At 32.7% G+C, this 52,566-nt stretch overlaps 3 protein-coding genes and 2 long non-coding RNA genes across 10 annotated transcripts; 4 read left to right on the forward strand and 1 right to left on the reverse strand.

Annotated features, from left to right (window-relative positions):
* The first annotated feature begins 17,663 nt into the window (after positions 1–17,663).
* Positions 17,664–23,906, forward strand: LOC141704445 (uncharacterized). Of its 3 annotated transcripts, none has more exons than XR_012567959.1 (5): positions 17,664–18,044; positions 18,379–19,019; positions 19,273–19,402; positions 19,473–20,040; positions 23,699–23,906. It is a non-coding gene; the product is annotated as an uncharacterized LOC141704445 (long non-coding RNA). The 3 variants fall into 3 exon arrangements; XR_012567958.1 differs by having other exon boundaries at positions 18,379–18,558; positions 18,965–19,019; positions 19,273–20,040; XR_012567957.1 differs by having other exon boundaries at positions 19,273–20,040.
* A 5,602-nt stretch (positions 23,907–29,508) lies between these two features.
* On the forward strand, positions 29,509–31,457 carry LOC141704444 (uncharacterized). Its single transcript, XM_074507682.1, has 6 exons — positions 29,509–29,715; positions 29,805–30,071; positions 30,473–30,634; positions 30,718–30,819; positions 30,911–30,977; positions 31,063–31,457. Exons 3-6 carry the CDS (start codon positions 30,486–30,488, stop codon positions 31,207–31,209), a joined length of 465 nt encoding a protein of 154 aa, XP_074363783.1. The 5' UTR covers positions 29,509–29,715; positions 29,805–30,071; positions 30,473–30,485; the 3' UTR covers positions 31,210–31,457.
* A 3,698-nt stretch (positions 31,458–35,155) lies between these two features.
* LOC141704447 (uncharacterized) lies at positions 35,156–35,666 on the forward strand. Its single transcript, XR_012567960.1, has 3 exons — positions 35,156–35,224; positions 35,378–35,496; positions 35,596–35,666. It is a non-coding gene; the product is annotated as an uncharacterized LOC141704447 (long non-coding RNA).
* Positions 35,667–35,672: 6 nt separating this feature from the next.
* LOC141704448 (uncharacterized) lies at positions 35,673–37,118 on the forward strand. The gene is made up of 4 exons (XM_074507687.1): positions 35,673–35,711; positions 36,003–36,062; positions 36,393–36,482; positions 36,597–37,118. Exons 1-4 carry the CDS (start codon positions 35,682–35,684, stop codon positions 36,927–36,929), a joined length of 513 nt encoding a protein of 170 aa, XP_074363788.1. The 5' UTR covers positions 35,673–35,681; the 3' UTR covers positions 36,930–37,118.
* Positions 37,119–38,485: 1,367 nt separating this feature from the next.
* LOC141704446 (photosynthetic NDH subunit of lumenal location 1, chloroplastic-like) lies at positions 38,486–42,154 on the reverse strand. Of its 4 annotated transcripts, XM_074507685.1 has the most exons (6): positions 41,383–42,154; positions 40,320–40,527; positions 39,827–39,920; positions 39,154–39,237; positions 38,725–38,856; positions 38,486–38,616 (listed from the first exon to the last, which is right to left on the reverse strand). In XM_074507685.1, exons 2-5 carry the CDS (start codon positions 40,356–40,358, stop codon positions 38,753–38,755), a joined length of 321 nt encoding a protein of 106 aa, XP_074363786.1. In that variant the 5' UTR covers positions 40,359–40,527; positions 41,383–42,154; the 3' UTR covers positions 38,486–38,616; positions 38,725–38,752. The 4 variants fall into 4 exon arrangements, with proteins under 4 accessions (XP_074363786.1, XP_074363784.1, XP_074363785.1 ...); XM_074507683.1 differs by having other exon boundaries at positions 38,548–38,856; XM_074507686.1 differs by having other exon boundaries at positions 38,550–38,856; positions 39,827–39,914.
* Positions 42,155–52,566: the final 10,412 nt, after the last annotated feature.

Genomic DNA, 52,566 nt, shown 5'->3' on the forward strand with positions numbered 1-52,566 from the left:
AATCAAGAATCAAATGAAATATGAACAAGGAATCAAAAGTACAAGCGTGATAAGAATCTGAAGAAATATATCAATATTCTGAAAGTAGAATAGGGGCAAAACTTGCCTTCTACGCGACTCACTGCAATTAAGTCCCCTTCGTCTATCACTTACTTGTCCTGCTTTCTGGCTTAGCTTCTGTTAGCAAAAATAGACTGGTTAAGTCATTTCGTACATCAATTGCATCTTGAATCGACTTCACATCGTTCATATTGTATACCCATGCGCTTATGACTGACTCGTATATTATATATTAGCAAGTAAGACTCGATTAACCACATAATAGACATAAGTACATAAGCACATAATCATTTTTATAGTTAAAATAATTTTTAGAATCAAAATCGACTTGCTGATCGCTCAACTGATCACCATCAGACTCGTTTCCCATTTTTCCGGAATTTTCGGACTCGTCTCGGTACGCACTTCGACTGATATTCAACAAATAACAAAGTCAACTAATTTCTAGAAGAAATTAGGCTTTAATATTATTTTTAATGAAATAATTCATTTTTCTGATTCAAAGGGCTTTCGTTTCACTCAAATCGGACTAACGGTCTAATTAATATCAATTAAACACTGATAATTCAATTATTATTCAATATAAATAATTATTACTAATTTTTAAAACCCTAAAATGATTTTTAAATAATTATTTAAGAAAAATCAGAGTAAAAAAAGATTTTTCCATAATTTTTGGAATTAAAATGAATTTGTTATGATTTATTGAAATTATTTATTGATTATCGAAGTAATTAATCATTTTTAAATGATTAATATAATTAATAATAGAAAATAATTAATAAATAATCATTTAATAATTTAAAATAATTCATCCCTAATTATTGTATTATTACGATTATTATTACAACTTATACGATTTAATCGATCATCTGTATTAATTATTCGTTACGAAAATTATTCTAATATTCTTCGTATAATTAACTATCGCTCGAATAATAATCTAACTCGTCTTTCAATTATTCATATAAATATGAGTTACTCGTTTTATTCGACTAATTATCGAACCATTAATTATATGATTCGATTTTTTTTATTCTTATTTATTAATTAAATACTTAATTATTAATTAATAGACAAATAAATAAATTAATAAATAAATAATTAAATAATTACATAAATAATCAATTTCGAGTTTTTAAATTAATTAAATAATTTAGAAATTATTTATAGATATTTTCAGAATTTAAAACTAATTTTTAATAGATTTTTAGAATTAATAAAACTGATTTTTAATTTTATAAATTATAATTAAATAAAAAAATTCAGAAACAGAAATAGGTAACTGATTTGGGGCTTTTTAGAATCAAACCCGGGTCATCGTTCCGGGTTAACGGGTCGGTAATCGGGTTTTCAAGAACACGGTCAACCCGCCGGATTCTGCAGCAACTCCGGCCACCGGCCGAGTTTTCCGACGAGTTCGATTCACGCTCCTAGGACCTCGTTTCCTCCCGTCGCCGTCCTACCTCCATCTCCGGCCAACATCCGAAGCTTTCCGGTGAACGCTTATCAAAGATACAACCTCTTATAATCATTATCAATAACCAAAATCTGTCAATAACATCTATAATTTACTAAAAACAAAAATCAAAAATTCGAAAAACCAAGAACTCGTTCTTAGTCTTCCAGGGGTTATATAATCAAAATAAATATATGAAATTACTCCTAAACTCGAGATAAAGCTATTTGAATCAACCAAAACATCAAACGATTCTTAAATTAAAAACCCCTAAATCGAACATGAATGCTAAAAATCGAATTGAAATTCACAGATATAAAACATGAAATTGATAGCAAAATCAGATAGTAGAGCTCAAGAGCTTTCGATTGACTACTTACATGTCTGATTTGGAGGTCGGAATCACGATCAAATCCCTGGTTGAACTCAAGAACACCAAACCCTAATTTCTGGAAATTTGGGGAAATTGCAGAATTTTTCTGATTTTTAATTAAATAATTAATAATAACTAGGGTATTTATAGTATGAAAAATAATACCCCTAAATAAAATTAAGGGGCTAATTACACTCCTAATAAAAATATTTGGCCCTAATTTTTATAATTTTTGAGTATTAAAATTTAATTTATAATATTTTATATATACAATATATGCCAAAATTTCCCAAAAATTGTGAATAATGCAAAAATACAAAGAAATGGTATAAATAAAAGTCCTATAATTTTATAAAAAAAATGTGATTTTTTGTGGTTTTTAACACCCAATGGGGCCCGAAAAAGTTATTTTTCGCAAAACGAGAAAATTTATAAAATGTCTAGATGTTTAGAATAATGTGATGGTAAAAGCCGTTTGATGAAAAATAAGTCCCGTTTTTTTTGAAATACTGGCTTTAAAATCATGGTTTGGGTCATAAAACATTTGAAATGAAAGCGATAAATGAAAATAAAATATCTGAAAAATATCTTAAAAATACCGGAATGACAGAAAATGCACGTAACACGTAGCAATTAGGGTTTGACAGATAATTACACATAATGACACATTAATACACATAATTTATTATAAATATAAAATAATACAGACGTAAATTTCTCAAACGTTACAAATATGATAAATATGATAAATTTTAATATATGTATATATATATAGATTTGATAAATAAACATAAAAAATTACTATTTAAACTCCAAGTGTATTGTGTAGGACATAACTACCCGTAATAGAAACAAATTCAAAGAATTTTACTTTTATAAATCATGGGCAAATTTGTAATAAAATTTCTAAAATTTAAAAGTGGAGTTTATATAGTAAAAAGTGGAGGCTATTTAACAATTTCCTAATAATATATATTATAATAATGAATTTGTAATTAATATAATCATTTTATTTTTTACATACACTCTTAAAGTCTAAGAAAGTTAGAATTTATACCGTTGTTCAAATTCTAATTTGAATAACAGAAAACTACTAACCATTGTATGTGCAATTCGTAAATTTAAACTTGAAATCTAATATATCTAGGAATATTTTTTTAGTATATACAATATGTTGTTACACTACAACTTTAAATACTTTTATTTTTTTCTAAACTTCAAAATTCTTAAATAAGTCTAACATCAATATTTTTTATTGTTTTCTCATTGATATGACGTGCCTAAAATAAATTTATAAATTTATAAAATGATCAAGAATTTTAATTTTAATTATTTTTTATTTTACTAGGATTTGTTCAGGCAATAAGTTGGTATGGCCCACCTATCTTGAGAGGTCACTAGTTTACCCTTTTGCCAACTTTTTGATATCCATTTTTATGAGCAAGGGAGAAATGCCAGACCTTAATCAAGCTACTGATAATTGATAGTACCCCTTCCATGGGAGGATATAAGAGGTGAGTTTCTATATACTCCTCAAAATTATGAAATTTCACCAACACCGATACAGTAGGTTCGTTTAAATTGTAGATTGAAAATAATGAAACCAGCAAATAAGGTTGTTCATCAAACCGCCAATACAATACTGTAAATTATGGTTTTTTCATTTTATGGTGTAGTTATAGTTTGATTTCTTCACAAACCGCGTTGATGCTGTTTGCGTTTTTGATATAGTAGTATGAATCGCTTGCATTAGAATTCTATAAAATATTATTTATAATATTAATAACTACAATTTTATTAAAATTATATTTTATATGTTTTATTGTTATTATAAGTTTCATGTTTTATTATTAAATTATATAAATCAATAGTTGTATTGGACTAGCACATTTACACATATTATACGAATAACTAGCTTAATAACTTGGGAGGCATGGATTATTTTTTAGCATTAAATGACACTCGCATATTATATTTGTATGGGCCCTTAAAACAACCTGTACCACACGCATTTCTTCCGCATAAAGTATAAGATTCATGCAGTGTGATTATTGTTTCATAATTTACTCGAACGATATATATAGTTTGGTTAGTAGTTTTAGTTCAAATCATATCACATCTCCCCCCTAAGAACCCTACAAGTAAACCTATACATTAGGGCCTAACAATTAAATTCAAATTTTAAAATCAGATATTTCACAAATTATTTGAATATATAACATATTATTGAGATTATATTTAAACGCTTATTACTTTTTATTTTCACTTTGTTTCGTGGTTCCCTACTTAAGGTGTCTCAGGCTCGATGAGGCACGCTTGGCTCTTGAAGAAGTACATGAAGGCATATGTGGGCAACACTTGGGGGGCAGGGCCTTAGATCATAAGATAACCCGTTTAGGCTTATATTCGCCAGAAATGATGGCTGATGCCAAAGAATATGTGAAAAAGTGTGACCGCTATCAGAAGCACGCACTAGTCGTTAGACAACCCCCCGAGATGCTGACCTCCATCAACTCGCCCATCCCCTTTTCTATGTGGGGAATTGATATACTGGGGCCTTTCCCCATGGCCACGACACAAAGGAAGTTCCTTATTGTAGCCATTTTATTTTACTAAGTGGATTGAAGCCAAGCCTTTGGCCAAAATCACAACTAAAAAAGTTGCACAATTCCTGTGGGAAAATATCATGTGCCGGTATGGAATTCCCTGCATCCTAGTCACTGACAATGGAACACAATTCAACAATGAGGAATTCAAGAAGTATTGTGGGAGAATGAAATTGAGTTGCGATTCACCTCTGTGGCTCACCCGCAAGCCAATGGGCAAGCAGAAGTGGCGAATCAAATAATCCTGGATGGATTAAAGAAGATGATCGAGAAGTCAATGAATAACTGGGTGGATGAAATACACCTAATACTATGGGCCTATAGGACTACCTGTAGAGTCACGACTGGAGCAACTCCCTTCATGTTAGCATATGGTGCAGAAGCAGTTGTTCCTGTAGAAATATCACATTCCCCCCAGGATTCAAGCTTTCAATGTTGAGGAAAATGAAGAAGGGCAAAGGTTAGCCCTGGATCTAATTGATGAAGCACGAGATGAGGCAAATGCAAAGATAGTGGAATATCTGAAAAAAGCTTCGTTCTACTACAACCTAAGGGTTAAAGAAAGGTTCTTCAAATAAGGTGACTTAGTCTTGAGGAAAGTGGAAGCTTCTAGTATAAGGCAGAAAGGGAAACTTTCCCCAAATTGGGAAGGGCCATACAAAGTCAAGAGCGTTCAAGGTAGAGAAACCTACAAGCTGGAGACTATGGATGGTTTTGAAGTCCCGAGAACTTGGGATGCCCAAAACCTGAAAGTTTACTATGTGTAAAATAGTTAAAGTACGATTCTCACTTGTCAGATTGACAAGAAGGTTTAAAAGCACCTTGAAGCTTTGCTTGCTTAGGATTTTTTATAGAAGATATGTTTAGGTTTTATCAGGGTTGAACCCATCTCATGTAAGGTATCAAGATACCAAGTTATAATACAGAGCGTTCGGCTTAAGCCTATTAGTTTGATACATTGTGAAGGATAAAACCAAGTTATAAACTTGAGTTTGAAAACTCAGAAAAAATTAGATGATACTTGGGCAATACAACTGAAAATAATAAAAGTCAATTACAAAGTTCAATATTGTCTAAGACAGAAGAAATACACAAAACTTAGGCCTTGGAAAGCTCAGATTCTTTAGAACCACTATCTGAAGTCTCCTCGGACGTCTCTTAAGTCGGTCCCTTGGATGTCTCTTCGGAAATCTCAGCAGAGGTTCCCTCGGAACTATCCTCAGACGCCTTGGAGGCCGTAGAAGATGCTGGTTTAGGAGACGCTGGCTTTGGAGGCTCTTCTACCCTGGCCTTCTTTATAACAGGCTCGGTCTCCTCCTCAGAAGAAGATTCCTCCTCTTCTGAGCTGGATTCAAGCTCTTTCCTCTTTTGGCCTTGGCCCTAGATTTCTGATGGGCCATCCTTAATCAGATCAGCTAGTTTATTTGTAATGCCCCCAAGTGCTGGAACTCACACAGGACAAGGGAAGCAAGATTGTTCAAGGACTTCTGGAAACTCGTCCTGGACATCCTCCACAGCGGCGTCCCGACCTTTCTTAGCTGACTGGATGTAGGAGGGCATCATGCTCCACCATTAAATCCTTGAATTCCTAAGTATCCATCCAGCCGCCAAAGGCTTTGTCCTTTTGAGCCTTGAGGATAACATTCTCAGCCCGGGCCATTTTCAGGTCAGAAGTTGATGAGGTGAGCTGGGTTTGAAGAGCCTCTATCCTCTGGTTGGCCTCCTCCAGCTTCTTGTTTGCATTCTCTAGGCCAACTTTCCAAGCCTTGGCTTGGTGAATTGCCCCTTGAAAATGGACATTCGCCTACAAGATACAAAGAAAAAGTGAGAAACGAGAAAAATTGCGGCAAAAAGCTATGAATGCCAAAAGAAAAATACGTATCGTCGCCAAAGCCTGAGCTCCAAAAAGCTCGTTAGCCTTCAAGTCCTGTTGAAGGACAAGGTCATTATAGTCAACCGGGGAAATGGAATGCATAGACCATTCCTTGGCAAGCGCTGTGTTGCCAATAATCGAATCCTTTCCCCGGATTCCCCTAGCGGGTTGGAAGAAAGCCCCTGGTTTTGGTTTAGTACGTAAAGGTTGGCTGGGGCCTTCTTCGCCTGGTTCCTTCGCCTGGAGTAGGAACTCTGGGAAATGATCCCCGAGGCGCGGGTCTTTGAAGACCTTCCCAGCACGTTTCATCATGGTTGTCTCCAGGTCTTTAGGCTTTGTAGCCTCCTCAATCTTCTCAGCCACTGCAACAAATAAGAAAAGTGAGTTGAGAAATTAGCAAGGTAAAAGATGGAAAAAAATGAAGACAACTAGAGAAGGAAGGAAACATACTCTTTTTAGGAATGGGAGAAAGGCCACGTTCTACAAGAACGGTCTCCCTGATGAGATCCCAAGAGTAGGAAGTCCCATTATCTTGAGTAAAGACGTTGATAGCTTTGGTCTCCTCCTCAGACAAAAATATATCGTTAGGGCTCCCATTTACAGCGAGCCAAAAGAGACGAAAGAGGGTGCCCCATCGCCACCTCCCAAAGAACGTACATAAAATCTTTCTTCCACCCGAATTATTGTCAGGGATGGACTTCCCATTCACTATTAGGGGAACAGTTGGGACGCTGGTCCAAAGAACCCACCCCGAATTCTTGTCGGGACTATTCTTGAACTGAAAAATCTTTCTAAAAATGGCAACCGAAGTAAGAATATTGTGTTTGGGCCCATTGCGACAAGTACACAGAATCAACCTCCAGAGTTTGGAGGGAGTTGTCAAGGTCTGATCCCCACATCAGCTAGAAAAATAGGGATAATGGGTGAAAGGGGAGTCTATTACCTGCCATTAGAGTGTCCCTGTAGACGCATAGTGCGTCCTTCCTCCATTGACAGGCCCATGCCGGCCGGACCCGCAAGAACTAGCTTGAAGGTTCCTTGATTTTGAAACAAGCACTAAACTTGTCCAGCTCCTTTGGATCCCGAAAGACACTGATATGATCGTGCACGTCTAAATGCGCATCAGACGGGTACTCGTCCACTCGGGTGTTGATCATATCAATCAGGGGAAGTGTAGCTTGATCAAAATGGGGAATTCATTGGACTTTCTGGCCACGTTCATCTTGACCAAATGAGTCATTTTCTTATCAGCCATCTGAAAAAAGGGCACATAAGAAGACAATTTTAAAACGCAAACTATGCAAAACAAGAATAAGAAGAGAAAAGGGAAAGTGTTTACCTGAAGTAATGCTGCTAAAAGAGGCTGGCTTGCTAAATGGAGGCTTTGGGGCTCAAAATACTCCGACCTACAGTTGTTCTTCGAGATCCTTAACAGAAGAAAAAAGAAGGAGAATTTAGAAATGAGAAAGTGAGGAGGAATAGAATCTACTCACTCCTTTATGTAGGAGAAAAAGTGAAGTTGTTGGGACAAAAAGCCCAGTAAGATTAAAGGCCCAAAGAAGAAAGCCCAGAAATGGAACGTTCCAGAATACTCCAAGGAATTCCAAAGGAAATAAATAAAAAATTCTCGAGAATTCTAGAGAATTCTAAAGAAGGTGTTTAAACATATTAAAGTCCAGTTATAATATGGAAGAGGCCCAATAGAAGGCCCAAATCCAATTAGGATTTGGAAAAATAGAGGCCCGAATCCAATTAGGATTTGGAAAAATAGAGGCCCAAATCCAATTAGGATTTAGAAGAATACATGCCCAATTCAAGGCCCAAATCAAAGCCCAATCCCAATTAGGATTTGGAAAAAGAGAAGGCCCAAACAAGGCCCAATCCAAATTGAATTAGAAAGAAGGCCAATAAAGACCAGGGTTGAGGTCGAATTTGAGGTCGTGAATTCTATTCAAATTCTTTCGAACTGGTGCCCGAAAATTATGGGTAAAAAAGACTAGGATTGAGGTCAAATTTGAGGTCGTGAATTCTATTCGAATTTTTTCATATAGACACCCAAAAATTACGGTTAAAAAAGACCAGGATTGAGGTCGAAGTCCAAACCAGGATTGAGGTCGAAGTCCAGGTAAATAAGACCAGGATTGAGATTGAATTCCTGAATCAAGCACAATATTTTTCAGGAACAAGGCCAGAAATTTTGACCAATATCCAGGTCGAGGGTTCGACTAGGATCCTGGTCGATATCCAGGTCGTAAATCCTAGTCGAAACCATACGACCAGAAAATAAATAAGCACATAAATTTCGACTAAAATCCAGGTCAAGGGTTCGACTAGGATCCTGGTCGAAATCAGGTCATAAATCCTAGTTGAAACTTTACGACCAGGAAACAAAGAAGGACATAGATTCGACCAAAATCCAGGTCGAAGGTTCGACTGGGATCCTGGTCGAAATCCAGGTCGTGGATCCTATTCGATATCCTTCGACCAGGATTGAAATGCTGCCACAAAATTCGACTAGGATTCAGGTCGAAATTTCGACTAGGATCCTGGTCGAGAAAGAGCTGAAAATTTAAAAATATTCATGAAAAAATGCAGAAAATTTGGAAAAATCTCGGAAAAAAGGGAAAATTCCTGAAAAATATCAGAAAATTCCTAAAAATAGGGAAAAGGTAAGAAAATAAAAAGGAAGTTTTTTAAACGACCCTGAAGCCGTGTACAAGGCAAATCGTTGTAAACGTGTAGGTCGCTCCACACTTTACCCTAAACGATAACCTGAAAGGGAATGAACGAACTTAACTTTTCCGAAATCTTATACGGTTTCCCAAAAATTGGGGGGAAAATGATAGGGATAAATAATCCTGATTGTGTAATTAAATATTACATTAATTATACATGATTTGGGTTATTAAGCCCAATAAGAAGATGTATGACATTCATACCAAAAAGGTTAACACATTGATTAGGCCTGATGGACCAGATCAGGCCTGATGGAACAAAGAAGGCCCAATAACCCTGAATATTAATTAATTTCATAATTAATTAATAAGGGAAAAATCAGCTATTGGGAAGAGTCCCAATAAGGACATAAATCCTTGCAGATTAGCCTCTAAGGGACCTAGAAGGATAAGGAACCAGTTTCCTACTATTTAGGACTCCAAAGTCTATTCTAATTCTGAGACTTGTCAACCAAGTCTCCTATACCAAGTCCAATTTAAGGACTCCCAACATCTATATATAGGGTCTCACCCCACAAATCAGAACTACATTTTTTGACTTGATCCTTGGCAATCAGCAAGGTACGTAGGCATCTTGTTAAGGCAGATTGAGTCACAAAACACAAGAGCAGTCAAATGGAGTCTCGAAGCTCACGTTCCTTAGTAATAAATACAGTAGTTATATACCTTAGTTTTTAATCCATTACAGTATATAATTTCTTTATTTGGTGGTATCTTACTCTTTTTAGTACTCCCTTCAATAATATTATTAGAATTAATTATTTTTAAAATTAAATAAATAATTAGTTTTTATTTTATTTAAAAATTAAAAAAATGTTTATTATTAGTCTACACTAACAATTATGGTGTTGTACTGTTGCATCTCTTACAACTTAATTGACATTTATCCTAAAAAATATTCATTTCATGTAACTTTTTATTTACTTTTAAAATACTTAAATATAAATATTTATATAAACATTTAAAGATCATTAGTTCTGAAAAATAGGTCTTAAATTGCGTTAAATAATAATTTGTGATAGACAATGGTTTCATAGAAATAATACAAAACTGTTATAATTGTAGTATTTCTACAAAAGTTTAGAGCAAGGGATTTATAAGACGTTGTATGAGTTTCTGTTCAACAATGGTTAAGTGAGAATAAACTGTCGTCTGTAATCAGATGACGGATTATGTCGTAAAACTCGTTGTTTGATTAATTTTCAGACAATCGTAAAAGAGTCTCATGTTAATATTAGTCATTTTACCGAATTTTCCATATAAAATTATTCAAGATAAATTTGATTTTTTTTAATAATTTTTTTATATGACTAAAATCTTTATACTTTAACATCCGTGTGGTTTGATCGTCTAAAAAATAATATAAAAAAATAATTTTGTTATTCTAGAAAGAATCTCGATGAGGGTAATAGTACTTTTACCTAATTTTCCTTATAAAGTCAAGCAATATAAATTTAATTTTTTTATAATTTTTTCATATGACTAAAATCTATATTCTTTAACATCCATACGGTTGGATCACCTAAAAAATAATTTTAAAAAATAATTTTGTTATTCGGGAAAGAATCTCGTTGAGGGTAATAGTACTTTTACCGAAGTTTCATTATAAAGTCAAGTAAGATAAGTTTAATTTTTTATGTAATTTTTTCATATGACTAAAATCTATATACATTTACATCTGTATGGTTGGATCGACTAAAGATAATTTTTTTATTCGGGAAAGAATCTTGGTGAGGGTAATAGTACTTTTGCCAAAATTTCCTTATAAATTTATTAAACATAAGTTTGAATTTTTTTTATAATTTTTTCATATGACTAAAATCTATACACATTAACATCCGTATTGGTGGATCATTTAAAAAATATTTCTAAAAAATAATTTTTAAAATTTAAGAATTTGATATCACACAAGGTCTCTTATTGTGCCAACTAAGTGATCTAGGTGAAGCCAATCAATGGGTGAGATTTTGCAAACTAAGCGATCCGGGTGAAATATTTTCCACCAATTAGATGGTGCCACATTTTCCTATAAATAGACAATGGTTACTGTCTTGTTAGAACCGTCATCTGAACCTTATTTAAGAACCGTTATTTGACATATAATAAGACCATATTTTTCATAAACACTTATCTGAAAGGTAAATATCCAGCAGAAAGACTTCTAAAATTAACCGTTGTCTCGGGATCGCATAGACAACAAATTCATAAATTGTTGTCTTTTTACATTTACAAGACAACGGTTTTGTAAACCATTGTTATAGAGTTGGATTAACAACAAATTTGAAAAACCGTTTTCAAATATTTTAAAATGGTTACTCATCCCGTTGTGTGAAGCATATCAAGACAATAGTTTTAAAAAACTGTTGTGCAAACTCCACTTTTTTGTGATTTTTTTACAATGGTTCACAAAACCGTTGTATGAACCTTGGATTAGACAATGGTTATAGGAGGGCAAAATAAAACCGTTGTCTGTCATTTTGGGACAACGGTTCTTTTGTCAACTGTTGTCTAATTAGTGTTGTCTGAAACTGTTTTTCTTGTAGTGTATAAATAAAAGTTGACCGTAAATATGACTTCTGCTGGTCAAATTTAGCTGCAATCATATTTAGTTAGTCAAATTTAGTTGCAGTCATATTTAGTTGGTCAAGCTAATGACATTAAAGAAGCTCTGCTTGGGAGGCATCGAGGATTAAAGTATTAGTTAATTTTGTTTTTTTACTCTCAGATGTTACCTTGATGTGTTTCTTGAAGTTATTCAAGTGTTTACAATGATTTTGTAGAAGAATAGAAACCTAGCATGATCACACAGGTTTCAAACATGATCCTGCTTTCATGAAAACCTCACCTGTCTAAGTACATGACTACTGTGGTATTGGGATGCTCATGTTTATTACATCATATTCATGCAAGAAGGTAGCAAAAGTCATTGTCTGATGATTTAAAATGTTCATGCAAACCCTGTGTAGCGATTGGGAAATTCGTGACGTAATTAAGAGAATACAGTATAATTTTGTGGTATAATTATAAATTATGTGATTAAATAAAGGGTTAAATAATTTTTTTGGTTAATTGTCTTTATTGTATATTAGTAACTGGGAACGTAAAATGACGAGTTCCAGTTTGATGAGTCAGCTTAGGGGATAAGCTGTGTTGTCGGGCCGTCAGGTTGAACGGGACCCTTTTTAAAAGAGATTAAAAGTATTTAAATGTGAACTGTGTGTTGTAATGTGAAATGGAAATGTTTAAGTGTTATATTCCAGAGATGTATCAGTTGATATAAAGAGAATGATTGTGAAGCATAATAGAAACACTCAGCGTCGGGCCATCAAACGGGACAAGACCCGTTACGCGAAAAGGAGAATAATATTAAAAAGTTCAATTTTATGATCAAATTTGAGTCGTGATATGTGAATACATGCTATTGCTTGAAAATATGCTTGATTATATGCTCTATTGATTCTTAAATAATTTTAAGGGATTTATTTGATTTAAAATAAGGTTTATTGAACCTTTAAATATTTTTATAAAATTAGCTGAGTATGTTCAAGGTGTGAAATTTGTTTGTTATCTTCAAAATAGTCCTAGAGACTTTATAAAAATTATAGATGGATTAATTTCGTGATCGGTGTATTTTAAAATGATTTTATCGAGTTATAATTCTATCTTGAACGCAATCTTGTAAAATTGGTACTAAATCAACCGTTTGCGCAAAAGTTATTTTGAAAATATGGCTGAAAAGCTAATTTTGAGATCTTTATTCTAAATTTATTATTCTTTGCCTTCCCATATTTTCTGACAGAGTTATTCATTATTTAAATTCATTTTGGAGTTTAGAATAAAAGAGAAAAGAGAATGGACGTAAGAAAACCTTGTAAATTACTAATGTACCTCTGCCCTTTTATTATAAAAACCCACTCCCCTTTTCTTTTTCATTTCTTCACCTGGATCTATCTCTTTTCTCTCTCTTTTCTCTCACTTTCTCTCATCTCATCACTATCTCTCTCTCTCTCTTCCTCTCTCTCTCTACCTCTCGGTACACCTCTCTTTTTCACTCAATTTTTATGGATTCTACCATAAAAATTCATCCTTGTTCCATATATGAGCTTTAATCCATGTGCATGTGTGTGTTTATGCTTGCATGTAAAGTGTTTGTGTCTGTTTGAGTTCGGTATTGAGCCGAGGCTCGAGTTTAACTTGATCAACTAGAGTTTTTGTTATTATTGTGATGAAATTGTATTGCATGTAGTTGTACTGCATTTTTTTAATAGAAATCGGAGGTTTTAAGGTTGGAAACCCCCGAATGGGGGCACCACCGCCACTGATGATGAACTCCGGTGAACCGGTGGTGAGTTGTGATGTAATAGCTGAACTCTCTTATGAATAAAAAAGATTATTCGTAATTTCATGTTGTGCTTTGCTTGAAACCGAATGGTTCTTGGTTTTTAAGAATATAAGTTGATTTTTGGACTTATAAATGATTGAGTATAAGAATTGTTGGCAAAGTAGAATGAGTTATGGTTTGGAAACATTAATTGGTACATGATGTTGTATTTTGATGATTGTAAGTAGTTGTTACTAGAAATCGTGATATAGATAGATAATTGGTGGATTAAAGATCTATTTGATGTTTGCATGTGATATTTTTGGGAAATTCGAATAGTATAATTCGAGTTATAAGAAATTAAGATGAATTATGTGCTCAAAGTGATGCTTCTATGTTTCCATGAGTTATAATATTGAACATAAGCTAGATTGGGATAAATTAATGGTTAAATGTAAAATATGGTGTTGTATTTAGCAAGGTTGCGATTTAAAAGAATCGTTTGATTTCTCGCCCGTATTGTGTTATAACCGAATGGTTTATAGGTACAAAAGTGATTGATTTGATCCTGAGATTTGACTAAGTGAATGCATGTGAGATTCCTAAGAAATTATTTGGTTTAATTATTGGTTTTGGTTCGAATTATGTGAAATAAAAGAAAAGATTGATTCGTTTTGATATCGGGTTGTGTGATCATTATTATTACTCGAGTATAGAGTTTGGATGTAAGGATTATATGCTATGTGTCATAATTGCGTTGCAATATTTGATTCGTTGACTAATTGATTTAAAGTATATGAGTATGTGGTATAAACGTGGTTAGTGTATATGATTGAGTATCTGTACTTTTCACTACAAGAAAATAAGGGTAAATTTCACCGACTAAATTTGACTGTCAACGGTCATATTTACGGTCAACCTTCGTGTATAGCTAGTCAAACTTAATTTTGACCGGCAGTATTCACATTTGAAGTTAACCATTATTTTGCAACTGGTCAATAGTTAATTTTGACTAAATGTAATTGAATTTAATTTCGGTCAAATTTAATCGGTCATATTTATTTTTTATGTCCCAAAATTAAGAGAGGGAAAATTCTCGCCTAGGAAACAAAATTCGAGCCGAGGGGTGTAAATTTGACCGTCGTTGGTCATATTTGAACGCGGTCATATTTACCATTTGGCGCCAAAATTCCCACGGTTAAACGAAAATATCAAAAAACAAATTTGACCGATGACGGTCATATTTATAAATTTGACTGCCAGTGGTGAATTTTAAATAAATCATTTTTGTTTATTTATTTTAATAAATAGTAAATTATTTATTAATTATTAAAAAATATTGGAGTACTCTAATAACAAAAACAACATATTAAGAATTATTTTAGTCACTGGTAAGATTTATTTTAAATGATATAAATAAATGTTTAGTACGAGAACATAATTTAGTACGAGAACATAATATTTACATTAAAAACTAATGAACATATAGTAATACGCGTGTAAAAATTATATCAACAATACATTATATTGTTCAAGTGTGTTAGTCCCTGAACAATATGACAAGAATTACAGAAGGGGGGTTGAATGGAATTCTTGAAACTTTTTCTTGAAATAAAAATGTTCTAACTCGAATATATATATAAGTGTGAATTGATTAGCACAATGCGGAATAGTTATTTAAATGAATCAAAACACAAGTAATTATAAACAAGAGTCTTTAAAAACTTTCTGGTGAATTTGAATGATTCCACCAGAGATATATAATATATATCGAGAGAACCCTGTGTGCAAAATGCTCACAACTGCTTACAAATATTGAACAACTAAGAATGCTAAGAATTCTGCTTACAAATGTTTCTCTGCTTGTATCTCATATAATTCCTTAGTTGCTACTTCTGGGTTTATATATCACCAAGATTACAAAGTAATGAGACATGATAATAAAACAAAAACTATCTACTCTATTACAATGCTACTTCATTACTCTATTTCAGCATCTTTGAATATTTTCATAATAGAATAGAAATGGCAATGCTTCTTTGTTCTCGAAAACCCAGTTGAATAGGCTACCATATTCCATTTGCATCCACTCGACGCATGTGACTGTGTTGTCACTGTCAACAGATATTTGAATTCTTTATCCGTCGGGTTTATGATCATCTGTCGAGTTATCGATCATCCGTCGGGTTGTTGATCATCCGTCGAATTCATTGTTGCTTATCTGTTGGGTAGCAATCATGCACTTGACTTCATTTCACTTATGCAGAATTATAGGACATCATTTATGTACAATTAATCAACCTATTTTGCATATCTAACTAAAGTCAACATGACTTAAGTACTACTACATATTCTAAACAATGTGTATGCAGAAATGTGCTACAGACTTTTTGTTACATAAGCTACTCACTCGATGGATAATAAGTCATCATCCATCGGGACTATATTGAGTCATCCGTCGGGACTATATTGAGTCATCCGTCGGGACTATAAACCTTATCCGTCGAGTGCTACATAATTTCACTAAGTAAAATCTACCAAGGTGTTTTGTTCATGAAATCATCAAGTACAGAACATATACACAACAAAGTGTTTGTATGAGATACATGATTTAAGATTGGATTTAGAGGTTAGGCTGTCAATTTAAAGGGTTACTAGTTTTGTGAATTTCAAATTTTAATTTTAATGATCCAATTGTACGAATGTTAATTTTGTTAGTTTTGAAGGGTTCATGAAAAAAATCCATTTATAGACACTATATCTTAACTATTATAATGTATTATTTTTTTATATAAAATTATAAATTTGACTATTATGGCATTTTTTTGTCACATATATAAAAATAACGGTAATTATTAAGTAAATTCAAAAACGGTTTAGATGGAGGCACTACTAGAATTCTTATTATAGATACCGGTACTTGGACATCCGTTGTTCACACGACCAATGTTAAAAGGGTATATCGATATCGATATAATTTATAGTGATGTTAAAGCTCACATCACACCCTTAGTCGATAGATTCTCACTTTCAGCACATTATAAATATACAGATATGAATTTATAAAAGTAAGTAATAAACAAAGTATATATAAGATTAAGTCGAATGCATAGCTATAGTTTGTGTATAATATTGGAACAAAATAAAAAATATATACTTCAATGCATATACTTTGTCTTAAAAATGCATAAATGGATAGTTGATACTATATTTAGCACTAAAATAGCTATAGCTATCCTCACCCTATTATTATATAATTACGAATGAAATATATATATTTTTTATTTTAAATGAAATTTGGAATAGAGCTACAAAACTTCACTAAATTTGGAAAGATATTAGTGTAAAATAGAACCAGTATTCGACTTAAAAGGCATATTTTAGCACAAAAATATACTTTTTGATCTCATATTATAACAATAGATGTAGTCATTTTAGCCTTTAGCACTTGACTTAAGTACCAATTTTTTCTAAAATAATTACTTCAAGATTTATTAATATAATAGAGTTTAAATATTTTCTATCTACAGGTAAACTTCGATAAATTAATACACCCGGGATCATAAAAAATTATTATTTAATGAAAATTATTAATCAATAAATCAATTAATAATTTTATTAATTTATCGATATACATCATTTTTAATTTCTTTTAAACATATTACAAATATATATGCCAAAAATGTTATTAATTATCATGATGCAATGAATACCGAAAATGTTATTTATTATTGTGGCGAAAATAAAGAAGTGACATAATTGTTGAATATGAACAAACAATTAATACTGTTATAAAAAAATGGAAAGAAGATAAAAAAGGAAGATTATAAGATTATTGTAACCACTCTAAATGATGTCCTTAAAACAACAATATTGCTTATTTTCTGTAGGTCTAGAGTACGCCAAGCTCCCTAAAAAGGATACAAGTACATGGACAAATAAATTTTCATAAGAAAGTAAGTTTACATTATAGTCTTATTTTTAAAATATAGTTTAAAAAAATATATAACTTTAATATAAGACAAAATTATTAATTTATATATTTTATGCGACTTATATATTTTAATAAAAATTATTAACTTATGAAATAAGAGAATTATTAATTTATATTAACGATCTGGGTCGGGATTATAAAAAAATATTACTTAATCGAGGTTATTAATTTATTAAGTATTATTTTATTGAAGTTTAAGTATACTGGACTCAGACCCGGGGAAAACTTTTGGACTAGGGCAGGAAAACTTTTGGGCTAATGCCGCCCAAATTTTCTTACAACCACACTCAATCGACTCTCTCTGACTCAAAATACCGTAACTCAATCGTCTCTCACTTTCAGCACTTCCACTCTCGTTCGCTCTCTACCCTCTCTTTCTGGCTAATCTCTCCCGTTAATCTCTCTTAGAACCACCGTCACTTTCTCTTGACACAACTTGGGATCTCTAGTACGTAATAAGGATTTTGGATTTCTAATTATGGCTCAATTGATATACATGTCAAGTTAGGAAATTGAGGCTCAATTGATTTGTTTATGTTTATGTTACCTTAAACCTCTTATAATTTTTTTAATTTCAGGTATTCATCTAATTAGGGATTTGCATTTCAAGGCTTTGATTTAAGGTAATTTCAATTTCAGGGTTTTGTTTTGATGTTTATGTTCTTAATTTTTATGCTTATTTGGTTTATTTTCTACGAAATAAAAGAAGCTCGCTCTACCTGCCTTTATTATTATTCCTACTCGTGTGTTGTGTCAAGAAGTATTGATCATATTTTTAAGTTTGATTTTGTTTTATCTAGAAATTTGTGTTGGAGTTTAAGAAATGGGTGGATTGTTTCATACTCGTGAGTTTTGTCGACGTGTTTTGACTAATTATTTTATAGTTATGTTTAAAATTTGCGGAACTGAACCAATTTGCGGAAATATAGCTGATTGTTATGTTGGTTATGATTGTAGGATTATAATGAGGTGATGTTCAGTGCGGCTTAAATTGGTTCAGTTCACGACGAACGCAGAATTTGGAGTTGATACCATTTTTAGTGTTGTTCTGTTTGGCTTTATTGAATTAAAAAATTTATCATGTGTCGGATTTTAATTTTTGATTGTGGTATTGTGGACAGAAAATAGGGTTGGCAGGTATTGAATTTAGCCGTGCTTCAAACAGAGATTGATTATGATTATAAAGTTGTTAACTTGTTTAAAGGAGAACAGCTAACTCCTGCTAATATTTCTTTTATATTTTTAACGATAGTGCAATAATTCTTATCCGGGTAGTAAATAAATCTAACTGAATCTAGTCTATAACTCGAGTCCAAGTTTTTCTTATCCAATTGATTTGAGCCTATGTACCTGATTAAAGTCAAACTCGAGTTGTTTGAAAATGTTATAAATCTGGAGTTTATCTCACATTTAAAACTAGGTTTTGTGTTTAGAAGATGAGATGAATAGGGGTGGAAATAACTCAATTTGTTCCGTCAGAGAACAAATATTTAAATTATAGGACATCCACTCCTGCTTCCACAATCTGATATTCTTTGTGCAGGGAACCACTGAGTTTATACTCGCGAACTGTGTTAATTTGGATCTACAAGTACCAAGTAAGTTGATGTTTTTATGTTTTGATTAGTTATGTCTCTGTTTCATATTTTAAAATACAAGCATGTATTTGAAATGCCTGCTTAATTTATCTTTAATATTATATAAAATAGAGAAGTCCCTTAAACTACTGAAATGCTAGGTACATTTACATCACTCCTTGTATCTTGATGATTTAAATTTATTATCCTGAGTTTTTTTACTAGTTTATGATGGATTACAAGACTAACTGTGATTTTATATGATTGTTTGCAGTTAGATGTGCAAATTGTATACCTAGAAAAGATTGGTTTGTAGTTGGAGCCGATAACAAAATGATTCACGTATACAACTATAACAAATATGATAAGATTAAAGAATTTGAAAAAAACACAGACTACATCAGGTAATTGAATCTGCATCCAAACCTTCCATATGTTTTGTCAGCGTCTGATGACAAGCTCATCATGCTCCAGGACTGGGAGAAAGGCTGGGAATGCACTCAATTGTTTTGGCAAGATAAAACATATTTACACTTATTATTTTTTTTGGATGATTGACTTGTAGATTTTTTAATTTACTGCTAGGTTTTTCTTGACAACACAAGAGAGTCGTTCTTTTTCCTATATTAGATTCTTTTATGTTTTCCTCATCGCTGTTTAGCCATATTAGTGCCGTTCTTTTAGCAAATTTTATATCCCGAGACTTTTTTAGAAATATGAATGCATTATAGTGTCATTTTACAAGAATGTATATGGGATTAAACAACTCCTTAGTGGGCCCTGTATTACGATCCGATAATATTAGAGTGTCCTCCTTTTTTACAAGGGCATTATTATGTATTACACCGTAAATTGAAGCATTTTCCAAATTTGCCAGAAGATTCTATTCGTGAGATACGTCATTCGTCGGAATATGTTTTGAGCATAATAATAATTCTTCTTTGGTGCAGATTTACTCAGTTTAAAATGTCTCTGTCAATAACTTGAAGTGCCTTAGAGGAAAATTGGTCCACAATGGGCAAATATGCATATTGTTTCACAGGTTTGTCTTGTGGATTTAAACTTTACTGCTGAGACCTTTTCCTAAGATGTTTTACAAAACTTTATGAAGTCCTTTAAATTAATTCATGTGCATGAGGTTGGCCATTATTTTTCCCATCAATATTGCAATAATTATTCTTATTTCTTACCTATTATTAAAAGTTTCTTACCTGTAAAGAAACCATCTGTTTATATCACTAAAATGAAAATAGTAAGTTGCTCACACTACAAGAAAAATGGCTAAATATGATCAAAATTTTCCAGTCATATTTAATCAAATTTGACCTCTAGCGGTCGTATTTAGTTAAATATGACCGAAATGTGTCGGTCTTTTTTAGACTGTCAAATTTAGTGAAATCAGTCAAATTTAATTAAATCCGACCGACTAAATATGACCGCTCAAATATGACCAACTAAATTTGACCGCCTAAAATTGAATTCAATCCGTCATTTTTATATTTTGACCTTTGACTTCAAAATTTTTGTAAAAATTGAATTTCCCGCCTCTAGTCACAAAATACCACGACCAACGGTCAAATTTATAAATTTGTCCGACTTATCACCAGTCAATTTTATAAATTTGACTAGGTTATTTTTTGGTCTAAATTGTAAATATGACTCCGTTTGTGTTAGCCGAATTAATAAAAATGACTGATTTCGATCAAATTTAAAAAACAAATATGACTAATATTAGTCAAATATAATTATTACATGAAATATTGGTATGCTAAATGTGACGAAAAACGGCCAAATTTAACATTCAATTATTTTAAAAAAACCGGCCCTGTGAACCAGTATATCCATAACCTGTATATACGATCCACAATCTCCGAAAATAAACAAAAACTCAAATAATATAAAGATAAGTTTAAATTGTGCCATCCAAATAACTTCCTTAAAACATCCAAAAGGTTATACATGCCAATATATTGTAAAAAGTTTGACATCTAATAGCTCAACAAGTTAAGCTAGGCTGGGAAATTGATTATTCAATCCCAAAAAGTTAACCCAAAAGGAGACATAACACATAAGTTTATGTCCCAAAAAGTTAGCTACCAAGGAGAAATTAGTTGTTATATCCCAAAATAATTATCTAAGAGATGATAATAGTAGATATTAGAAGTTCATTCGATGGCAAAGTCAACCTACTAGTACTAGTTAGAGCAGGGAGTGTCACGCTAATGGAGGGAGTAATTCTCAGCATCCTGATCTTCATCATCTTCATCGTTGTCATGGAAGTGGCTGTCACATAAAGAAGCCTTTTCAATTCTAGTACCCTACAATACAACATATAATCTGTATCAACTATCTATAGAAATTGCAATTTAGATTCACATGCGGTAAACAAACTAAGATAACCAAAATATGAGAAGTTCTAGGAACCCAGGTCAAACCCCATCTTTAAACATTTTACTTTGTACATATCAAGCATTTCTTGATTTAAACTACAAACTTGCACAATTTATATTTAGGCATTAGTCCTAAATATATGAAGTAACACATGGGACACATTATAAGAGAACATAACATATTATTTTCTTCTCTCTGGATTATACCTAGGGTAAATGAACCTGGAAATACGAAAATTGTCATACTTCCAATAAATAAAAGGTCCATTATTTCTAGAAAGTGTAGAAGTAACTTCTTTAAAATCCAGTAGAAAACAGCTCAATTAAAACTATTTATCTTCAACATCATTAAATTCTTAACGTCTTAATATTCAAAGAGATAAGTAGTTTCCGCTTTAGCTTTCTATTCTGTTCTGCTAATATTGTTGTTATATGCTTGTAATTTTAACTATTTTAGAACCTTAATAAGTATGTGGATGGGAATTTAGACGATGTAGAGCATTAACTAGTAGGTCGCATGATGTGGTTATGAATAGCTATGGATGTTGTCCTGTTTTACAATGAAGTCACTAAATAAAAATTATAAGTTTAATTAGTTGAAGGAGATGTCATAGTAAATTTAGTTATGTCTATGTAAGTCTACATGATATTCTATTAAAGAATAAATGGTATTCATCCACGCCCTCTTTGTATTCTTCCGTTAAATACTTCAAATCATCGTACCGATTACGACCAACCCAACTACGAGCGTATGTCATCTACAAATTATACATACGTGATGTGAGTTGAATTCAAATTACAATAAATGTGAATAGATCATAAATAATCAATTTAAATTAAACAAATTGATAAACTGACAACCATGATAATTTACATTAATATTCACCATAAAAGTTCAATTAATTATAATCATGGTTCACAACTAATAATAACACTAATTTCATCAACAAATTAAGAATTTCCAAAAATACATATACATGTGTATAACCAAATAATAGTTCCATACTATATTAAGAAAGTAAAATTAATTAAATGCAAAAGTTAAGGAATGAAACTTACTTGATGATTGATTAGATCTCATGAAAAATGAGGACAAAGGGTGGAGTTATGGTGGACAAAGGGTGGAGTTATGGTGGAAGAAGAAGGCAAAATGAGAGGAGAAAGTTTAGTAAAGAAAGGAAATTTTAAAAAATAAGCAGAAAGTATCAGATCTGAAATGGTTTAATTTGACCGAGGGCGGTCATAATTATAAATCTGACCGTGTGCAGTCATATTTGTATATTCGACCGAAGCAACGGAAGGCAGTCAAATTTAGTACATTATTAAAATATATCTAAAAAATAGTAAACAACAAAATTGACCGGTGACAGTCAAACTTAATATGACCGACTTCAGTCAATTTGGTTCCTGATAATATCTCTTAGTTTTGGCGGGAATTTTGGCGCCATTTTTTTATGACCAAGCCTAAATATGACCGGCCTCAGTCATATTTGTGCCGCTCAATTTTGGTTAGCATGGCGGGAAATTTCCCTCCAATTTTTTGGCAATGTTAAAAACTAAATATGACTAATTAAATGTGACCGATAATAAAATTGACTTTCATCGGTCATATTTAATCCTTGACCAGGTTTAGAATGCTGGGTTGACATTAAATTTGATCGCCGACATTGAAATTTAAGTCTGACCAATTATATATGTAAGTGGACCATAAATATGACCACCGTCGATAAAATTTAGCCGCAGTCATATTTATTCTGTCAAATTTACCCTTTTTTTCTTGTAGTGTAAAATGATCCCACAAACTTTACATCATTATTACAAACAATGTTTGAATTGGTTAACACTTGTTTGATTCTTCTTTATTAATCATGTTTTGTGATTCTTTTCTATTTTTATCAAGTTCTACTATATATATGTGTGTGTGTATATATATATGCTGATATGATAAAGTAAAATATTTTTAGTATTGACGTGATAAAGTGTTTTTCCTCTTGCACACGTACTTGCACTTGAGTCAATTTATCATTGTTTTTATTGCTACATTAAACAATTCTTGATCAGCCTAAGTTCTGATAAATAGTTGAATTCTTAAAGTTAGATATTGGTTGAGTATGAATTTGTTTTTTGTTCTTTTTAAGGTTTGTTATTTTGAGCAATTTTTTTTACTGTCAGCCAAGAGTATACATGGTTTTGTAGTTACTCCTGTTGTGCAAATGCTGCAATTTACAATTGATTTTGTTTCTAATTTGTTAAACATTTATGTTGTTTGTTATAAAGTAAATTTCACTTAATGGAGATTATATGTTTTAGTGCAAGGTACTAGAATCAACAATGTGAATTGAACGACTGATTTCAAAGCAATAAAGATGAAGACGAAGATGAAGATGCTAACCAGTAGAGTTATTTTTCTATAGACTGAAAATATAGTGTCATCTAATAGCTAATCCTTTGGGATACAACAACTGTCTAACAGCTTCCTTTTTAAAATTAAAAGTCAATTCATATTGTGGATGTATTGGTCTGCTCTAGATGGTCTGTAATTTTTTTGCTAATAACAGTCAATTCAAAATCAGTCATTTTTATTAATTTCACCAACTCAAATGTCGTCATATTTATAAATTTGACTATATACTAAAATAGTCAAATTTATCAAAATGACTGAAAATGTGTCGGTCAAATTTATAAATTTGACCGCTGTCTGTCATATTTATTTATAAGAGGCGGGAAATTCAAATTTTATCAAAAATTTAAAATCAAAAGTCAAAAATTTTTAATTACCATTTTCAGTCAATTTTAGTCGGTCAAATTTATTCGGTCAAAAATGAACGGTCAAATTTAGTCGGTCATATTTAACTAAAGATGACCGATTTTGCTGAATCTGACAAGCCTAAAAAGGCCCACATAATTCGTTCATATTAAATCAAAAATAACCACGGGCAGTCATATTTAGTTAAATATGACTGAAATTTTTCGGTCATATTTTGCCGTTTTTCTTGTAGTGCTTAGAGTATTGTGATAAAGGGAAATTGTTAATCGTTCCGGGAACATCGAATGGGAATCTAGTTAGGGTTTTTGATTTTGGATTGTAGATTCGGAGCGTGAGGACATTCAGGCTAGGAAAGGGAAGGGTGTACTGTGTGGCAGTAGTTCAACCTTTGTAAAATAGGAAAGCGAATCGAGGCAAGTAACTCTGCCTACTTGTATAAGTTATGCATGGAAAAGATATTGATGATGCCATGATAGAGTATTCATCTTTTATAACACTTGTGATAACCTGATATTGATTCGTGAACCCTGATATTGATTTTTGTACCATACCTGTTATTGGTTCCTCAAAACACCCTGATAATGTTCTTGTAACGAATTGATTTGATTATTGTTTAAACCATTACTCGAAACCTATTGATTTATACCCCTATTACCCATTGATTCCTTTGGATACTTTGAATTCTTGTTAACCTTGTAAGAACCTTTGTGAACACCCTTGCGTATTGTTTTGAACAACTTATATCTTTCCTTTGTATACCTTATTTTGTAATAATTTCTAAGACTGATCTGATTCCCTAACTTATGATCCTTATTGTCATTTGATCTTGACCATATAATTTGTATTTGATTGTCTTGATTCATTTTATTTCTTTGAATCCCTGAAATTGAACTTAAGAATGATTTTTGACTTGAAAGAGTCCGAATGATTTCATATTCTTGGTAATGATAAAATTAATTTAGTAAAACCTTTATTTTCCAACACAAGGTTTTCCAAATGAATTCCTGATGGATTGTATTGAGACGTAAAAGACTAGTGGGACTAGTCCAGTCATATAAGAGACTAGCCAGACTAGTCCAATTTAAGGCTAAAATTATGCCATAGGTACCTTAACGACTAGATGGAGGTCGGTACGGGCTGATCACCCGTATTATTATTTTTGAAAGTTAAAGTAGTCCAATCAAGGGTTCCCTATCAATTTATAAAAGATATTGAATACATTGCTTTAAGAAATTGATTCTGTGAAAATGAAATGGTTTATAATGATTCGAAATGAGTTGATTGTGTTATTGTTTAGCATACAGCTTTGAGAACCCTGATTCTTATTTTGATATTTTTATCAATTATATAATTGATTCCCAGAGTTCAATAATTTCTCGCTCTCCATTTGAAAGATCCTTGAGATCCTAATAATTTGTGATGAATGTCGGTTTTCTCCTTATCTTGAACCTTGATTCCTGAAAGCCCAATTATCTCTTCATAAACCTTCCCTAGCCCAAAGATAGAAATCTGCCACCTAGAGATTTTCATTAGAATGCCTTAAAATTAATTGTGAATAAATATTAATTATTGCATCATAGAAATGTCATTTAGTTAGTTGTTGAGTTTTATACACATATATTATGTTTTGTTCTAACCATGGCCGTTAAGCAAGAGGATGGCCAGACTTAGGCGCACTTCTCGTAAGAGTGTACCTGGTGGACCCTACCATGTTGTAGGCTTCCAAATGCCAGAGCAGGCAGTACAGGTTGTGTGTGAGCAAGCACTTAGTCGGAAAGTTTATAAAGATTCGATGGGTTATCTGTCGGTTCCAATTCAGAATCAATTGGGTAAATTAAATATTATTTTGGGTTGTAATATATATTATCTGGTTGGTAGTTGTAATTTTGTCTCAAACTTAATCATGTTTGATCCTGTTATTAGTTTATCGGGGTTTATGCTTAATTATTCTTAGTATTAAGGTGTGTGGGTCCTCATTTCGTAACCCCGAGATTGAGGGCGTCACACCTTGGCATGTTCATGCATAGACAATAGCGATCTTGGTTGCTCTTTATTATTCACATGATCACGCGAATGTGACTAAGCATGATCATGCATGCACTTAAGCATGATCTTTGATTTAGACATGCTCATTCACCATATGAAATAACGAAATGTTAATATTTTGGACATCTAGCACGACCATGCACACAAGCCATTGGCATGATCACACACTAGAGTAGCATGCTTGTGCAATCGATTAACATGCTCATGCAACATAACTACATCAACAGTTAATAAGTCAAGAATCACGACATTTCATTCTTATATATAGGTGAGTATATGTTTCATTTTTTTATATTGTGGAATTATTAGTTAGTGTCATTGAGGATATTCACCCATTTAAGTGTGGGGATGTGTTTAAGTTGTGTTATACTATGATATATAAAAATCAAAACATATTGAAGACTTTAAATGTAAAAAAAATCTAGCTTTGTAAAATAGAACTAATAGAATTAGTGCCTACGACATCACCCCTTTAACATCAGTTAAAAATGTCACCGATGTTAAAAGCAGTTTTAACATCGGTCGCTTCAAAACCGATGTTAAAAATGTTGTAAGACATCAGTATCTTAAGCAACCGATGTCTATAATCATTTTTTAAAAAAATAAAAAAGTCCCCCTTCTTTCTTTCCCTCGTTAATACACCAGAAAATCCCCCCCTCTACCAAAAATTTTATTCTCAGTTTCCCCCATTAACCAAAACCCTTCCCCCCTTTCTCTCTTATTCACTCCTCTCTCTCTCTCTCATTCTCTCTTCTCTCTTCTCTGTCACTGCCTTGTCTCTCTTCTCTCTTCTCTCTTATCTCTCATATCTCACTTTCTATCTTCTCACTCACTCTCTCTTACCTAGAATCCCTATTTTGTACAACCCTATTTATATAAATTTAACTCGATTAATTTATAAATCGAGCTCGATTGGTGCTGAAGAGCCTTGAAAGAAGTCTGGACTCCTCGATTAGTGTGAGAAAAGTAGGTTTCTTTTGAATTTATTTTCAAATTTTATGTTTCGATTTTAATCGAGTTTGTTTACAGGTCGGTCTTTGGAGCTTTGTTAATCTTGAAGTTGGGTTTGCTCGATTAGGTAAGATTTCACTAAAATTGTTACTTTAATATATGCATATGTATATATCAGTTGGGTTGGCTTCCGCCTTTCTGTTTATTCCTCTGTGTTCTTGTTTAATTTAGGATTTTTTTTGTTTTTCAAGTATAATTGTAGCAAATGTTTAATCGTATAAACATATGTATATATTAAATGAAACATTTAATATATATGTGCAAAATCATCTATTAAAGTTTTAATCGTTTAATGTATATGTGTAAACATGTGTTATATACGAATGCTTCTACTTCTCCATGGAATGTATGTGATTGTGTTTATTGGGCTGCTCATCTGTGTTTAAATTTAGTTGTGTTGTGTGCTTGTTTAATTATGTGTCTTACAAGCATTACATTTGAACATTTCATTTAATGTTACCATTTTGTATATATGAATGCACTTCTACTTTAAACATTTCACTTAATGCACATATATATATATATCAGTTGCTTTTGGATGTATATTGTTACATTTAATTATTCATGTTCTATCTGCATCTTCTATCAGTTGCATATATTTGTACTAATATTTTGTTGCACTTTATATTAAAGGATTGAAATGGAAGCTAAGAAGCAGAAAAAGTCCATAAATAGTAGTGAATCTAAAACAGCCGATGAAGCCAATGAGTTTCCTCTACAAATCAAAGTAGCAGAACAATGCGATCAGTCTGAAGGACCAAAATAAACACCAAATGAAGCAGCTGACTCTGTACCAATAGCTAAGGAGCAGAAAAAGCCAAATAGAAGTAGGGAATCTAGATAGCAGAAGATGCCAGTGGTCAGTCTGAAGGACCAAAAGAAATACCAAATGAAACAAAAACTCAACCAGCAACCAGTATTAAAACTTCAAAGTAGAGATATGGATCTGTGCGAGGTATTTTAATAATGTACAAAGTAGTGATCAAGAAAGCTCAGGAAATGAAAATTAATGTCAGATGAAATATGTATGGAGAGCTTGAAGGAGATACTAGACACAACTTTCAGTCCTACATTGAGATGCTAGCTAGAACTATGATTCCAATTGATATTGCAAGCTCGCCTAAGGTGGATCGGAAATTAAAAGCCAACTTATGGTCTGATGTTGAGGTAAAATTTTACATGTTCTTAGGACAATGTATAATTGTTGTTATATCTGTTTTTAAGTGTTTCCATAGTACATTCAAAATTCCTCCCGAATGTGAGGCTTTGGTGCTAAAGTCGGCAGGAGTGAAGTGGAGGCAATTCAAAACTATGTTGACTTCCGACTATGTTATGCCGTTTGTTGGACAAAAGAAAAAGCTTAGGAAACCTCTAAAGATATCTTTTTTAATAGGACTTCAAAAAATATTGTGTTTAGTATATAACTTAAATAGTGTACGATTTAGATAAAAGACTTTGAAGTACTAGTTGTCATTTATAAAACTACAATAAAACTAAAAACATTATTATTTTTGTGATCAGAATTTAGCATATGACATATTAATAAATTTAAGCACATCAAACATAGTTAATTAGTTATAAATTTATGAAGATTACAAACTTATAAATTTTTAAATATTATAAATTTGTAAACAGACACTTCGGAGAAGATAGGATATAAAAAAATGCCACTAGTTTTTATTTAATTTTCTTTAGGTGTAAGTGAAAATAGTTTTTCGCTACAGCCATCGCGTAAGGATAAGAGCGAGCGGGTGAAAAAGCGGAAATATCCACACTGCATGTCGAGGAAAGGGTATATTAATTTACAAGAAGATGAAGTAAGAAACTATCAATGTTGCATTTTTTGTTTGTTTTTCATGGATTTTAAATATTTCTATATTTTAAACAGATAAAAGCAGAGAGGTTGCAGTCTGGGGAGAAGGAAGATAGGGCAATTTTTTTGGTTGAAGGGCCGTAAGAAAAAAGATGGGGTATATGACGAAGAAGTGGAAGAAATAAATACCAAAATTGTAAGTAAAATACTTTAGTAGACTTTACAAGAAGGTAAGCAAATAATTTTTCTTTTTTGTTTTCGTATTTTGTGTTGATATGATGCCTTGCTGGAGAAGAAGGAAAATGGAGAATTTCAACCACTAGGTGGTGTAGATGTGTAGAGCAAACCCTGGAAACTCTTGAGCATTTAGGACGAGTTTGTGGCATTGAAGGGTTCGTCACCCCAACATTGTTTTTCGATTTGCCTACAGAGAAATAAATAAGAATTATAAAGGCTAATTTGATGTACCGTGATCGACGGAGGGATGATGAGATGAAGACATTAAAGAAGGAATTTATGGCACATAGTCAAGCTCTAAAGACTCAATTTTCTCCAAATTTATCTGAGAAAGCAGCATCATGTCATGGAATCCTTGATGAAGGTGTAAAACCAACTGTTGCGAAGGAATTATTGGAGGCTGAAGATGACAATGAATGCATTTATTTTGACAAAGATCCATCTGACCCAAAGGTAAGAAGCATGTAGTATTAATATGTGATAGTGCACACAATACATGTTTACGAAAATTATTTATTTTATGTCTTCCCTTATAAATGTAGGGTGCAAAAAAATGTGAGCTGGATGTGGACAATATTGAGAACAAGTTTGCATTTGGTATGGTTTTGGAACACCCGGATATGAACAAATCAATACATGGAGTGCCTATGCCATATTGATGTTTTCATGTTTTGGTGGATGAGAACATCCAAGAAGAAGGCTTGGTTCTCGTACCCATACGTGGTGAAATATAGAGGGTCCGTTAAACTGTTGGCTCACATTCAACATGGCCTCGGTACATTGTAATCTTCCCATCTGTAATTAAAAAGGTATGTTGACGCTAATAATTTCTCACATTATGTTTAGAAAATGGGTTTCTATATTTAATAAATGATTGATTAATTAATTTCATAAAAAGGATAAGGAAATAACTTTGTCAAAAGTAAAAAGTGAGTTGCTATGCCTGGAAGAAGAATTTGACAAGGCAAAGACACATAAGAACGTGTCGAGTTGCTTGAGTTTGTTATACAAACATGCGAAAACATTCATGAAAGCTACCGGGTCCTCTTTACCGATTCCGTGCAGTGTAGAGCTCTTTGGAATAGAGAAAACAATATTTGTTTTGCATAAAAATATAATTTCCTTTTTATAGTATGACATGATCGGACAATCTACAATAGCGGCATATATGGCGTAATCATAGTCTTATTTTGAGCCTATTTTGTTTTAGCTACTTGCATACCATGGTCACTAAGAATGATGATTTAGATCTTTTTACCTTCTGCGATCCTGGAGTTACATTTTCCCCCAACAAAGGTTTTAAATCTTACATGGTCAATCAGTTGAAAGAGGGGAATGTTGATCATGTATTCTTCTTGTCACATAACGAGAGGTAAATTTTTACATTGTTACAATTAATTTTTAGGTAATTTTTTCCGCACATTCTAACTTTATTATATTTGTTTTAAAAAATAGTCAACATTGGATTTTAGTCATAATATGGGAGAGTGACATCTATATTTGCAATCCTTTGTCTCAACCGCATCATTTTCCTAAGTTGGAAAAAGTACTGTCAAGGTAATCTCTACGTGTACATGTTTCAGTTTTGATATAGATACTTCTAGATTATTTTAGGTACTTTTTGACATTTTGTCATTCTATCACGTAGCGCAATAAAATATTTTAATACAGGAACTGGAAGGGAAAATAAGCGTACAAAAATAAAGAATCTTGCTGTAAGTATTGCATTTAGTCTATTTATCCAGATTGGCGAAGTCCTTTTTTTTCGCTTCTGACTTTGATTTTTGTTATTTTGTAAAGGGATCGCTCAAACAACCTGGTGCTCATGAATGTGGCTACATCGTCCTGCACTATATGAAAGAAATCATTTCAGATAGAGATATGACATTTAGAACCAAGGCATATCTAGTTCACGTGTTAACTATTAAAATAAACAGTTCTACATAATTCATGTGCTAATTCCTTGACACATTTATTAAAAATTAGTGGGCGACCAAGACCCGTTTGTCTTATATGACGGACGAGCTTGACAAGGTGCGAATGGAGGCTGTAAAATATATCCAGGAGTTGATATGAAGTTTTTAAAGCCCGACTTGATTTTTGCAAACTAGTAAAATGGAACAATATGATTTTGCAAACATTAGTGGTCTCTTATTTGGTATGTTTAAATACGTAGAAGGAAGTGCTACTTGTTTTGGTTCCTCTTATGTTGGTAAAATTTAGACATATATATTAAGTTGTATATATTTTAGTTGGAATATGAGATGTATATGGATGGCTATATTAGATTTTTGTTGTAGATATATGGATGTTGGTTGTTTGTTGGATGTCGGAATGGTTAGATGTTGGTTGTCGGAGAATGTGGTTGAATTTTGGTTGTAGACATGAAAGTTAATTTAGTATATTTCTGGTTGTTTATCGGATGTTGATTTAGTATTTTTTTTGCTTTTGTCTGGGTTTATGGACAAAATGCAAAGGCTTATTTTTTTTTAAAAAGAACTCAAACATCGGTTCTTGTCATAAAACTAACGTGAAGCAACTAAAAACACATCACCTGCTTAAACTAAAAATGATGTCTAAACTAACAAAATAAATCAAATTATAGGGATGAAAATGATGTCTAAAATGTTAAAACGCATCACTTTGTGCAAGAATATAAAAGTAAATGAAAAGAAAACTGACATCTTCTAGAACAATATACATCGGTTTAACCTACACAAATGATGTTAAAGTAGAAATTTCACATCGATTCCTCAAGTAAAACTGATGTTATAAGTTATGTTTAACGTCAGTTAAGTAAATAAACTGATGTAAAATATAGAGTAAGACATCAGTTTTGTTAAGAATCTGAAGTCTATCAACTAAAAGTTCTTCCCTGTTACATGTTTATAGTGCTTTTTAACCTCCTAAATACCGTTTTTCACAATCTAGTTTTAACATGTTATTCAAATAAAGGGCTAATTATACATCAGTTTACTAAGAAAACCGATGTCTATGTACATCTTTGACATCGACTAAAAACTGATGTTAAAGACCCCTACCTTTCTCTACACATGCAAAGACATCAGTTTGAAAAAAGAAAGGCATCGGTTTATAACCGATGTCTAAGGGCATTTTTCTAGTAGTGTAGTTTATATAGATGGTATTACATCATATAGTTACCTATATGTTAGTTGGATTGGATTGTAATCATAACATGATCTCAAACTAGCAATAGTCCAATTTGGTGACTAATAATGATACTATGTGTACCTTGTTGTTGACTAAATTTTGGTAAGATCACATTCTAAAGATGTTACATGCCTAGTATCACTTGTGCAGAGCTTAATTATTTCTTAACACATTATTATTGTGCTCTGAAATTCAGACCTAGATATGTATGTTTCTTGAGGGGTAGAATCTTGTTAATGATTATAATTTTGACTATTCTATTTTTTGAGCTTAGTATGTAAAGGCTTAAGTTTGGGCGAGCTATAGTGTATAATGTCAAGAAAAAAATTATAAAAAAAGAGAAAAATATATAAATGTATGAATAGTAGCAATAAATTACTCACCAAAAATTGTGGTATACTTGACTAGGTTGAGCTCGTTAATAATCGAATAATTAAGTTTGAGGGGACTTTGTGCCTAGTAATCTAAATCCTTTTTATGGTATGGGATTGCTAACTTAACACTCACTACATGGGCATTACTGCATAAATCTTTAGGGATCTCGACCATTGCATAATTAATTAAACCACCTAATATCTATGTGTGTATAATATGGTCGATAAAGTCTTATGTAGGTCGTAACTCGCTTACACTAAGGAGACACCGAACCTTAGACCGAGCACAAAAAATATCATACGTACATATTGTTGTCATGTTGTAGAAATAAAGAAAGACATAAATATCCCTTGCTAAACTTGAACAATGGCTGATGGTAAGTAACGAAGTGTTTAAGATCTATTCTAGTTATCAACTTGGGAGCTATTAAGTCACATGACTTGTCATATTTAAACTTGTGTATCTTTGTTCTTGGTTCATTAAAGTGCATTTTATCAAACTAAGCACGCACGCATATTTTGTACTTTTGTTAACTATATGGTAATATTGTGTGTGAGCTTGATATATCTAAACTCGGTGCATGAGCTGAGGGCTATATTTGACTTGGCATAAACTTTTATATTTGAGATCATTTATATTGTCACTCATTTAGATTTGTGGTACATTCACTATAGGCCCCCACGACACCTTACTCGTCAACTAGGGCTATCTTAAGGTTTAAAGAGTTTGTTGCATATCTCAAATGCATCCGAGATCACCATATGAAAGTAGAATTAGTTAGTAGTATTATATATTAATTTGCACGAGGATGTGCAAAATATTAAGTGTGTGGATTATTGATAGAGTGTCTATTTATATATATATTTTAAAGGATTTATTCTCATATATATAAAATTATATATTTATTTCTGTATTATTAATTAGTGTTGATTATTTTATTAAAGGAAATTAAGAAGTCCAACTTTAGATGAAATTTGTCTTATTTGGACTTGAATTATAAGCAAATTTGGATTTCGTGGGTTCCATGCACATACAACATAGTTTGGGCCCTAACTCGAAATCTAAAGATCACAATTAGGAAATCTTATCGCCCATGCGAAGCTAGCATAAATATCAAGGTTTTAGAAGTGGTCCAACATCAATAATCCAACTTGAGCAGCCGAGAATTAGGCCTGGAAGACAACCTACAAATTTACAATCAGAATCCAATTTATCTCGGGAAAAAAACGTTAAAACTCTTAATCATATTATATTTTTACATATTGTATAAAGGACCATTACATATTAGAGTATTGAATATATATAGGCGTATTCTTGAGAGAAGGGAGATAAGGAGTTTGAGAGGGAGATTCGAAGAAGAAGTAAATGGATTCATCAAGATTTGAAAGCAACTTTAAAGTTGTATTCTTTGTACATAAATTTTTACTCATGATTTCCGATCTTAATATATATTTTGTTTCACTTATAATGAATTACTGATTCCTTTATCCAAGAGTTGGGTAATATTCGTTGACTTAATAAGTTTATTTTACTGTATTGTGATATTCTTATTATCGTTAATATGTCATTGAGCGCTTTATACAACTAGAGCACTAGCTAACTTCTAATTGAATTTTTAGGGGTTAAAACAAATACGGAGAGGAGTTGTAATTCTAGTATATGATAAACTCAATTAATTTATTATATGGCGAGATTGATATGTGAATTGTATGACTATAATCTACTTTGGGAGATAATTTGTAAACATTATAAGAATTGTTTTTGACCAAACAAGAATACAAATTAGATACTCATATTAATAATTATCCAAAATCCTAGCTCTTTTATTACAAATTTTATTACAAATTAGACACTCAAAATTAAGATTTTATTTGTAAATATAGGGGTTAACTCTATTGTTACAAAAATGTCATTTAAACATTTCTTTTTGAAAAAAATGTCATTCAAACTTATATATACAAAATCATATTTATTTTAATTATTTTTCCAAAGTTAATTTTAGATATTTTTCACATGTAAAAACTAGAAAAAATAATTTAATTGTTAAATATAATAAATTTTCTTACACATTCAACATCCAATTAAATGAAAAGAAATTTTTTTATATTAAACTTGTAAGAATTAATTTATTTTTGGATATTTTAATTCCCTGTTTCTACTTAGAAACTTACACATCACTAAATCCTTAGAAAACAAGTAGAGGACCAATCATTGCAATAATTAGAGGATTTTATAACTAGGTATTTATAATAAAAGTCCACCTAACAACCAATTACTAAAAAAATACTAAATTACTAATTCTAGAACCTTCCTACATCCTATATACATACATTTGACCAAGATTCAATTAAAACACTCCCTTGTTTTTTTAGCCCTCAAGCTCTCTCTATACTTTTTCTTTGCATTTCTTAAAGCTGTAAGCTAATTTAGTTAATCAATGATATCAGTGAACATATGCATAATTGATTTGGAACATTATTTTTATTTAGATTGATTAACGTTTATAACAAGATATATCATATTCATTTCCTTATATTTTGTATGTACTGCCATCATTTCATTTTTGCAGCTTCAGAGATAATGTCAAAGAAAATTTCTATGGGGGGAGAATCATGTGGTGCCCCATCAGCCAAGCACCCAAATGCGGCTGAAATAGAATTTGATTCCATGAACCAAAATCAATCTCTGGTAATATTTTTGTATTATTTAAAATATGAAAGCTTTATATTTTATTTTATTAGGAGTTATTATTATACCAAACAACCTAATTTCTAAGGTGATAAGCAGTTCACACCACTAATGCCTGCACAAATGGGGTCTGGATCCCAATCCATGACTCCAGGAGGAGACTGGTCGTTGGGATTTCAAGGTGGATGCTAGCATATTACAGGGTAAATAACAAGGTAAATTTTTACGTTTTTTTATTTTATCAATTGTTATATATTAATCTCTAATTTATTAGATTTTGACATTACTTTTCGTGGGCCTCATGGAATAAATAATTTTGAACTGGACTAAACTTTATATGCAATGATTAGTTGATATTTACTATCAACAAAAATGATTCTAAGCATTACTATTTATTGCAAAAAATATTAAAAGATATAGTAAATAATAATATAACTCTTTCTAATATAATCATCATCATCACCCCCTTAATTACTATATTTCTAATTGTTGATTATCTCATGCAGGAATCTAAGCCTTCTGATCTAATTGCTGCTCTGAGGGGGTTCATGCATTACCCAGAAAAGGTTTCACAACAACAGAAGAAATATTTATTTTTAGTTATTTTCATTTCATATATATGTACACATCATATGCTAATAACTTGAACTTTGAGAACGTCTTTTTGTCAAAGCACAAACTACAAAAAAAATCTACAAAAATCGATGAATAGTTTTATCTATTAAAAAACATAAAAGAAAATTGTCACATTATTCTTAAATATAATTTTAAATGAACTTACTTTTGTGGCATAGAATTTGTTTATAATTTATAATGTTTATATCCATATCCACTATCTGATAATAATTGTTATTGCTGCATTTTTGTTTCTTTTTGTTTATAATCGTTTTTAACAGAAGGATTCAGCCTCAACCCTGGCTGGAGTAATGGATTACATTCACCAAACCAAGGGGGAAATCCAACAACTGGATGAGAAGCTATATAGGGTATGTTGATTATTTATCTGTTTATCTATAATTAGAATTAACTTTAAGAGTGTTATAGTTTGTTTTAGAAAATTGTCATAGATATATGTGATATCACTTGTTAATCTCACGCAGCTTAGGTTACTACAACAGTCTCAATCAGCTGGTGTGCAGTCTCAGGACACAACTGCGCAACATTATGACATGGCAGGCAGTCCGGTTAGCGGATTGGTTGAAATGCCAAATCAGATGGAGGGAACTGATCACCATGATATACCAGAAATGGGAATTCCTGCTGACCAATCTGCTGAGGCCGTGGATGATGCTGTCGCCATGTATCTAGCTGTGGATGATGCTGACGCCATGTATCTGGTTGTGGATGATGCTTCCGCCATGTATCAGTCTGCTAACCAGGCCGCTGATGTTGCTGCCAGAGAGGGCTCCGGGAAGTCCAAAGCAAGTGCCTAGGGTCAAAACAGGCTCAGGGTCCACATTTTATTCAGGATCATTTTTATGGTCTATTATTTCTATTATTTGATGGAGAGTTGAACTTGTTGGATTTACAAATTGTGTTTTGATTTTTTTTTTTCTGGTCTTCTTCAAATCAGTTAAGTACTTTCATGGATAAAATTAATTTTGATTTCTGATTGTAATTGATGTTTGAGTTTTGTTGTCAGCATATAAATTTCTAGACATCCTAATCAAATGCCAATTTTTATTTTCAAAAATCAAGTTAAGTGTCAATTTCGAGTCCAAAATCAAGTTAAATCTAGTTACCTAAATGCAATCAACTTAATCTATGTGGAAAAATTATATTTCCCTCTTTCCATTATCTTGTCCTTTTTACTTTCTTATGTGCTATAGTTCGTAGCCCTTCCCACATTTGTAATTATTTATTTCCTCATTATTGGTTTAGAATTATAAATTTGCTTCTTGGTTATATTTTTACAAAAATTGGTAGTCATACTTAGATACAAATCTAAAGATTAAATTTTAGTACAAATTTGATGTCAGGTTTGGATATAATCGGTTTGGGATATGAATGATTTTAATTGAATTTGTATTTAAATTTGACTTTGATGTTAAAATTTGGATTCAGTTTGAGTCAATTATTTAATTTAGTTTCAATTTTGGTTTAATCTCGTTTCACTACTAGAAATATGGGATCAGAACCGATGTTAAAAAAAATCTGAACCGATGCCTTCGCGTGTGATGTTTATTACAGTGCTATACATCGGTTTTAAGATTAAATGTGATGTCCTTGCAATAAATTTCAGCTTATATTATAGTATTTTTAGGTAAATATGAGTATATTATGAGGTATTTATCCATTAAATCATGAAACCTACAAGCTTTAAAAGCCATTTATTAAAAAAAATTCGAACAAACCAATATGGAATGCTAGATCAGACATCGGTTAGATTAGTTGTCCGATGTGAAATGTTTGATCAGATATCGGTTAAATTAGCCCCCGATTTGAAATGATGGATAAGACATGGGTGTTCTTCACGAAACCGATATTAAATCTTTTTGTTTAACATCAGCCAATTTCTCTAACCGATGTTATTTGACTTAAAATACATTGAGTTTCATTTTAGAACCGATGTCAAATGACTATTTCACATCGGGTTTTTAGTTCTTTTTCGTTTAATATTATTTTACATGATGTCTTTTGTACATTCTTTACATCGGTTAACATTTACCATTGTGATGTTAATGTGGTGTAAATTACATGCCATCGTGGTCCTGTTTTACAGCCACATGAACCAATTACATTTGCACAAAAAAAAAACCTAACAATGCAATATCCAACCAAAAACATCCAACAGAAACATAAAGCTACATTGATACCAAATTTCTTAACATACAACATTCCATCAATCAATTCGGACATACATTCCAAGTCTAAAATAAACATCCCAACTAATAACAATAAAATAATTTAGTTTTCCAGGACTTGTTAAGAGTTTATACATAGACCTTTTTTTTCCTCTGAATTACAATTGTGCAGCTACCTTTCAAGGGTAGTATGTAGTTGTGCCAGTTTCAACTCGGATTCCTCTATTTCTTTAAATCTGGCTTTACTCTCATTTTGAACTTTATTAAACATGCACAGAAACTCATCAGCACTCTTTCTCAACTCTGTTATCTCTTCCTGCATGTATAAAATTCATATTGTAATAAAACGGTGTCTTGTAATCAATCAATTGATTAGGCATACGATCAACTATAACTTGAGTTTTGAGTGATGAGGCTAACTTACAGGAGAGAAAACTACATCTCATCTTCTATTATTTCAAGAAACTGGTAAGTTTTCTTACCCTCCAATCTGAAGGGTAAACATATGAATAACCATCTGATAAGTCTGTAAAAAAATCATAATTTGCTGGGGTCCCTGAATAAAAATGAAAACAATACAAGTTTTAACCAATTCATGATCAGAAACCAATTATTAGTGAAAAGAAACTGTTAGTGGACATAAAAAGAGAACAGTACAACTTAAAACCAATTCAAGATCAAAACACACTGGTTAGTGAAAAGAAACTGTGCACACAACTCTATTCTACGTAGTCAACTCTGATCTAACAATGCATAATCTCTTTTTGTTTAAGATGAACAAACTTAACGATTAGACATGGATAATTTTGATCTATTAAATCCTCGAATAGAGATAAACAACCAACCATGATACCTTCAGCCAACACAGAATTTACAGAGAGTAGACTCAAAGCAAGGGCCCCGACTCCTAGTAATAGTGGCCTTATCTTAGAACTTCCTGCAATAATATTCACATGTATAAGCACAAACAAATATATGTAATCATTTAATAATATTATGAACAAAGCTTTTATGTAGTCAAGCACCTTTTACTAAAGAAGATGATAACAATGGGATTCTAGCTTAAACTAAAGAAGATAAGTACAATGGAGTTCTACACCATTCATTAATTTTAGTCACCGCTCTATTTGCTAAAATGAATGCCAAATCAAACTTGACAACTCAACCAAAGAAAAAGATGTATACTTGACCAACTAATAAAACCCCCACATACATCCCTCATATACTCCCTTGAGGGCTTGACAGTTTATTCAGTATAACATATGCTTTAGTGCATTAGATTTTGAAGTATACCCCAACTGGAAATGATAATCGAACTTATAACTTTGTCCATGGAGGATGGAGTTTTGACACTAGGATATCGACGAAACATCGAACTCACATTAAATAAATTGAACTATTTTGCAGTTAACAAAATAAATGTGAATTCACTCCCCTAAAAACATGTTAGAAAATACAAAAATAACTACAAAGATAAGCATTTAAATATCCCGAAAGAGAAATAAAATTTAGAATTCTCAGCTTACTTTCTTCCCCAGAAGTTGTGTCACTAGAGCAAGCATTAATATTGATTGCAGAAGGCTTTGAAGTGAATCTTGAGTGTGCCACATTAAGCTGAAACTAAATAGAGAACATAAGCTATAATGATAAGTTCGAATAATAAACATGGTTACAACATGAACTCATCATGTTTGATAGACTTGTGGAGGGCAAGGCTAGTGAGAGTGATGAGACTGCCATTCTTAATATCAGAGAGCCATTCTGTTTCAGTTAGTTTCGGTTTGAAATGGATATATATTTGTATGGATTGTATATGTGCATTGTGTGATGGTTAAGATTGTTGTGCTTATGTAGATTTAGTCTTTTATTTCTATTATTTCAGGAGGCTTGTTTTGATTAGCAGCAAAAAGCTAGTAACATCAACATGCAAGAGTATCTATAAGATTTAAAATCAGAGAACAAAGAGCCAAAGACCCTAAATGTGTTTATAGACATATATGTACAACATAAAAAATGCACCTCTCCGGCCATCGTAGTTGGAACCCCTTTGTGCATCATTATTGGTCCTCACGGGAGCTACACCAAATTTTTCACCAGCATTTGGTGTACCCCCTCTAGAAGCTGCAAGCGCTATGGGTGTAGTTACAGCAGGAAGAGATGAAGTAGGTGTTGATCCTGCAGATCCAGCAATTCCACCAATACTCACACCAGGAAGAGGGCCATGTCCCTGAAATATGTTATGCAACAGTGACTTCAGTGTAAAGAACTACCAGTAGAGCATTTGTATAACAAGATAGAGAAAATAACGCAAGGAAAAAAATCCACTATTAAGGATTACGTTAAAACTCACTTGTGGCTTAACCTGGTCCTTATTACAAAGAAACAACACATCACCATCAAAATTATTGCTCTAAACAATCGCATAAAAAAATTTAAATTAAATCCTTACATGAAGTCATGATAAAGACATTAAAATTGTGTTCACTGGGATATAATGGAATGAGATTTATAATCTTATAATGAAGTCATGAAAAATTTTACCATCTCAAATTGTCAATTTTGTTCGCTATTTCCTCGTACATTCTTTCTTCCTCTATAAATGTCTAGTTTTTGATTTCATTACATTCTCTCCAAGTGGACAGAACATAAGGGGTAATGAACAGACTGTTGGCTTCAGCTTCTTGGTAAGACATTAACCTCTTTGTTCTTTTGTTTTCAGATTTTTTCTCATTCTTTCCTTCAACAAACCTAATAAAACTAAAGTAATTTATTCCTAATTTATTGTAATTAGCATACATAGGTTTCAAAGTAATTTAGTATTTAAATAAACTGGACATAATAATCTGATTTTTAAATGGTTCCTATACAATACCATTAACCATGTCATCCCATAGATTAATTACCAAGCTAATATTCTCAATAGGTGTTCAAGTATAAACAAAGGCTATAGGTTACAACAAATAAATCCATTACTATTACTAAAACTTAATATACTAGAACTTAGAGAAGATTAATATAATGTTAGTAAACTAAATAAGCTGGACAATGATTTATAATAAAGAAGCTGGTCAGGAAATCAAACCTTTCATATCATCTGTACAATTGCCTTTGTTTCACACAAAGCACCTCTATAACCGAGTCCTTGGCTAGTTTTATGATTTCCTTTACTAAACAATCATCAATTGCAATCTTGTGCTCTTTGAGGATTGCAACAGTTTTGTGAACGAGTTTTGCTCACTTCTATAGCGTATTTTTTGTACCTTTTCACTATTTTCATAGCCTTGTTGACCTCTTCTTGCGTACAACTACAAGCTGAAAATATATACAAGAAAGTAAACAAATTGAAAGTACGACATGGAAGTTTGTAAGTCCCTTATTGATTGAACTCAACTTTTTAAACAATCCACAAGTCTTACCTTATCTTATATATAGGAAAAAACATCAGAACTCTTATATTTAAGTTTGTTAGCAAATGAATTTTAGCAAATCACATTAATGTTAAAACATTAATAGTTAATACTAAAGATTGACCCATTATACATGTAACTTATGTAGACATAAAAGCTAGGCATATTCAAAATATCTTAATTTTAAATATCAAAGAACACTCACTGGGTCATTGTATAACTACAGGGTGTGACATAATTAAGTTGATTATATGTAACAAATTGCACAAGATTTAAATATTTTATAAATAAAAAAAAGGAAGGGAAGAACTATTCTTTCCTTTTCATCAAACTATCCTCAATTGCTTTGAGTAAGGCCTGAATCCAACCTTTCACCAATCGATTTCATACAAATCGAACCAAAAAAATTATTTCACATTGGCCTCGTACTTAATTAGGTTATGTGGTTTAAAAATTGTGAAACAGTGAGGATGAGATTAATTAGGGTTTGAGATGGGTTGATAGAGAGATGGGAGAGGGAGACTGAGACGGTGAGAGAGAGAAGAAATAGAAAAGAGATATAGATGGTAAGAGAGATTACATTAAGAGCTTGATCTGGAGCTTAATTAGGTCCAGGGTCTAAATTAGGGTTTTGGAGAGGGAGTATCGAAAAAGGAGAGAAATAGAGGAGAGATGAGGGAGATGAAGTCGAGATTTCAGAAAGGGAGTTAGGGTGTTTGAGATGAAGTCAGGATTGAGAGAGAAAGTTGCAGTGGTGATTTGAGAGGGAGATGCAGGGAGTGAGTAAAGGGGAAAGGGGAAGATATTTTGGAAAAAGGGGGAACTAAAAAATGAGTTGGGGGAAAATTTAGTTAAAGGGGAAAGTTGTGTACTGAAATGTGGAAGAATTATTTATAGACAACGGCTTACAAAAATAACCAATGTCAATTTTAAAAACTTTAATTTGATAACTTTAATTTTTGAACATAGACAACCATTAGTATACGAAACCGATGTCAAAATGTCTAAGTACCGATGTTGTATCTACTATTTCTAGTAGTGTTTAGGACCCATTATTATTTTAGATGGTTTTGCTTCATTTGGATTGCTGTTTTTTATTCCTAGGTTGAAGATTTATTGGTATATTGGATTATGAAAATGTTGTCCTTGGTTAATAAGTTTATGAATTGTGGTTTGTAATCTATGGGATAATTTCATAGTGCAGAGTTTAGACCACGTACTTGTGCTTATGGTGCAGAGTTTAGACCCTCCTTAACAGAGAAATATTTATTGATTTTTAGTAAGAAGCCTCTGCTCCTGAACTTAGTTCAGCTAGTGAATAAAGAATGAGTTAACATTTTTACAAGGATGTTCATCAAGTTATCAATTAGCTGATGTCTCAAACAATTGCATCTTGAATCGACTTCACATCGTTCATATTATCTACCCATGCGCTTATGACTGACTCGTATATTATATATTAGCAAGTAAGACTCGATTAACCACATAATAGACATAAGTACATAAGCACATAATCATTTTTATAGTTAAAATAATTTTTAGAATCAAAATCGACTTGCTGATCGCTCAACTGATCACCATCAGACTCGTTTCCCATTTTTTCCGGAATTTTTCGGACTCGTCTCGGTACGCACTTCGACTGATATTCAACAAATAACAAAGTCAACTAATTTCTAGAAGAAATTAGGCTTTAATATTATTTTTAATGAAAATAATTCATTTTTCTGATTCAAAGGGCTTTCGTTTCACTCAAATCGGACTAACGGTCTAATTAATATCAATTAAACACTGATAATTCAATTTATTATTCAATATAAATAATTATTACTAATTTTTAGAACCCTAAAATGATTTTTAAATAATTATTTAAGAAAAATCAGAGTAAAAAAAGATTTTTCCATAATTTTTGGAATTAAAATGAATTTGTTATGATTTATTGAAATTATTTCATTGATTATCGAAGTAATTAATCATTTTTAAATGATTAATAAATAATTAATAACTAGTAAATAATTAATAAATAATCATTTAATAATTTAAAATAATTCATCCCTAATTATTGTATTATTACGATTATTATTACAACTTATACGATTTAATCGATCATCTGTATTTAATTATTCGTTACGAATAATTATTCTAATATTCTTCGTATAATTAACTATCGCTCGAATAATAATAATCTAACTCGTCGTTCAATTATTCATATAATATGAGTTACTCGTTTTATTCGACTAATTATCGAACCATTAATTATATGATTCGATTATTTTTATTCTTATTTATTAATTAAATACTTAATTATTAATTAATAGACAAATAAATAAATAAATAATTAAATAATTAAATAATTACATAAATAATCAATTTCGAGTTTTTAAATTAATTAAATAATTTAGAAATTAATTATAGATATTTTCAGAATTTAAAACTAATTTTTAATAGATTTTTAGAATTAATAAAACTGATTTTTAATTTTATAAAATATAATTAAAATAAAAAAAATTCAGAAACAGAAACAGGTAACTGATTTGGGGCTTTTTAGAATCAAACCCGGGTCCTCGTTCCGGGTTAACGGGTCGGTAATCGGTTTTCAAGAACACGGTTAACCCGCCGGATTCTGTAGCAACTCCGGCCACCGGCCGAGTTTTCCGACGAGTTCGATTCACGCTCCTAGGACCTCGTTTACTCCAGTTTTTTATGTCAATCGATTCCCCGCGGCTGCAGCAACGTCACCGTCGTATCACCTCCCTCCCGTCGCCGTCCTACCTCCATCTTCGGCCAACATCCGAAGCTTTCCGGTGAACGCTTATCAAAGATACAACCTCTTATAATCATTATCAATAACCAAAATCTGTCAATAACATCTATAATTTACTAAAAACAAAAATCAAAAATTCGAAAAACCAAGAACTCGTTCTTAGCCTTCCAGGGGTTATATAATCAAAATAAATATATGAAATTACTCCTAAACTCGAGATAAAGCTATTTGAATCAACCAAAACATCAAACGATTCTTAAATTAAAAACCCCTAAATCGAACATGAACGCTAAAAATCGAATTGAAATTCACAGATATAAAACATGAAATTGATAGCAAAATCAGATAGTAGAGCTCAAGAGATTTCGATTGACTACTTACATGTCTGATTTGGAGGTCGGAATCACGATCAAATCCCTGGTTGAACTCAAGAATACAAAACCCTAATTTCTGGAAATTTGGGGAAATTGCAGAATTTTTCTGATTTTTAATTAAATAATTAATAATAACTAGGGTATTTATAGTATGAAAAATAATACCCCTAAATAAAATTAAGGGGCTAATTACACTCCTAATAAAAATATTTGGCCCTAATTTTTATAATTTTTGAGTATTAAAATTTAATTTATAATATTTTATATATACAATATATATGCCAAAATTTCCCAAAAATTGTGAATAATGCAAAAATACAAAGAAATGGTATAAATAAAAGTCCTATAATTTTATAAAAAAAATGTGATTTTTGTGTGGTTTTTAACATCCAATGGGGCCCGAAAAAGTTATTTTTCGCAAAACGAGGAAAATTTATAAAATGTCTAGATGTTTAGAATAATGTGATGGTAAAAGTCGTTTGATGAAAAATAAGTCCCGTTTTTTTTGAAATACTGGCTTTATAATCATGGTTTGGGTCATAAAACATTTGAAATGAAAGCGATAAATGCAAAATAAAATATCTGAAAAATATCTTAAAAATACCGGAATGACAGAAAATGCACGTAACACGTAGCAATTAGGGTTTGACAGATAATTACACATAATGACACATTAATACACATAATTTATTATAAATATAAAATAATACAGACGTAAATTTCTCAAACGTTACAAATATGATAAATATGATAAATTTTAATATATGTATATATATATATATATATATTTGATAAATAAACATAAAAAATTACTATTTAAACTCCAAGTGTATTGTGTAGGACATAACTACCCGTAATAGAAACAAATTCAAAGAATTTTACTTTTATAAATCATGGGCAAATTTGTAATAAAATTTCTAAAATTTAAAAGTGGAGTTTATATAGTAAAAAGTGGAGGCTATTTAACAATTTCCTAATAATATATATTATAATAATGAATTTGTAATTAATATAATCATTTTATTTTTTACATACACTCTTAAAGTCTAAGAAAGTTAGAATTTATACCGTTGTTCAAATTCTAATTTGAATAACAGAAAACTACTAACCATTGTATGTGCAATTCGTAAATTTAAACTTGAAATCTAATATATCTAGGAATATTTTTTTAGTATATACAATATGTTGTTACACTACAACTTTAAATACTTTTATTTTTTTTCTAAACTTCAAAATTCTTAAATAAGTCTAACATCAATATTTTTTATTGTTTTCTCAATTTGATATGATACGTGCCTAAAATAAATTTATAAATTTATAAAATGATCAAGAATTTTAATTTTAATTCTTAATTATTTTATTTTACTAGGATTTGTTCAGGCAATAAGTTGGTATGGCCCACCTATCTCGAGAGGTCACTAGTTTACCCTTTTGCCAACTTTTTTGATATCCATTTTTATGAGCAAGGGAGAAATGCCAGACCTTAATCAAGCTACTGATAATTGATAGTACCCCTTCCATGGGAGGATATAAGAGGTGAGTTTCTATATACTCCTCAAAATTATGAAATTTCACCAACACCGATACAGTAGGTTCGTTTAAATTGTAGATTGAAAATAATGAAACCAGCAAATAAGGTTGTTCATCAAACTGCCAATACAATACTGTAAATTATGGTTTTTTCATTTTATGGTGTAGTTATAGTTTGATTTCTTCACAAACCGCGTTGATGCTGTTTGCGTTTTTGATATAGTAGTATGAATCGCTTGCATTAGAATTCTATAAAATATTATTTATAATATTTAATAACCATACAATTTTATTAAAATTATATTTTATATGTTTTATTGTTATTATAAGTTTCATGTTTTATTATTAAATTATATAAATCAATAGTTGTATTGGACTAGCACATTTACACATATTATACGAATAACTAGCTTAATAACTTGGGAGGCATGGATTATTTTTTAGCATTAAATGACACTCGCATATTATATTTGTATGGGCCCTTAAAACAACCTGTACCACACGCATTTCTTCCGCATAAAGTATAAGATTCATGAAGTGTGATTATTGTTTCATAATTTACTCGAACGATATATATAGTTTGGTTAGTAGTTTTAGTTCAAATCATATCACATCTCCCCCCTAAGAACCCTACAAGTAAACCTATACATTAGGGCCTAACAATTAAATTCAAATTTTAAAATCAGATATTTCACAAATTATTTGAATATATATAACATATTATTGAGATTATATTTAAACGCTTATTACTTTTTATTTTCACTTTGTTTCGTGGTTCCCTACTTAAGGTGTCTCAGGCTCGATGAGGCACGCTTGGCTCTTGAAGAAGTACATGAAGGCATATGTGGGCAACACTTGGGGGGCAGGGCCTTAGATCATAAGATAACCCGTTTAGGCTTATATTCGCCAGAAATGATGGCTGATGCCAAAGAATATGTGAAAAAGTGTGACCGCTATCAGAAGCACGCACTAGTCGTTAGACAACCCCCCGAGATGCTGACCTCCATCAACTCGCCCATCCCCTTTTCTATGTGGGGAATTGATATACTGGGGCCTTTCCCCATGGCCACGACACAAAGGAAGTTCCTTATTGTAGCCATTTTATTTTACTAAGTGGATTGAAGCCAAGCCTTTGGCCAAAATCACAACTAAAAAAGTTGCACAATTCCTGTGGGAAAATATCATGTGCCGGTATGGAATTCCCTGCATCCTAGTCACTGAAAATGGAACACAATTCAACAATGAGGAATTCAAGAAGTATTGTGGGGAGAATGAAATTGAGTTGCGATTCACCTCTGTAGCTCACCTGCAAGCCAATGGGCAAGCAGAAGTGGCGAATCAAATAATCCTGGATGGATTAAAGAAGATGATTGAGAAGTCAATGAATAACTGGGTGGATGAAATACACCTAATACTATGGGCCTATAGGACTACCTGTAGAGTCACGACTGGAGCAACTCCCTTCATGTTAGCATATGGTGCAGAAGCAGTTGTTCCTGTAGAAATATCACATTCCTCCCCCAGGATTCAAGCTTTCAATGTTGAGGAAATGAAGAAGGGCAAAGGTTAGCCCTGGATCTAATTGATGAAGCACGAGATGAGGCAAATGCAAAGATAGTGGAATATCTGAAAAAAGCTTCGTTCTACTACAACCTAAGGGTTAAAGAAAGGTTCTTCAAATAAGGTGACTTAGTCTTGAGGAAAGTGGAAGCTTCTGGTATAAGGCAGAAAGGGAAACTTTCCCCAAATTGGGAAGGGCCATACAAAGTCAAGAGCGTTAAAGGTAGAGAAACCTACAAGCTGGAGACTATGGATGGTTTTGAAGTCCCGAGAACTTGGGATGCCCAAAACCTGAAGTTTACTATGTGTAAAACAGTTAAAGTACGATTCTCACTTGTCAGATTGACAAGAAGGTTTAAAAGCACATTGAAGCTTTGCTTGCTTAGGATTTTTTATAGAAGATATGTTTAGGTTTTATCAGGGTTGAACCCATCTCATGTAAGGTATCAAGAATACCAAGTTATAATAAAGAGCGTTCGGCTTAAGCCTATTAGTTTGATACATTGTGAAGGATAAAACCAAGTTATAAACTTGAGTTTGAAAACTCAGAAAAAATTAGATGATACTTGGGCAATACAACTGAAAATAATAAAAGTCAATTACAAAGTTCAATATTGTCTAAGACAGAAGAAATACATAAAACTTAGGCCTTGGAAAGCTCAGATTCTTTTGAACCACTATCTGAAGTCTCCTCGGACGTCTCTTAAGTCGGTCCCTTGGATGTCTCTTCGGAAATCTCAGCAGAGGTTCCCTCGGAACTATCCTCAGATGCCTTGGAGGCCGCAGAAGACGCTGGTTTAGGAGACGCTGGCTTTGGAGGCTCTTCTACCCTGGCCTTCTTTGTAACAGGCTCGGTCTCCTCCTCAGAAGAAGATTCCTCCTCTTCTGAGTTGGATTCAAGCTCTTTCCTCTTTTGGCCTTGGCCCTAGATTTCTGATGGGCCATCCTTAATCAGATCAGCTAGTTTATTTGTAATGCCCCCAAGTGCTGGAACTCACACAGGACAAGGGAAGCAAGATTGTTCAAGGACTTCTGGAAACTCGTCCTGGACATCCTCCACAGCGGCGTCCCGACCTTTCTTGTAGCTGACTGGATGTAGGAGGGCATCATGCTCCACCATTAAATCCTTGAATTCCTAAGTATCCATCCAGCCGCCAAAGGCTTTGTCCTTTTGAGCCTTGAGGATAACATTCTCAGCCCGGGCCATTTTCAGGTCAGAAGTTGATGAGGTGAGCTGGGTTTGAAGAGCCTCTATCCTCTGGTTGGCCTCCTCCAGCTTCTTGTTTGCATTCTCTAGACCAACTTTCCAAGCCTTGGCTTGGTGAATGCCCCTTGAAAATGGACATTCGCCTACAAGATACAAAGAAAAAGTGAGAAACGAGAAAAATTGCGGCAAAAAGCTATGAATGCCAAAAGAAAAATACGTATCGTCGCCAAAGCCTGAGCTCCAAAAAGCTCGTTAGCCTTCAAGTCCTGTTGAAGGACAAGGTCATTATAGTCAACCGGGGAAATGGAATGCATAGACCATTCCTTGGCAAGCGCTGTGTTGCCAATAATCGAATCCTTTCCCCGGATTCCCCTAGCGGGTTGGAAGAAAGCTCCTGGTTTTGGTTTAGTACGTAAAGGTTGGCTGGGGCCCTTCTTCGCCTGGTTCCTTCGCCTGGAGTAGGAACGCTGGGAAATGATCCCCGAGGCGCGGGTCTTTGAAGACCTTCCCAGCACGTTTCATCATGGTTGTCTCCAGGTCTTTAGGCTTTGTAGCTTCCTCAATCTTCTCAGCCACTGGCAACAAATAAGAAAAGTGAGTTGAGAAATTAGCAAGGTAAAAGATGGAAAAAATGAAGACAACTAGAGAAGGAAGGAAACATACTCTTTTTAGGAATGGAGAGAAATGCACGTTCTACAAGAACGGTCTCCCTGATGAGATCCCAAGAGTAGGAAGTCCCATTATCTTGAGTAAGGACGTTGATAGCTTTGGTCTCCTCCTCAGACAAAAATATATCTTAGGGCTCCCATTTACAGCTAGCCCAAAAGATGAACGAAAGAGGGTGCCCCAAATCGCCACCCTCCCAAAGAACGTACAATAAAATCTTTCTTCCACCCGAAATTATTGTCAGGGATAGACTTCCCATTCACTATGTAGGGAATAGTTGGACGCCTGGTCCAAAGAACCCACCCCGGATTCTTGTCGGGACTATTCTTGAACTAAAAAATCTTTCTAAAAATGTCAACCGAAGGAGGAATATTGTGTTTGGCCCATTACGACAAGTAGCACAGAATCAACCTCCAAGAGTTTGGAGGGAGTTGTCAAGGGCTGATCCCCACATCAGCTAGAAAAACAGGGATAAATGGGTGAAAGGGGAGTCTATTACCTGCCATTAGAGTGTCCCTGTAGACGCATAGTGCATCCTTCCTCATTGACAGGCCCTGACGGCCGGACCCGCAAGAACTAGCTTGAAAGGTTCCTTGATTTTGAAACAAGCACTCAACCTGTCCAGCTCCTTTGGATCCCGAAAGACACTGATATGATCGTGCACGTCTTAAATGCACATCAGACGGGTACTCGTCCACTCGGGTGGTTGATCATATCAATCAGGGAAGTGTAGCTTGATCGAAATGGGGGAATTCATTGGACTTTCTGGCCACGTTCATCTTGACCAAACGAGTCATTTTCTTATCAGCCATCTGAAAAAGGGCACATAAGAAGACAATTTTAAATGCAAACTATGCAAAAACAAGCATAGAAGAGAAAAGGGAAAAGTGTTTACCTGAAGTAATGCTGCTAAAAGAGGCTGGCTTGCTAAATGGAGGCTTTGGGGCTCAAAATCCTCCGACCTACAGTGTTCTTCGAGATCCTTAACAGAAGAAAAAAGAAGGAGAATTTAGAAATGAGAAAGTGAGGAGGAATAGAATCTACTCACTCCTTTATGTAGGAGAAAAAGTGAAGTTGAAGGACAAAAAGCCCAGTAAGATTAAAGGCCCAAAGAAGAAAGCCCAGAAATGGAACGTTCCAGAATACTCCAAGGAATTCCAAAGGAAATAAATAAAAAATTCTCGAGAATTCTAGAGAATTCTAAAGAAGGTGTTTAAACATATTAAAGTCCAGTTATAATATGGAAGAGGCCCAATAGAAGGCCCAAATCCAATTAGGATTTGGAAAAATAGAGGCCCGAATCCAATTAGGATTTGGAAAAATAGAGGCCCAAATCCAATTAGGATTTAGAAGAATACATGCCCAATTCAAGGCCCAAATCAAAGCCCAATCCCAATTAGGATTTGGAAAAAGAGAAGGCCCAAACAAGGCCCAATCCAAATTGAATTAGAAAGAAGGCCAATAAAGACCAGGGTTGAGGTCGAATTTGAGGTCGTGAATTCTATTCAAATTCTTTCGAACTGGTGCCCGAAAATTATGGGTAAAAAAGACTAGGATTGAGGTCAAATTTGAGGTCGTGAATTCTATTCGAATTTTTTCATATAGACACCCAAAAATTACGGTTAAAAAAGACCAGGATTGAGGTCGAAGTCCAAACCAGGATTGAGGTCGAAGTCCAGGTAAATAAGACCAGGATTGAGATTGAATTCCTGAATCAAGCACAATATTTTTCAGGAACAAGGCCAGAAATTTTGACCAATATCCAGGTCGAGGGTTCGACTAGGATCCTGGTCGAAATCCAGGTCGTAAATCCTAGTCGAAACCATACGACCAGAAAACAAATAAGCACATAAATTTCGACTAAAATCCAGGTCAAGGGTTCGACTAGGATCCTGGTCGAAATCAGGTCGTAAATCCTAGTTGAAACCTTACGACCAGGAAACAAAGAAGGACATAGATTCGACCAAAATCCAGGTCGAAGGTTCGACTGGGATCCTGGTCGAAATCCAGGTCGTGGATCCTATTCGACATCCTTCGACCAGGATTGAAATGCTGCCACAAAATTCGACTAGGATTCAGGTCAAAATTTCGACTAGGATCCTGGTCGAGAAAGAGCTGAAAATTTAAAAATATTCGTAAAAAAATGCAGAAAATTTGGAAAAATCTCGGAAAAAAGGGAAAATTCCTGAAAAATATCAGAAAATTCCTAAAAATAGGGAAAAGGTAAGAAAATAAAAAGGAAGTTTTTTAAACGACCCTGAAGCCGTGTACAAGGCAAATCGTTGTAAACGTGTAGGTCGCTCCACACTTTACCCTAAACGATAACCTGAAAGGGAATGAACGAACTTAACTTTTCCGAAATCTTATACGGTTTCCCAAAAATTGGGGGGAAAATGATAGGGATAAATAAATCCTGATTGTGTAATTAAATATTACATTAATTATACATGATTTGGGTTACTAAGCCCAATAAGAAGATGTATGACATTCATACCAAAAAGGTTAACACATTGATCAGGCCTGATGGACCAGATCAGGCCTGATGGAACAAAGAAGGCCCAAAAACCCTGAATATTAATTAATTTCGTAATTAATTAATAAAGGGAAAAATCAGCTATTGAGAAGAGTCCCAATAAGGACATAAATCCTTGCAGATTAGCCTCTAAGGGACCTAGAAGGATAAGGAACCAGTTTCCTATTTAGGACTCCAAAGTCTATTCTAATTCTGAGACTTGTCAACCAAGTCTATACCAAGTCCAAT

This window comes from Apium graveolens, unplaced genomic scaffold, assembly GCF_009905375.1.
Source record: "Apium graveolens cultivar Ventura unplaced genomic scaffold, ASM990537v1 ctg7860, whole genome shotgun sequence".
In the NCBI taxonomy this organism is placed as follows: domain Eukaryota; kingdom Viridiplantae; phylum Streptophyta; class Magnoliopsida; order Apiales; family Apiaceae; genus Apium; species Apium graveolens.

Coding starts and splice junctions, on each gene's coding strand:
- LOC141704448 (XM_074507687.1), top strand. CDS start 35,682: ATGCTAGCATATTACAGGGTAAATAACAAG. Junction 36,063..36,392: donor TCATGCATTACCCAGAAAAG/GTTTCACAACAA, acceptor CGTTTTTAACAG/AAGGATTCAGCCTCAACCCT. Junction 36,483..36,596: donor TGGATGAGAAGCTATATAGG/GTATGTTGATTA, acceptor AATCTCACGCAG/CTTAGGTTACTACAACAGTC.
- LOC141704446 (XM_074507685.1), bottom strand. CDS start 40,358: ATGATGCACAAAGGGGTTCCAACTACGATGGCCGGAGAG. Junction 39,238..39,826: donor CACAACTTCTGGGGAAGAAA/GTAAGCTGAGAA, acceptor ATATTATTGCAG/GAAGTTCTAAGATAAGGCCA. Junction 38,857..39,153: donor AAATTCTGTGTTGGCTGAAG/GTATCATGGTTG, acceptor ATTTTTATTCAG/GGACCCCAGCAAATTATGAT.
- LOC141704444 (XM_074507682.1), top strand. CDS start 30,486: ATGGTCACTAAGAATGATGATTTAGATCTTTTTACCTTCTGCGATCCT. Junction 30,820..30,910: donor TTGGAAAAAGTACTGTCAAG/GTAATCTCTACG, acceptor TCTATCACGTAG/CGCAATAAAATATTTTAATA. Junction 30,978..31,062: donor CAAAAATAAAGAATCTTGCT/GTAAGTATTGCA, acceptor TATTTTGTAAAG/GGATCGCTCAAACAACCTGG.